The sequence below is a fragment of the Cebidichthys violaceus genome, unplaced genomic scaffold (assembly GCF_023349555.1).
Source record: "Cebidichthys violaceus isolate CVI_PGR_0920_01 unplaced genomic scaffold, fCebVio1.0.p SCAF_3, whole genome shotgun sequence".
In the NCBI taxonomy this organism is placed as follows: domain Eukaryota; kingdom Metazoa; phylum Chordata; class Actinopteri; order Perciformes; family Stichaeidae; genus Cebidichthys; species Cebidichthys violaceus.
The window spans coordinates 7,375,422-7,447,510 of NW_027176483.1; the positions used below are offsets into that span (position 1 = coordinate 7,375,422).

General features: G+C 40.5%; 4 protein-coding genes across 7 annotated transcripts in view; all 4 read left to right on the top strand.

The window, feature by feature from the left end:
• Positions 1-1,663, top strand: part of LOC137881711 (LHFPL tetraspan subfamily member 3 protein-like) — a 23,828-nt gene extending 22,165 nt beyond the window's left edge. For both annotated transcript variants that reach the window (XM_068723778.1, XM_068723777.1), the window contains exon 4: positions 632-1,663. The gene's annotated coding sequence lies outside the window, so the exon portion shown is untranslated. The remainder of the gene's footprint in view (positions 1-631) is intronic.
• A 2,986-nt stretch (positions 1,664-4,649) lies between these two features.
• Positions 4,650-10,331, top strand: si:dkey-29p10.4 (E3 ubiquitin-protein ligase TRIM21). The gene is made up of 7 exons (XM_068723887.1): positions 4,650-4,897; positions 5,690-6,654; positions 6,778-6,873; positions 7,689-7,937; positions 8,041-8,063; positions 9,029-9,183; positions 9,359-10,331. The coding sequence occupies exons 1-7, from the start codon at positions 4,654-4,656 to the stop codon at positions 9,901-9,903; spliced, it is 2,277 nt and encodes a 758-aa protein (XP_068579988.1). The 5' UTR covers positions 4,650-4,653; the 3' UTR covers positions 9,904-10,331.
• A 20,503-nt stretch (positions 10,332-30,834) lies between these two features.
• LOC137881305 (tumor protein p53-inducible protein 11-like) lies at positions 30,835-60,439 on the top strand. 2 transcript variants are annotated; one of them, XM_068723194.1, is made up of 8 exons: positions 30,835-30,935; positions 33,916-34,012; positions 49,760-49,915; positions 54,176-54,234; positions 54,387-54,435; positions 55,124-55,220; positions 57,118-57,219; positions 57,803-60,439. In XM_068723194.1, the coding sequence occupies exons 3-8, from the start codon at positions 49,787-49,789 to the stop codon at positions 57,934-57,936; spliced, it is 570 nt and encodes a 189-aa protein (XP_068579295.1). In that variant the 5' UTR covers positions 30,835-30,935; positions 33,916-34,012; positions 49,760-49,786; the 3' UTR covers positions 57,937-60,439. The 2 variants fall into 2 exon arrangements, with proteins under 2 accessions (XP_068579295.1, XP_068579296.1); XM_068723195.1 differs by having other exon boundaries at positions 33,916-33,978.
• A 1,998-nt stretch (positions 60,440-62,437) lies between these two features.
• The window catches only part of cd82b (CD82 molecule b), a 21,846-nt gene continuing 12,194 nt past the window's right edge, over positions 62,438-72,089 (top strand). The window contains exons 1-4 of one of the 2 annotated variants that reach the window (XM_068722756.1): positions 62,438-62,560; positions 63,120-63,235; positions 67,941-68,013; positions 69,137-69,209. In XM_068722756.1, the coding sequence (XP_068578857.1) occupies positions 67,951-68,013; positions 69,137-69,209 (136 nt within the window). In that variant the 5' untranslated portion in view covers positions 62,438-62,560; positions 63,120-63,235; positions 67,941-67,950. The remainder of the gene's footprint in view (positions 62,561-63,119; positions 63,236-67,940; positions 68,014-69,136; positions 69,210-72,089) is intronic. The other variant, XM_068722755.1, reaches the window with a different exon arrangement.

Consider the following 72,089-nt stretch of genomic DNA (forward strand, 5'->3'; position numbering starts at 1 on the left):
TGGTGTATAACTTTGTAGGAGGCATTTTAATGTCTTAGCTGGCTGATGTTGAGCTAATTGTATTAACTTTAGACTGTTGGTTTGCTTAATCTAAAAAACATCTAAATAAACAATGTCATATTACAGTGTATGAGCTTGTCATGAATTTAGTATGTAAAATCATAATCATAATCATGATAATAAAGAGTAGTCGATAACTGTCAAGTAAATGTAATGGAGAAAAAAGTACAATACTTTTCTCTTTAATGTAGCATAAAATAGAAATACTTACGTATGGTGCAACTACCACAATCTTAGTGGAGGAAGAAGTACTTGTATCCTTTACTCAAGTAAAAGTACTAACACAAGAACGTAAAAGTGCTTCATTACGAGTAAACATTCTGCATTTCAAAGTAAATATTAGGAAAATGTACATAAATGTACTATATCTGCAAAAAAATAGCCTTTGTGGCATTATATTACAATATCTATTACATTATTAGATTGTTTATAGTAGAAGTTTGAAGTAGCATCACGTAAAGTACAAGGACCTCAAAATTGTACTGAATTGCTTTATACTGCATAAAGTTTCTCTCTCTCTCTCTCTCTCTCTCTCTCTCTCTCTCTCTCTCTGTCTCTCTCTCTCTTTAAGGTTCCTAAATTTCTGTTTTCATGAAGTACCAGTCAACCCTCAACATCAGCTTGGAGGAGGGAGGCCATCCAGGTCTGTGAAGGAGAGGAATACTATGGAAACAGCCAGCCTGCCTTTCACATTTTCCTGCCAAAACCCCCAGTGTAGCCTACCATCAAAGCCCATCCATTTTGCTTGCAGTCCCAAAATCCTCCCCAGCATTAAGATGGAGACCAATGTACTTTCATCCCAATGTGTCTACAGACCTAACCCTTCAACAACATTGAGTAGACCATGGCAGGGGCAGTGACTGTTATTGTGTTGAAGAGGTATGGACTACCCACTACCTACCCGAGAAGGCACAGGGTTGACATTGTACACCTGCAGTATATGAGCACAGACACAAACACACACACACACACACACACACACGCTCGCCAACTCACTCATATGCACAAACACGACTCAACACACAGACAGTACATTCAAACAAAACATTTACAAACTCTGTAATTACAAGTATTAAACTATGTTAACACTTAGCCGTGTGTACCACCGTCAGAATGTGTGTCATGTTTTATTTGTGAAAAGAAGAAACTGCTCACTTTTAGATAATATCGGGTTGACGTAAATCTGTTGTGTTTCATTTGTAAAAGTTTGACAATGAAATGAAAACTTTTAGTTTCTTTCTTTGCTCACACACCTCTTTGTTCCTCTTCATTTACTAGAAGAAAAAACAATATTTAAGATATTTTATAAGAATATTATCATCCAAAAGAGAAAAATACTTGTATTAAAAAGTATGTACAGTGAATATTAAAGATGTTCTAGGACTTTTAACTAAATTCATTCAATGCCCTGCTAGCTAACTTTGCACAGCGCTTCAGTTTGAGAAGAAATCTAATATTTTATAGTCTGTGGTATCTACACTGTGATGGAGCTGTTAGGACTGTGTGCTGCAGGACTCGTAGCTGCTGTGTGTGTGTGTGTGTGTGTGTGTGCGTGTGTGTGCGTGTGTGTGTGTGTGTGTGTGTGAGTGTGTGTGAGTGTGAGTGCATGCACATCTGTGAGTGTTGGTGTGATTGTGTTGTGTGCAACAGTTGGCCTAAAGAACCAATATGCCAGCTTGACACACAACGGTCCTGCTGTTTAGCTAAATCTGTCCATCTCTGTCTTTGTCTCCAGCTCTCTCTTTCTGTTTTTCTCTCTTTGACTCCCTTTCCTTGCTTTGTTTTGTTGGGACATACAGGGTAACATGATGGAGATGGAGTATTATGTATAGTGACTGGTGTGCCTGAGGAGAGAACTCTAGTGGTACTGGATTAGTAAAGCCTGTCCCAGCGTCACCTGTGGATATGTTCCTGTGTAAATAGATATTCTATAGATACCAAACAATTAGCAAATATTGAGGAGGTTAACTTAGACCAATTATGAGATTCCTTTAAGAATATATCAACACTTAATAAAGGTTTTCACTGTAAAACGTTGTTGTGTTTTTTTGTTCGTTTTGACAAAAGTACATTTTTGTTAAAGGGGCACTCTACTGATTGTTCACATGAACATTAGATAACTGGTTATGGAAAACAGCAGTATGTCTTATCTACTCTCTACTTCTATCGAGTTGCATTGTGGGATATGTGAGTTTTTGGAGTTTGACCTGTAGTGACTAAACGTCAGAATATCTCAGCCTCTGCTGCATCAATTTTGTCCATCTTTCAAAAAAATCTGTCTCTTGCAAGTCCCATGCATTACAAGATTGGTGGTGAACCCCTTTAAAAGGGCCGAATATGGCCATTGAGTGGGAAAGTTATACAATTATGACTTTGATCTGTTGTAATATTGTAGAGAAGGTAGCTGCAAAGGAACATAATTGATAACTCCTTATGTTTTAGAAGGTTTATAGCAGGAAATAGAATAAGTTACAAATGGTCACAACACACAAAATACCTGCATATTATACCATAATTATGAATATTGATTTCAAAGGGACCTTACATGACAAGAGTTTAGTTTTATTTAAAGAAAGCATACATTCTGTTGTGGACTTTGGTAGTCCTCCAATATTATTACCAAAAGTTATGCAACCATATCACACAGACTTTATCAATGGGGGGAGTTTGCAGATTTGGAGATGGATCTGTTGCAAGCCCGTTCATCTGCTGATGAAGACTGTGTTACACGTTTGAAAGTTCCAGAAAAGGCTGCTATGTGGACCTTGAGTTGGTTTTGTCAGGAATAAATAAACTTTCATACTACTCAATCAACGTTTTGGTGAATAGATGTATTTGTTGGTTAAAGCATTGTTAGTATGATTGTGTAAAATATATGTAGACAAAGTGCATTACAACACCAACATTTACTCAAAACGTTTGAGGGGGAAAAGAAGAAGGAAGTAAAAGAGAGCCACAAACTATTACTTGTGCTCCTCCTCTGTTACGCAAGACAGGCTCCTTAATGTTCAACACAGTCTGAAAACTGAGAGTCTGCTGGGTTTAAAAGTATTCAAACGTTTATCAATTCATTTCAATGTTAGATGTTTTTTTTTAATGTAATCCTTATTTTAATGCTAGCCTTCAATTTCCTTAATCACGTTCATAAGTCAAGTTCATACGTAGCTGTCAGGTGATAGGCCAAAACTCTCACCTTGTATTTCCAGGCAACACTAAAAAGGAAACACAGTCTCTTTGAGAGATAAAACTTATTTGAGATTATGAAAGCTTAACCTCTCACTCACAAGACACAATAGCCTTTTTTTATCCGAGTCACACGTCTAGACCACCATAAAGACAAGAATGTTGTGGGGGGGGGGGGGCATGAGAGAAATAAGAAAATACCACATTTGGCCATTATTGATTGCAGCTGATGCTTTAAGGCGTTACAGCAACAACCCACTTCTTGCAGCTCACAAAGCTATTTTTCATCGTGAATAGAAAAGAATTGTTAGAAGCTTAATACTCTGATTCATAGCACTAAATAGGCTGCTGTCGAGACGGCTTCATGGCTGATTGGTTGTGTGTGGTTCATGGTCCTCATGGGAGTTGTTTGGAGTATCGTGAGATGAAGAATAACTTACATTTAATTTAATTGCATTTCTTGGCAAAACAATGAGTGACTGCATAAAATGTTTGCAGCACTTTGACTTAAGGTTCCATTGGCTAAATGTTTGTTATCAGCCCTTTTATGGTAAAACGGTTATGCAATTCTGTTTTAAACCACAATTACTAAATGTAAAATAGGGTTTCTCAGGGCAAACCCAAAGCTCCGGTACAGAAAAAAGATGATGAAAATTCCAGAGAGAGCTCTTGAATTTTTGTGAAAAACAACTTTATTGTGACGACATCAATGAAGTTCATCACAGTGTCCTCATGCAACACTAAAAGTAAAAGTCAACCAATCACATAGCGAAACCTTTGATGGATGAAAGTGAATGACTGGAGTGTACCATTGATGTGATATAAAATACATGTACTCTGTACTGAATGGGCAATTTGAAATACTTTACTTGAGTTACTTCCACTTTGTGTGACTTTGTACTACTCAACTGCTTTTTAAAAGGTACATATTGTACTTGTTATTCATGCATGCAATAAAATTGACAATGAAGTAAGTCTTTAATTATTGATAAATTGATTTGTGGATTGACTATAAGTGTGTACGAGTGTTTTTAAATTGTGGTTTTGCTACTTTTACTTTATTATGGGTTAATATTATCAACAGAGTAACCAAGTAGGCTACGTATTATTTAAGTATTGTACTTTTGATATACTTGTACTTTATATGTGTATTTCCAATATAATACTACTTCAACTTGGCTACATTTCAGAGCCAAATAATGTGCTCCTAACTTACATACAGCCTATGTCATCATGTCTCCTACATTATGCTCTATTGCAGTCAAATGCATGTAGAATACTACTGACTTGGCGTGACTGTACCTTTAACACACGCACTTCTGGAGAGGCGGGGCTTGATTCAAACATGTAGCCCCGCCCCCTCTGCTTGACATCAAGGAAGCAGGAAAGTAAACGTAAGCCAAAAACAAAATGGGAGCCACGTTGGACACCCCGGCGAGGTGTCCCCTCTGCAACGAGCTGACCCGGGACCCCGTCACTCTGAAATGTAACCACCGGTTCTGCCAACGGTGCATCGGGGACCTGTGGAGTATTTCCCCGACCGGCCCGTACCATTGTCCGGAGTGGAGGTGTAAAACAGTGTACCAGACTCTGCCGTTTGACAGCAGACTGTCGCCCGCCAGCAGTAGATGGACTCCGCCTCGCAGCGCTGCAGGTAACCTGAAAGTTACAGCAACGTGAATGCTTAATTTTTGTGCAGCTTTAATTAAGTTAGTAGCGTTAGCTAATGTTGACGTTTACTAATGTTACCCCACTGCTAGCATTAGCTAACTACTTTAATATTTGTAATTCTGGCACCCTAAAAATATAATAGTCTTGACTTCCCCACCGGAAAATGCCATTCAAGCCACATCCTTAACGTTTTACGTAGTTAAAATCACATCTTTAAAATGCATACGCTCTTGTGTGATTTAGTTAATAGTTATTAAGTTAGCAAATAGTCCGCGAGGGTAAAGGTCTGATTCACTTCCGACGTTTTTGCTCGTGAGCTTTTCTTGTTCTTAGCATAAATCGTCATGGTTCTTTCAGACTTTTACCATTTCTACATTTATATTTATTATGTTCCATGCTTAACTTATGAATGATTATAAATCACAAATGCGCTAACAGTCATTTTAAGTTGAATACCAATTGTAAGGAAACACTAATCCAATATCCAGGATCCGCTTCTGTGTTGACACTGAATCAGGTATCAGCCATGACATGAATACAGATTGTTTGACACATATCACAAACATGTCAGGCAGCTTTCCTAAGTGAGCTTACAAGGCAACAAAATAACTCACAGAAGTGCTAACTAACTAGATCACTGCTTGAGTTGACTAAAGTGGAATTGCTCAGTTGTGCTGAAGGCAACTTGCAGGTGTTCTTGTGAGGTATTGCTCTAAAAGTGCTCGATCAACCCTCCCACTAACCAGTTTTGCTTTGTTTGTACTCTATTTTAAAGGCACATCGGGTGATAATGAACAAAATACTTTGAATCCCGTATTGGGGAGACCCTCACTCAGCGGCCGACTTCTCGGGAAGAGAAAAGCCAGCACGCCTGTATCGGAGCAACCTGACACAAAACGATCAACTGGGGAGTCTCCCCGAGAGCGCTCCAGTGAGACCGAGACTCCTACCACTTCCTTCACGTTTAAACCCTTGCAGCCTACGAGTGTGGAGACATCCAAGAAAGCAGCGCACCCAGAATCCACAAAGTCTGAGCGCGGCGATGGCACGTCCTCCAGTGACACCTCTGACAGCAAGGCAGTGCCTGCAAGTGATGTGCCTCCAGACATCTCAATCCAGCAGGCCCAGCCTAAATCAGTAGAAATGATCTCATTGGATGACTCTGACACCTCCAATGAGGTTGATCTATGTGATGCACCTGCTCTTGCAACTCCAAAGAAGGACACACAAGTGACAGGAGTTCCTGCATCGCCAATGAAACCTGCCACATCTGCCAACTCTGATTCCCTTCCTGGAGTTTCAACTCCAGGTAAAAGTACGTCTCCTCTACACCATGGCAGCAAGTCTCCACTGATATCCAGCAAACATCCTGCCGATGCCCCAAGATTTCCAAGTCGTGTCGGCATCTTCCCGGGGTCAGAGAACAAAAATGCCAGCCCTGTGCCCTGCCATTATTGCCCTAAAACTAGGTGTCAGTCCGCCGTCAAGACCTGTCTGGTGTGCGGCGCTTCCATGTGTACAGAACACCTGCGTCCCCATCTGGACTCCCCCATCTTCCAGAATCATACCTTGGTTCCTCCCATGGAGGATTTTTCTCCCTGGAGGTGTCAGGAGCACCAAGAGATAAACCGCATCTACTGTCGGCAGTGTGGAGTGTGCGTGTGCACGGTGTGCACCGTCATCGGCTCGCACCGCGACCACATCTGCATCAGCATCAGGGAGGCAGAGAGAGAGCTCAGGGTAAGTGGTGACCTTACAGCACCACACACACCGTAAATACACAGTGATTGTGGTCAAAGTTGAGATGGATGTAAATACGGCCATACCAAATAATAAGTGATCCTTCCTCCCCTTCCCCCTCAGGTGAACCTAAAAGAAGAAATCAAGCAACTGCAGGAGGCTGAACAGGAAGTGAAGAACAGGGTGACTGAACTCGCACTGAAGAAAGAGACCGCCAGTGTAAGAGATCTCGCTCTATAGTTACTCTGACCCAACATGATGTATACGTTTTTTTACAGATGCTGAGACTCATCCACATGTTTTTAATGGGTTGAATTTTATTTTTATATATATATATATATATATATATATATATATATATATATATATATATATATATATATATATATATATATATATGGGTAAACGAGTATGATTAACTTACTCAAATGAAGCAATTTTAAATCGGTAGACTTCTTTCTAATCTTTATATCTTTAAGTTTATACATTTATTAAATTAAGATTCATAAAATTCATTAGCGATGTTTTTATGTTTTATACTATTTAAAGTTTGTTTGATGCTCATATTGATTGAGAAAACATCTTCAATCTAAATCTTGAGTTCAGATTTTTTATTTATTTTCCGTTGGTCGAGTGAGGGTTCTCTGACTGCAATGAGCGCAGGCTGAAAACCCACCTCTTCAGGAAGTGCTACCCTGAGCCTTCCACTTAGCGCTTATTGTTTTCATACTAGCTTGTTGCACTTATTGTATTCGTATTACTTATAGCACTAACTGTTTTTCTTGTTTCTGTACTTTGGCTCTGAGTTATGCTCTGCTTCATGCTCTTAGATGCTTGTTTGGAAAAGGAAATGTACTTATGACTTCTGGTGACTAGTAGTTCTTTTGATTACCAATGTTGAATACACTTATTGTAAGTCGCTTTGGATAAAAGCGTCTGCTAAATGACTGTAATGTAATGTAATGTAATGAGAAGAGCCTTAATGGACTTGAGTGTTGCATTGCATGACGTTGATCCACATTGTGTCTGTCCAGGTGGTTTTAGGCGAGGCTCGAGCAGGAGTGCAGCAGCAGTACAGAGCCATCAGAGAGGCCCTGGAGCAGGAGGAGCAATCGGCTCTGCAGTGTGTGACGAAGGAGGAAAGCAGAGTTCTGGGGGGACTAGAGGAGGAACTCGGCCACCTCCGGACCTCCCTGCAGTCCATGCAACAGGGACTCCACACCCTGGAGGGGTTGGCTGATGCCAAAGGAGACAAACGCATTCAGGACCAGCTCTTCATTATGGTGTGTTGGAGAAATATAAGTAAAACATAAGATCTACTTACTTTTGGCTGACTTATGAACACTAACGCAAGGAATCTTCTTTTTCTTCTTTCTGACATGGCAGGAATACAACAAGGTAGCCCCACTGTAAGTGATTTCCTCTCAACTTGTACCTGGTTGCATGTAAAGAGTTTATTTGTTGAACATGTCAATAGCTAAGTGTTCTACCAACAAAGCTTAGCTTCAGTAAACAGCCTGCGTTAAAAACAGGTCATTAATGTGCTAAAGAGTCGGTTCAACCATATTCTCTGGCTTCCCTTTAGCTATGCAGAAGCAAGTGTCAAGGTTTTGAGATGGCTCTCTGCTTCCAATCTCAATATTTGTTTGTTATTGTTGGTGCTGACCAACAATTACATTTAAAAAAAAAAATCAACAGCAATGTACCTACAAAGAACCAGTGCACCTGTAAAGGTGGATATGCTCAGACCTCGCTGGGAACCCTGAAACAGTTTTTCAGGGTTCCCATGTGTCCTAGAAAACCTGGAATACATTTGACTCATTTTCAAGTCATTGAAAACACATAAGAAATCTAAGAAAAAAAGCTGAATGTCCTGGGAAATCTTGTGTTGTTCTGGAAGAATATTTCACATACAGTCTCCTATTTTCCTTCAGCTGAGAATGAACTACTAGTCTATGTAGTTATGTTCAAAATAAAACAAAACTATCTGCATGGCTGGATACCACAAGAGGACAGTGAGGAACAATGTTCTGTTTTTATATTTGTGAACCAACCTTTAATGATTTCAACTGTGTATGAAACTACTCAAATACAAGTATGAGAATAAGTTAATACAATTTTTATTAACAAGCTATATTTTCTGCTACATTTATATTATAAACAAATGGAAATTGTTTGTTGACAGGCATATTGTCTTATTGGGTCTTCTTTGACAGAAGCTTTAGCCAATTCTGTTTGCTAAAATGCTAATGGTAACTTTAAAAAAAGAAAAGAAAATGTTTCTGTGTAACTGTTCATATGCCTCCTTTAAAGGGCATTAAGGAATAAATGCTAAAGTTTAATAGTCTTAAATCTTTATGCTTTTCTTCACCAGGACTAGTAACACGGGCAGCTGTGTGGACCAGTTCAAGGCTCCAGAGGAAGTGGATCAGGCCCGGCTCAAATGTCTGCAGAGTTGGACAGAGAAACGTCTGGACTCAGTCGTCATCACTGTGCCAGGCAAATCCAGAGACCTCTACAGACTGCTCCGTAAGACAAGTGTTGTTGTTGTTGTTGGGTTTTTTTTGTACCAACACCTGTTTACTTGCCACTCACTGATGAATCACAGCTAATTTAACCAGTGGACTAAATGCATCCAGTAGGCCCAATTGTGGTATATTCAATTAGTCTAAATTCTTCTTTAATTTCCCTTTTCTGTGTACAGATGGTACCGCCCTCTTCTTGGATGCAGATACTGCCCATCCCAAGCTGCAGCTGTCTGATAACAGCAGGAGGGTGACCTACAGCGAGACCCAGCAGGCGTACACAGATCACGAGGCTCGATTCAGCTCCTTTCCACAGGTCCTGGCCTCCCGTTCCATGGAGAAGGGGTACTGGTACTGGGAGGTGAACGTGTCTGTGGATGAGGGCCGCTGGAAGGTGGGGCTGTGTGAGGGTCAGATAGAGAGGAAAGGCCAAAAGGACAACTCTCGTCTGGGCTTCAACTCATATTCCTGGTGCCTGGCCTGTGACCGAAAGAAGGTGGAAGCTCTGCATAACAAGGTGGCGGTTCCTGTGGATGGAGACGGGCTGCAGAGGGTGGGAGTGTTCCTCGAATTTGAGGAGGGCATTTTATCATTCTTTAATGTGACACCAGGGGGCAGTCTAGCTTTAATGCATTCCTACAAGCACAGGTTTACTGACCCTCTGTACCCAGCGTTCTCTGTGTCGAAAACACACCTGGCCATCTCTGATCTGTTTGAGTCATAAACCACGCAATGCTCGCACGTCAGTTGTGATGGAAATGTACAGGGTACATGAAAGTGTTGTACCTTTTTATATGTGAAAACCATTTAATCATAAACAAAAATATGCAAATCAGTAAATTGTTCGGGTATGATAGTTATGCACTGCATATAATGTTCTACTTTTACAAAAATCCTCAAATGTGATTTTATATACATTTATGTCATGATAGTACTGGACCTTACAAGAAAGTCCATCGTTGTACACAATACATGCAGCATTCCTAAAAGTGGCAGCATAGTTTTTGTCACTGGATTTTAGATTTCATTTAAGATTGTCAATAAACAAATGTAAAAGTTTTTACATGAGATGCAAGTTATCAGTGCGGACTTATACAAACATTTTTTTTTTCATTTTTAAAATGTTTTTAATATTCTCCAAATGTTCTTTGTCTTGTCTGTTGTCTTTTTAAAGTAATAAAAGTCAAAGATTTGAAAACAAAGTAAACCCTGCATTATGTCTTGCCTTTATAACACCTATTTGCATTTAAATGGCAACATAGAAACAGCTGTGTGTCAGGTGACAGTTGTTGTGCTAACTTTGAACTCTCACTGCCCTCGCAGCCTGTGAGCTTTACTGACAACAAACACTGCCCTTGCCACAAACTACTTACAGCCTCACAGATTGCTACAGTGTGCAAAATAAGGCTCATTTATTCTGACTGGGGGTCTGTGCGGTTGACGTCATTGAGAGGGATCAAAGTGGTGTTTACATAAACTCCTTCTGGATGATTGGTAGAGCACCAACATGCCAGTGGTTCAGGGACAGCTGGCCAATGATCAAAGTGGATCCAAACTTGTTGGCTAATTCAGTAGCTTAAAGTCCTCGGGATTGACAGTGGCAAATGTAATATAACTGAAAAGGACTGAGTAAAGGAAAGCTCAGGGGGTAGAGCTTTGTAAATAGCAAGTTCTAATCAACGCACAATTTAAAAGCTACTTTCACCAAAATGTCTGCTGAGGCTTGATTTGAAGCTACGCAGGTGCACCAGTTAACCATGGCAACAATTTCACACCATCAGCCACACGATCCAAAGGTAGTCAGACATTTTTTTGCTTCTTTTTCTTTTCCCCAGCTGGCACATGAAGGCAGATTGTGAGACATGTCAGAGAGGGTGAAGGGGGAGAGGGAGGGGGCTTTTACGTCAGGATAATTAAATTCTCCTCTCCCTGTCCATCCAGTGGTCTCTCAAACTCAGCCTGTCTCTTACAAGCTTTTCCAGACTATTACATTTAATGAGCTCAGGGCTTATTGTATGTTGGCAGGGACCAACGTGTCGGATAGTTATTATGAAATCAAATGTATGTGACGGAAGTATTGAAGGCTCTGGACGGCTACATTGGCTAATAATGGAGCATCACTAAATCAAACGACAGGGTCTTCTCTTTATTAGGGATCCCATGAGTCCCATGTCCTCAAGTTAACAGCCCAAGTATCTCCTTGTCAAAGTGTCCTCACATAACACGATACCTCTACCTTCCAGCTGATGTGGTGAAATGCACTTAGGTATTTGCGGAGGGATATGCAAAGAATTAAATCCCAAATGACAACGTGGCGGTGTACAGTGATAGATTACTCAGAGGATGTGGCCTTGTCTTGCAGCTGAAAAGCCTTTGAATTACAACGACAGTAAGCCTCTTATAATCCGTTGATTTACGATAATATATTGTTGATTTTCTGCTGGCGTTCTCGAAGGCATATAAACAGACATCCAAGTACAAAGGAGTATAAAAGTGAGGTTATAGAGGGTGCTATTTGTTTTTTAAATCAATACTTAATTAAAAGGAATCTAGACTTATCCAACTGTTGAGACTAGTCTTACATGAATCACATTTGTTCATGCAGGAAATGTCTTCCTGTCAATTCATACGGAACAGCACAGTGAATTGGGTCAATGTGGGTGTCATTTGCAGCACTCTCCTTAAGAGTGCACGCTTTTACCTCTCCTTGTTGTCTGGATGGAAAGTGGAATGGCATGAAATTACCAAGGTCAGAGATTTAAAAACAGCAAGCCTTCCACTTAAACTGCCTTCTTAATGCCACAAAATGTCACTCTTCTTAAGTGCTAGCTTTTGGATTGGTCGTTGACCTCGTGTGAGGTTGCTCAGACGTTGTCGCCTTTTGATGTGGGCCACTGAACATCAAAGCCTCTCTTTCTTCTTCTTTTCTTGTGGAAGTAATAGTGGCTGTGCAGCACAGATTGCTGTTGCGCTTGTGCTGGGAACGGTAGCCAATTCAATTTGCATTCTTCCATTGGAAAACCCTGGAACAACCATTACCTTCTGGGTCAAGGTCAGTTGGAGCCACTGATTTGAGTCACTCAGCATGTAAAATGTTACATTTATATTCAACCAGCAAGACAATCAGTTGTCTTTATAGCCTCAATGTGTCCCTCTCACGTATTATTGCCTTTGCATTTGCGTCACAGTGTCCGATATTCTGGAAAATCTTCACCCTGCAATCTTTCATGCAACACTTGTAGCTGTTCTGAAGACACTGCTTTTTCCAGAGTCCAACATATTCTGTCTTTTGCATGAAACCAATTTTTCATTCATTTTCAAAAATCAAAACAAAAAAACCTGTTCAGCAAATTGCAACTGCATTTCTCAATCCAGGTAGCTGCAAATTGTCTTTGCTCTTTTTGGTTAAACAAGTAAAATATTAACACATTTTGTATAAATAATAATGGAAATATATGCCAATATAATAACATTTTTAATTTTGGTTCATGTCATTTTTGTCTAGTCTTTATTTGGATTCAAAAAAAGTTGGAAAATAGGGTAAAAATCATTTTAATCCTGCAGTGGGCACGATTCATTTTGTAAATGCCGTCAGAACAGCGTTTAGTTTTGTTAAATGACATTCTGGGTTTTTCAAAGATTGCAGAGTGCATATATTTTTGAGAATTGTCTTTGTATAGTTCAACGCCGTCGGTCGAGATGACGTTATCAACTGAAACCTTTGTATCAGCGCAGCACAGAGTGGCGGTTGTGAGCTAGTCAGTGGGGCACGCTCACATGCACGAACATGCAATAAAAGGCATGCGAGGCTGGCCGCCTATGTCAGCTTAGCACAGAGACGTTCGGATAGAGTGGTGCAGGGGCGATGTATTTTTGTAGGCCAACCCGGAAGTTAGCATTGCGCTGGTTCCTTCTACAAAAAGCAATGGGATTTTTCCATTGACGGGTTTCTTGTCTGCAAACATTACTGGGTGTGAACACATTGAGGGGGCATAAACGCTTTGGCAGCCTTCTGTGGGTTTTCCCGTTAAATTTAGCCCAGTCCTAGTTGACAGTGAGTCGATGGGTTGACTGATTGCCACCGTGGTACTCTCAACAGCTTCTCAACGGGTTGCTTGCCACTGTCCTCAAGCCTGCCTGACGCTTGGCCCAGGCTTGCCAGTGCGATGCGACTCGCTTGCCACTGTCAGTCATTGCACTGGCTGGGCCAAACTCCGAGATGACACAGAGTTGTTGGGCAGTAAACTGCGCCAACGACAAAAAAAGATACACGGAAAATGGTTAATATTCAAGGAGATCAAGGGCCTTTGCTAAAAACAAGATTATGTATCCAGACCATTAAAAGGGCAGATTGGGGTTCCAGTGGTTCTATAGGCAGTGAGAGTCTTTTTGTATCCATCCAAAAGTAATACTCTGTTATAAATGAGGCTGTCATTACTTATACTTTTGTATTATGAACAATTTCGAATAGAAAAACTAATTTAACCAACAATTACTGTCTGTGTAGATGTTAGATCTTCATTGTTGTCCCAAAATGAGTAATCACTCCTAAAAGAGTCATTATCTTGTATTTGCTCCAGACGAAGAGTCATTTATTGATAAAAAGATTTTCTTTTTGTAAATGATCACTTTAATTTCATTAAAGAGTCATTCATAACCCCCCAAACCTCTGAAACACTTTTATGTCCATTTGAATGATACAAAAGCCAATTTGAATTGGGACAAAGCCAAAATAAACCACATAATGGAGATACTGTGGGTAGATTGTATTCTGTTCAGCCTACAGTTGTCTTTCTTTAAGATGCAGCACAGTATGTACTATGTGAAACTCTATAAGCGTGACACTACACTGCATATCCAAGTATTGCCAGGGGTCGGCACAAATCCATACACACACCCGTTACGCCTTGAGGCCACATCTTCTGTTGGCATGGCAACAGTTGGTGAGCTCAGGTGAGCGGGGAGTCTCACATGTCTCACCCAATCACCTGCCAGGCTTGGCAAGGTCCATGGAAATCTGAGACAGAAGTAGTGATGGGCCTATTGTTGAGTGACATGCCTATATTTCTTCCCTCACCTTTCCCCAGGCAAATCAATTTTCTCTCTACTGTTCCACATTAAAAAAAAGGCCTCATGACTTTCATGAGCGACTCTATCTCTGTATCTGTCCAGTCAGCGCTGATAAAATCCAATGTGATGAAAACCAAATCTCACATCTGTGTGTGTGTGTGTGTGTGTGTGTGTGTGTGTGTGTGTGTGTGTGTGTGTGTGTGTGTGTGTGTGTGTGTGTGTGTGTGAGGCTGCTCAGTCTGATTGGATTAAAGGAGATCATGGAAATGTTTTATTTCTAAATGCATACTTAAAGCACCCTGAATGCATCATGCACAGTGTAGTTTAAAGCATTTGAATGGCACACAGTTATATCTTACATCTATTTGTGTCTAACTGTCTGTTATTTAGTAGTGTTGCCCTTCAACTATTACCAAGTCAGCACATTAAGATCAGGAGGAAATAGCAGCAGCATTTGTTTCACACGATTGTCAGCTGTATGGTGCCTGCCTGACTGTCTCCTCCCACATACTGTACCCCTGCCACCAACCTCCCTCCGTCTCTTAGAATATCTACAGTATCTTTAACATTATTTATTTATTTGTCTGTCCTGCTCTTTTCATTTGGCCCCTCTGCAGTTACGGTCAGAGTACAGGGTCAGGGTCAGACATGTCTAGTTCACAGACTTTGAGAGTCCACACAGCGAGATGCAAAGCAATGTGAATGCGATACGAAAATAAAACACATTTTACAACTCTTTTCTACATCCTTAAAACAAAAACATACAATATTACAAGCAACTCTTCAGAATAGTCGCAAAGATCATTTTTCATCTCAACCCCGGTTAGCAGATAAACGGTTGACGTGCAGTTTTTTGTAACAATGAAGCAAATTATGAACACATTCAACCTAATTAGACCATTGTCTCAAATCGCTTCCGTCTCTTAACATTTCATAGTAATTTCAAAAGCAATATCTATTGTTCTCAAAAGATTCCTGCTCTTTTAGAACAATACTGTGGATTCAAGGAAAATGTCTTCATAGCCTCATTTCTCCATCTCAAGCACAAAGAAATCCCAAATGCAACATCCCTTAATCTCCCCATCTTGTTGTGAAAAAACATCTTCTCAATTCCTATATATTTATTTAAGGGAAGGGACAAGATCTGTAAGTCACATGACTGATCATTGAACTGTGTATAAGGAACCCCTAAACAACCTCAGACACTTCCCTGATGAAGTAGCTGAAAGTTTGGTGAGTATAGCCTCTGACAGAATGCAGTGGGGAAAAATACCTGCTTCCAAATTTAACACTTTTCTTTTGAAATTGGGTAAAACTATTCAGTGACAAGCCTCTACATTACTTGGAAGTTCAAATTTACAAAGTTTCCCCTTCCACTGCTGGAGTTATAGATCTACATAGCAATGCAGCAACACAAGTTGTTTTTTTTGTCACGTCTTGTGATTGGATCTTTTCTTTCTGTGGCTTTATTCCCTCACACAATCCCTAAATGATGCTTCGATGATCTACAGTGACTATCGCTTGCAAATTATTCCTGTCTTTGTTGGAGTGCCAAATGTGTTGGAGTTATTCCATGAGGCATATTCAGATACACTTCATTAAATTGTCAAGTCTCAATAAAGAGACTTTTCATTTGTGAGCATTTATTTCTTAACTTTTAGCTCCTTTGAGCTGTCATTTGTGACTCCCTTACGGCCACAGTAGGAGTAAATGAACTGAACCCGTTTTTGGCTCTATTCATCCTTCAACTTCACTTTCCAGACAGACACAGTTGGGGCTTCTGATCTCTGACGTTGTGTCTTGTTCTGGTGTTTCAGGTTGCTCACTGCTCACCAGAGAAACAGAGCTCTCTTGAGTTTTTAATCTTGTAACTCCCTCATCATTGTGTTTAAATGCAGAGCACGCTATCGTAGCTCGATACTTGTGGCTGGGCAAACAAACATATCTCAGCTGGAGAACTATTGATAAGCCATTAACGTGATGGCCAAGGAAACAGTGTTTCTGCATGTGCGTGTATCATATAAGCTTATTCATGTCTGTAAGGGTTAGTTGTGTTTCACTAGTTTTGTCCATGACTCCTGTGACCCTCATCATAGCTTCTCCTAAACATGTACGGCAGGGGTATTCAATTCAAATTCCAAAAGGTCCAGATTGAGAAAATCTCCTTGTGCAAAGGTCCGGAACATTACAATAATATCTAACTTGCGCTATTTAGTGCCATAAATATATATAAATATATATATATATATTCAAGAAGTCTAGTAGTAGTAACGTCTCTGTGTAGTCAACAACTGTTAAATCAAATAAAGAAAGTACACATCAATTATATTTTAACAATTTTCAAACTGGATGGATTATAAATTATACATAAATAAATGTTCTTCTCATTTCAAGTAAAATAAGGGCTGGATAACTGGAATAACTGACATAACTGAAAACTTTCAAAAAAATTGCAGAGAACCAGAATATTCTGATGTAGCATTTCCAAATTAAAGCCCTTCAAAATCGCATGCATGCATGCAGGCTTTAATTTTTAAATGCTACATCAGATTGTCCTGGTTCTCTCTGAGTGACACCTTGAGGTGGTCTGCTATTAACCTGAGGTGAAATAATTTCGTAACTATGCACCATTTCCTCTTAATAATTGTCACGGTCTCTGAACATATGAGACACACTGGTTTTAAACTGCCCATGGGAAGAATTAACCTATAAGAGTCTGTTCATTGTTGGTTAAAGACTCATTGAAGTGATACAACTTCTCTGACTCACGTAATTATTCACCTGCCCTTCGTTCTCTTTCCTCGTCTCAGCCCTGTGTGTCTACATCTCACTCGAGTCAGGAAACGTGTCAGAATACCCATATTTGATTGACTGAGCTGCATCATATGATGTGATATATAACGCATGTAATTGGTCGCTTTGTTTCCTGGACCACTGATCGAGTGCCGTAAAGTCTAGAAAAGCTGCAGCGGTTAAAATATAGGTGCTCCGTCAAAATGTAATAATTCTCAATTATCTATCGGTTTTAGGTCCAGGGTCCGGATACAATGGCGTCTGGGTCCGGATCCGGACCGCGGTCCGCCTCTTAGTGACCCCTGATGTACGGTATTCAGAATCAGACCATGGAGGGATAGTTATTGGGATAACAGGCACAGACAGTTTCTCCTGGAAGGAATTCATATACTCAGAAGAATTGCCTCAAATAGTTGTGTAACGAATGAAAAAAAGAGAGCTCAAACCCAGTTAACTTTCTTGCCTCTGCACAGCTGGCTGCTTGCTGCGTGAAGTGGGTGAGATTGTCAGTATCAGAAAGTCACAGTTTATTATTGGACACAGCCCCCCAAATCAGACACACAGAAAACTAAACCCACTGGCTGTAACTTCATGTTTAGACAGATGACAGCGGTATCAATCTCTTCACCTATCTCTCAGAGAGAAAGCAAATAACCCCACAATTTGATATTGTTCTTTAAAAAGTGGGTTAAATTAAACCCTGAAAATGTGTTGCAGCATGACAAAATGCAAGTTAAAAATACAAAAAAAAGTTAAAAATACATAAATGATAATCGGTAAAAATGAAACTCCTGAGAGTCAACAAGCCAACATCTCTTGAGGAGAGTGATGACTGGAAGTCAAACTGTAGACATTGTAGGCACTGATTTCCACAGTGTGGCATGAACAGTCAGTCACGGGTTATTTTGCTTTTGGTTTAACAGAGTGGCAAAGGGAAAACCATGCAGTCATTATAATCCATTTGCAAGGATCAGAGCAACAACCTGCCTCACCGTGTAGATTTCATTGTTGCTGGTGACAAATGAAATAGTGCAAATGAAATAATCAAGGCAATTAACATTCCTTTTTAATATGACTACATAAATGTTAATGGTGAAACCGGGAGATGTGTCATCAAATTTATCATCCACCTACACCACCAAAATGTCAACCAGGAGAGTTCTTGACCCCGAGTGGATACACAGGCGCTGAACTATTGTGAACGAGGAATCGTTTGGCATTTCCACTCGCAGCTGTTTTGACCTGGAGGACCTGGAGATGACGCCACCAGGCCAGAGACCGTGAATTCTGTCTAGCAATCAGGCCCTTCTGGAAGTGTGTTGAAATGCATCCTCAGTGTATTCCTCCAACATTTTCATTTCCCCTGCCATCCTCCTGGGCCTACTTTCAGCTGTCTGGTATGTTTTTCTATCACTGAGGGAGACCATGGCGTTACGGTTTTCGAGGTAATTGGTATGTGGCTGTTTGAGTCCGTGGATGGAAATATTCGGAATGAATCATAATGTTATTGCTGTTTTTATGAACACTTATCTCAATGCGCATCTCGCAGTCAGGGCATCTTCAGTCCATGTGTCTCAAACGCAACAAATCATTATTGCATTGGGTGTTTTCATCGTCTTTGTAATGATCAGGTCGTTATTTATGGCAGATGTTATTTCTATATGAAATATGATCTGTGCTATTTTCTGATGAGTCCCCAAATCCCACAAATTAAGCATGCTCATTAAAAAGAAATCTTCACCGCTCTCGATATTTCTCATCTTTTTATTTGAACTTCCTTTTGGCTCATTATGATTTCCCGCAGTTCACTCTCTTTATCTTCCTCCGAGCTTTTGTTGACTTGAGTGATTTATTTGCAGCTCAGATTCAGTCTTATGTTGAAATGTGAATAACGTCTGTGTCCCTGAGGCAGCAGACTGGTCATACCTGCATACACTTCGCTCCATCTTTGCCTAGCATTTATATCCTCATTTCCGTTGAGTATGGCTAAATATTACCATTGGATGATCTACAAACAATACAGAGGGGCCTGACTAATGTTAAAATAAAATGTTCCAGGATTTCACTTGTTTCAGTTTTGCAGGAATATCAAAAAGTTTTTGATTCAGCCTACTGTGTTTGATGCAATGGTCCATTAAAATACCTTGAGTGGCAGAAAATGCATTAGGCAGGATATTTCAAGTAAAAAAGAACATACTTCATAGCACTTATCAAACACAACACTGTAATAGAGGGCTGTACAAGCTGTAATAGAGATGAGTGTTCTTTCTTTCAGTGTAGGTGCTGTAAATGTGCTACATACTGTGTACTTAAATTAAATAGTGGTGTCAGATATGGATTCTGCTCTGCACAAATAATAAGATAAAAGAAAGCAGCTATTTTGTAAAAATAAATAAATTGTGACTCACCATTTTGTCTTTTTGGTACATTTCCATATAAAACAAGACCATGGCCATGCTAGGCTGTACTTAGCTAAATGCTAACATCAGCATGCTAACAGTCGCACAACGACACCATCATGCTGCTATTTAGTCTTTCTCTCTGTCTGTGTGTCATATCTCTAGGACCATTCATCCGATCTACTTCACACTATTGCTTGAGATCCAAGGACATTCAGTGTGAAAGTTGAGGAAATTTGGACAAGCGACCACACACGAAATGTTCAATATTAATAAACTTTGAATAACCAAGCCAACAACACTTCTCAATCTTCTCTTCTGAGAAGTTAACTTGTCAGAGAAATTAGTAAAGTAAAGTAAAAAGTACAATATTTACCTCTGAGATGTAGTGGAGTAGTGTTTAGTGGCGGATTGCAAACACCACCACCTAGCTACTGTGTCTGTAGTAACATTCGGCCAATCTAAAGACGAGGATTGTAACCAATTAGATTTAGTGATACGATGGTGACTAGGTCCGCCCACTTACTGTCAAAAAGAAAAAACGAGCGAGCGAGCAGGTGAAAGCTTTGCGAGAAGAAGAGCAGTGATAGTAGTCGTGTACCATGGGACGTTAATCGTGCTCAAAGCATGGTTTACTCCTTGCAGGCTACAATTTTGCTTGCGCGAGCAGAGATATTCTGTGCAGAGTGAATGCACTCGTAGATCTCATTTGTGCTCACGGATTATGACATTGATTTGTCTCATACATGTCGCTGATGATATCTTGACATATAACGTTATGCCAAACTCCTCCTAATATCCCTGGAGTCAACGAGTGATGAGCGGATCTCGGCAACGCTGCACTTCCCGGGGCCAATCGATTAGCACACTTCTAACGGCAGCATGTTCCAGACGGACACTGCACTAGAGTCATTCATTTGCAGGAATTTGGTCATAAAGCAAAGTGTTGGACACATTAAAATGATGGCCTGATTGTGTATATGAAATGTTGAGGGATCACCAACGTTATTACAATTCCTCCTGAGGGGAACATAAATGCCTGTACCAAATTTCTTGGCAATCCATCCAATAATCGCGGAGATATTTTATGGTGCTGCTATAGAGGACTCATCCTCTTGGGAACATGAAGGTCTGTACAATATCTCAGCAGTAGTTGAGATATTTCACTCTGGATGAAAGCAGAGGCCCACCAACCGACCGACCGTCAACATTGCCATCCCTAGAGCTGAAATACTGGTAAACATGAGTATGTTGTGTGCTTTTAACTGCATGCCACATTCCAGCAGTTACTTTATGTCTCACTGCCAGTTTCCTAGAGTGTTGAATCTAGACAGTCAGAAAAAAGGACTTAAAAATGTGTTTAGCAGCCTGGGAAATATTCCTCTGAAGGTTTATTCAAAGACATGGCTGGTATGAAATAACTGCAGTACTATTTTGAAGAAGCAGATCACATTGATTTTGCCTTTCATTTTTAATGACCTCCAAAGGAAAAGCACTGGAGGGAAGTGTAAGAGAAGTCGGCTGTCCTTCTTTATCCCTGCTGACCAAGGGAAAAATCTTCTGTAAGAGACCAGAATCTGCAGGTCGGCTTGACTCCTTATAAGGGCAGACTGACGCAGTCTTGAAGTAGCTGATTGTCTCACCAGTCAGTCTGGCTCCTGCTTGTATCAAAATAGGCACACACCTGGAAAAAAAAAATCTGCATACTTGTTTTATAAAAACAATCAAAAGCTATGTATTTCTGTTTAACCAGCAGCTAAATATTGGATGTTAAGTATAACACAGAACAAAGAATATTAGGACCCAGCATCAGAGTACAGCCACACAGAAAAATAAGCTATAGACTGAGTGAAACTCATTCTCCAGTCATTTACGCTGACAAACACCAGTCTAGATGTGTTGATCAAGAGTACTAGCAAATTGCTTTCTTTCAGGCTCTGGCAATGTGTTTGCTCCTTACAAATATGTAATGGAACAAATTTTCTTATTTTTTCCTATATTTCCTTTTAACACTTGCTGGAGAGCGCTCAAATTTTCACCAGGCGAGGCAGACACTTCAAGAGCGTCAGCCGGGTCTCATTTTGTCTCTTTTAGGAGAGGAAGATACAATACTCTCTGTCCTCTCTCTTCTCATCAATGCAACAACGGGCATGTCGGCAGGGTACAGGACAAATCAATATGTGCCTTTACATGAGAACATCTCTGATGAGCTGAGGTTGTCTATACCTCTCAGCTGGATATTGAGGCAAGAAACGAGCCTGATGCAGACTTAAAATGACTTCAATTTCACCTCCTCTTAAAATAGCCCACTTTTGAGTTTTTTATAGATATAAAAAGGCACAGCACCGCCTTCATGGAGCAAAGCAACAGAAGTTGGCAGGAGGAAACTGGTTGTAGATGAGATTTAGAGGCAAACTGGAGGGAAGTGTGGAGCCTGCAACCAACCGGGATTAGATTCATACTCGAAGCAATTTATGATGTCAATCTCCCCAAAATCTTATTAAATGGACTGATGAGAATCCAACATGTCCTTGGCTTTATATTCAGATACAACTTAACTTCGGCACATGCTGTCAGAATGTAAAATAAAGCCAGTCTCAAGGGCGATGCACCTGGAGACATAAACAAGTGTCTAGTGGCATCCATTGAGAGCCAGCACTTACACTGAATGCAAAAAGGAAACAAGATGGGATTTAGTTTGTTGGTGTCAGACAGAAGTCAGACAGCAGAAGACAGCAGAAATCAGACAGCAAGCAATTTTGAACAGGCAAGGTTACAAGGTTCAATTATTGTCACTGTACAACAGGGTTGCGCAACGAAATGCAGTTTGTAATCCCATTTTGCTACATAAGAAAATACACACAAAAATACACAAAAAAAACAAATAATTTATAACTGGAGGGTGGAGTATGAATTGAGGAGTCTCACAGCCTGAGGAAAGAAGCTGCTCAGAAGTCTTGTGGTACGGCAGGTGATACTTCTGTACCTCGTGTTAGACAGAAGCAGGGTGAACAGGCTGTGGCTCGGGTGGGCATTGTCTTTTAATATCCTTTTGGCTCTTCGCAGGCACCTCTTGTCACCAAAATCGCTGACGCTAGATAGATATATACCAAAGAGCCCTCCTGTCCTGGGCCGTGCACTTCCATCGCCAGTGTGTCATGTTTCTAGTCAGGATACTTTATATTGCTGCAATATGAAAGTTAACAAGAACATGGGTCTGAAATGTTGCCTCTCTTACGTTGCCTTAACAAATATAGCAGTTTATGAGCTTTTTTCACCAGGATGGAGAGGTGTGATGACCATATCAGTTTGTTTGTGATGGTGATTCCCAGGAACCTAAATCTGTTCACCTCAGCTCAATTGACGAAGACAGGGCCGTTTGTCTTTACCTCCTTTTTTCTCAAATTTAACAATCAGTTTGTTGGTTTTTACTAACATTGAGCACAAGGTTGTTCTCTGAGCACCACTCTGCAAGATTGTTGATTTAATGAACACTGTGATGCAGAGCAGCTAAAGGCAGGAAGGGACTGGGAAAAAAAACAGAAAACAGCTTACAGTCCCTCAGGAGATAGTTAGCTCTAGGACCAGATCTTGGGCTGTGTGTCATTTTATTGTAAAAGGTAAGAATGGAAGGAGTGGATCTGGTTCGGCTGCCTTTGTCAAGTTTGACAGGAATAATAAAGTTTGCTGTCTTGGCTCCGACTACAGAGCCTCTGTGTTAAATACATACAGGCGCAACTCAACGCGTTCCTGAGTGAATCGTTCGAAACGAACAACTCTTTTTACTGACTCTGGAGTCACAAGTCCTCATGTCCAATAACTCGTTCACTGACGACTCGCCCCTCCTACCTGCTACTGCTAGCCCTGCTGTGAGAAAAGCAATCGCTTTGGCGCCTGTTTCAATTCAATACTCGCTTTCCTTGACCTGAGTTGAAGGTCTGACTAACTGACTAACTACCCATCTATGAATTTTAATTTGTCCCTTTATAGTAGTTTATCCCTGATCCATCATGATATGAGACAGTCTTGTTTAATAAGAGTTATTTTCTTTACATCACAATTGTTTTAAGTTGTTAAGTACTGCAGTGTGTGTTGGTCAGCCGGTATCTATTGTTACTGCTTGAGTTCGCTTCCAAAGCTCACCCAACTTTTGTTGCAAATTACTGTATATTACTAACAAAATGATACTTGTGGTGCGATACTAATAGCATTGTAATACTTTCTGTTGCATTATTGAGACAGATATACAGCATTCCCTTCCTTTCCTGCTCACATTTTCTTTTTAACCTTGCTTGCGTGTTGACAGGTCAACCTTTTGATTAGTTTGCTATTGAGATGATGTATTGATGGATTTAGACTAACAGTCTGCAGCTATAAAGGCTGGTTCAAGCCGCAGAATATCTGCTCTTTGCTGAGTGAGTGTAGACGGGCAGCTTAAAGGTAAGTTAGGTCAGTGCTATAAAACGGTGTAAAACTGTACTGCACAGTGGTGCTTTGAACTAAATGCTAACATCAGATTGCTAACATATGACAACAATATGCTGCCAGAGTGGTTAAAAAGATTATCGGCACTTTGGTACACATCGTTTTGTTTCAGCCTTTCTTCATGCTGTGAATACATACATATAGGTTAATATACTTACTAATATTTTTTTAATTTAGGCCTTTTTTACTGTGAGGTATTACATATAGAATTGCCACTGTAGTGATACTACTGTCAACTCAAGCCAATTGCTGTGGTGATATCATGATCTACCCTGTGATTCTCTTGAATATAACATTCTTGGCCACAGACACACTTGGAAGTCATATTGTGAGTACATGCTGTTCTATAAAAAGTTGCCTGCTACTTAACATGATAAATATCTCATTAGATGCTCCAAGTCTGTGTTCCACCAGCAAAACAAAAGAGTCCTAATAAGATATTTAAATAGCGTTCTGTTGCGGTGCCATGAAATGATTCACCTCGTACACTGAGCAGTTTCATTCCTTAAAGATGAACTATCATGTACATTGTGCAACCGTGTGCAAGAAGGTGACGAATGTTTTGATCCAGAGGGAAATATAGAACAACTCTGGATTTATGCTATCTGTGGTATGCAACACAAACATGTTGGTGTAATATGAAAGCCTTTGATCAATTATACTTGCATTTATTGGTTTAAAAAGGTTGAAAACACTGTTGGTGTTTTCCAAGCGCGCAGTCTTGTTTGTGCGCCAAGTCAGCTGAAGCTACATTTCACACCTCCTTTAATTTCAAACCTGAATTCATTATAATGAATCTTTTTTCATAAAACTATTAGCAATTCTTCTAGCTGAGACCTGTTGGCACCTTATATTAAACTACCATTTTCTATATGTTTTTGTTTCTTCCATGATACCCCTGGGACACTGTTCAGCTTGTGAAACATTCAAGTTTTGTACATCATACTAAATCTGATTTGGCTCCTTTTGAGTCAACTACTCAGCCTCTGTTGTCAAAACTGGGAGGTAAATTGCACTCAAATCTGATTTAAGGCTATGTTTGGGTTCATGCTTTTCTCCTGCATGGAACAAATAAGGGCCAGCTTCCCAAAATAGCTCTTGGCTGAGGCAAAGAGGAAATTTAATTATACTAGAAAGAGGGGGCACACCATTGTTTTCTATAAGAGGAACAGCTTAGGTGCTAAATATTTAGTTGGATCCAACATAAAAGCGCAATGTGCCAAAGCCTTGAAGAGCTCCTTCATATCAAAAGACTATTTCAATTTACTTAATTATTTTAAATTTACTCATTTATGCAATCTGTGTGCAGTGCTTAGGATGCAGATCTCCAGTGATTTTTCTAACAGACAACACCTCCTGTTTTCTTGTCTCTCGTCATTCACTTTTTGTACAAGTTCTTCAGTGGAAAGGTAATTTGGTTTGTGTCATGATTATTATTGGATTAATGGGTTCGGTAATTCATTTTAGGATCGGACAGAGAAAATAAAGATTAATCTCAAAGTAAAGGATGAGCCAAGGAAATGATTAACTGGCTTGGCATTTGTCCTGTCTGGTGGAAGCCAGGTCAATAAAACCTGCATGCATACAGAGTTGAGGGCAGACAGAGACCGCATTTAGCTAATACCTGACCTTTGCCTCATTTTGAGCAACTGTTGGGCTCTAGCTGAACTTCATGGGAGATTCCTCTGATAAATAAACAACCAAACCACAGCTGGCTACTGCTCATGGTGCACCCTCCGCCCCGCTCCACCTCGCCAACCCCTATCTTTGTGTTTTCATGTGACAGAAGGGGCGGCCACCGGGACAGTGGTACTCTAAACTAACTGCCATTTTGGACAATGTTTCCTGTAGAGGACGGAAAGCTTTATCTCCTTTTATACACCCAACCCCCACTCTCCATTTGCTCAAAAAAAGAAAATTCACCCCTCTCCAGAAAACACCCCTCTTCTTCCTGTTGTATAGTGTCTGCTTCAACACACCTGGCATTATTGGCTGTGGTCAGTATCGGCTGATTCTTGCTCTCTTCCAGGAAGCCACTGACCTCTTTGATTTCCCACAGCCTTCCTGTTGCGACAACTGGTTCCAGTTTTCTCAGCCCGCTGGCAACAAGCCTAAATAATTCTTTCCTTCATATGAAACAAATATCACAGTCTTACTCATAAACTGCATATCCTGCTTTCTTAAGGCAAGGGAGGATTATAAGGATGTGCTTTCTTAGTACATTTTTAAGGCCATATGATTACCATATGCCAGAGATGTCTCACACTTTAGAAACATCCTGGAATCTGAGGATGTGAAGTGAGATGATGCACAGCAGGAGAATTTAAGACTAAAGCCTGAAGGGCTGTCTGACACGATTAGCTGAAGTGGTGGGATGTCTGTAAGAAAGCTGATAACAAGACCTTGGTGTCGCCACAGTCCAACGAGGTGTTTAGTATGAGGATTGATCTGAGGCTTCTCTTAAGTGATATTAAAGAAAGCTTTGTATTCTTTTGGCAAAGGGCAACCACACTAAATTCATTTGGATCTCAGTCAGCCTGTTGAAATAAATGGCCAAGAAACCTTGATTTTCCTGCATTACAGGGAAATGTTTTTTTAGCTTCACATGGCGTAAACGTATTTGTTGCACTTTCATATTGCTTTGTTGTCTTGACACCTTACATAACAATCCTATGAGAGTACAAAAGGTGTTCTAATACTTCCCTCTCTTCATCCACAACAATCAAACACCCGGTTGGTTGCTGCAGGATGTGTGGGTGTATGAAGAGTATTGTTCGTTTGACAGGTTTGAGTGTGGGTGAAGACAATATGCCTCCCACATACCAGCCCCTTTCTTAGAGCCCATACTTTCTTGTTCATTGCTCAAATCTCATACAGAACATGTGAACGTCTCTGTGTCTGCAGGCTAAAAATGGTACAAACTGAAAAATGTCATAATAAACAAAATAAAAATGAGAATATTACTTCTTCAATCCCTCATGTCTTTCAACCCAGTTCCGTGTACAATCCTGTCAGTACTGGATGTTGGCGATAAGATTTACATGCACGCTCCACCATCTACACTTCACTCTTTAGATGCTTTGCATCACAGCGCTCTGAGATTCAGATCAGGAGAAGAGCTCATCACTGTGGCTTGTACAGGAATGCAGGTTGGCCCCTCTTTGTTATTTAGAAGAGACCTACCAGGAAAACAGGCAATTTACTTTCTACAGCACAGAGAGCGGCTCATTCTGGAGATTCACACATAGGGCACCCATGCAAAACACAGTGGGCTTCTCTCATTCGACCACTCTGTATGACTAAATGTTGAATGAATGAATGTCTTCTCCTTAATAATGTGCCCACACGTCTCTTCTCACACCAGTTGACTAAACCCCCTACCGATGCCAATCTTACCAAATTGCACATGTAACATTCACCCACTGCAATCATGGCTCCCTCTCAAATGTCACTGTTTCTTTTGAATGTCCGACAACCTGATAAACCATTTAAGGGTGGATGTCATAATAATCATGCAGGTGGGCGAAAATTGAACCAAAACATGACCCCAGACCTGATTTCAAATGTCCCTAATATTTATAAGACCCATTTGCTGTGTAAAAATATATGTTGAAATAGGGCTGGGCCATATAATATTATATTGATACTTTGATATGATACTAGATCTCATGTTAGATTTTGGATATCGTTATATGGCATAAGTGATGTCTTTTTCTGGTTTCAAAGGCTGCATTACAGAAAAGTGATTTCATATTCTGAACTCACCAGACTGTTTTACCTGTTCTATCATTTACCTTTACCCACTTAGTCATTTTATGCACATTACTGATGAATATTTATCAAAGATCTCTCACTATTTTCTAAAAGCATCACCCTACAATGTGTCACAGTGGAGCAAAAAGGCAAGAGGAGACGGACCCAACTGCAAATAGACACGGGGAGCAGAAAGGTGCTAAAGTGTGATATTAATAAAGAAATATCCAAAAGAAAACTTGAGTAATGAGGAACTGAAAATCCAACTGGCAAAATGACACAAAACAGGACCAGGCAAACGGACATGTGCACAAGGGCTAATAACAGCAACATAGCAGAGAAACCAACAACAGACAGGACTATAAATACACAAGAAACTAATCAGACAACAAGACACAGGTGGGCAGACACGAGGGCAGCCTGAAAGCTGATTGGTGAAGAAACACAAGGGAACAGAGCAAGGCTGAGGAGACTAATAATACAGCACAGGGCTCACAGAAAAAAGGAGGGAAAAAAATCACAAGGACAGAAAGTGAAACTACCACAGGATCCAGGAGGCAGGGAATTTCAACATAAAACAGGAAATAAACTAAATCTGAAGTCTGAAGTCACATTTTTTACAGACCTATTTAAGAAAAGGAATACTACCAAAGATTGATGCTCAAATGAAATGAAATGTTGAGCATGGACCATGTTGACATGTTCCTCAATGTAGCTGGATTTTGGTGCAAAATATTGTCTAAGTCAATATATAATTCACATTTCATCTAGCCACTTTGTTTTTTCAAGTGTTGAGCTATTTTACTGTTGCAGCAGCCACATTCACCAGCCATCTGTTTTTGCAGGCTGACAATCATGCACTTGCTAGTTTTTTTCCTAATAATAATACGTCTCACTGTCCCACTGAACACCTTCATCACAGTTCACCTCAGTCTGAGCAAAGAGTCACATCAAAATTCTGACATGCAAATTAGAAATGTGACACCGTTGCTGTCTGACTGTCTCAATATTTAGGCCTATATGAAAGAAGCCTAAACCAGAACACAAAATTACGATTTGGTCATGGTGTCAAAATAGATCAGAGTCACATAGTAATTGGTTTGAACCTTCAGTGTCGTATGATGTTTTTCAGAAAACTGTGTGTACCTTTACCCTCCCACAACTTTAATTTTGCTTCTGCCAGCAAACCCACAGAGGTCCTTTTCTTCAACACTAACTCAGCACCTCTGTTCAGAGCTGGGGAGCTTGTTTTATTAGCACCTACATGAACATCCTTAATGCTGTTACAAAAGCAATTAAAGACAAATAACCCTGCCTTATCCACTCACACTCTGAAGACAAAGTGTGGAAATAGAAGGCGGGTAAAACTGTTCTGCAGTATTAAGAAAGGCTTGATGTTGAAACACCGTGCACATAATAAGGAAGCAGGAGCCACTTATTCCAACTGTTCATTTGTTTTCTGAAAAGATAGACGGATGGAAAAAAATGAACTCGGACCATACTCTTACTCTATATGCATACAACAAAAGTACAGCAGCATGTATGCATTATCACCAGGCAAAGGTGCTTCATTGGAATAGCTTAACTGAGGAACATTAATAAGAATATATGCAGTGAATCCAAATATACACATGTATGCAAATACACTCTGGTATGTACACCTCAGGGCTGTCGTATGTTTGTGAAAAGGAGTGAGTAACACATTCAAGCAATTACCTTTGAGTAAAAGCAAATTGCTTAGTGATTGATGACTGCAGTGAATCCTACAGTTTTTCTCAGTTGCTTTGCAACAATCGAACAAAGATCATGATTCTCAAACCACTGTGTTGAATTCTTAAATACACAGCTCATTTTGTCACAAGATTATACTTTTTCATCATGTCTGCAATCTGGTGTCGGTTTTAGTTTGCAGGTGCCACTCATCAAGTGTGAGTTCTCTGTAGAAATATGGACCCTTTGACTGAGATATTATTATGAAAGTAGATTGTAATTGCATCAGTGAGTGAGCATTTTTTTTGCAGCCTTGTTATTTAGTTGTTATTTCAGTGGTTCCCAACCCAGGGAGGGGTCAAGTCCCTGCCACAGGGTCACAAGATACATCTTGGGCATTTGTGAGATAATTATAGTACAAAGGAGGAAAACAAAAAATAAATTATGTTACACACATTTACATTTGTTTTACAACTTTTCTATTATCTTGGTCTTATGTGAAATATTGTATTTTTTTTCCCTCTGTGAGCCTCCAACAGTTATGTAAAATGGGACCATCTGGAAGGTTCAGAGGGAATATCACTCATTAAACTTCTCAGAACTCATTCACCTGTGAGTCATGGGTGTGTTTGATTTAGGTCAATTAGCATGCTGGACAGGTCGTGCTTTCAAACAGGGATTCATTAAGGTAGATGTAACCTTTTTTACCTTCACTATTACCCATAATGATCCTTAATTGTATTAACATAGGAGTGTATTTAGTTAGTCATCTATTTTACGCTGAATACAGTTATATGACAGTGACAGTGAGAAACCTTGTCAGTAGCGGAATGTCTCAGTACAATTATTTACATAGTTCACTGTACTAAAGGACAAATTTGAGGTACGTGTGTTTCCATTGTATGCTACTTTATACATCTAGTATACTATCCTACAATCCAGAGGCAAATATTGAACTTTTTACTCAACTACATTTATTTGACATCATTAGTAGTAACTTTGCAGATTCAGATTATTAATATAACATATGAATCCACTAATAATTTATGATGCATTGTTATGGGTTATAAAGATACCCGGCTGAAGCAGTAGAAATCAGCCCACTTTTAGCAACATTAGATTGATGTAGCCTAAATTAATGCTTCAATAATCATAATCCAGAAATATATACATTAGTTTACAATTGGGCCATCCTGCATAATGAGTAGGTTTACTTTGAATATGTTGATGCTAATAACTATCATAGCTGCTTTTACTTAAGTAAGATTTTGAATGAAGGACTTTTACTTGTAACAGGGTATTTCTGCAGTGTGGAAAATAATGCCAGTTCATGTATTACGGTATAAATAATCCAATGTGCGCTTTGGTGAGAGCGCCGGTTATTACGGTAAAGCCCAGCTCCCTTAAAATGTTTGCTGCTCCGGGGTTTGTGAAAAGCACGGAGCGCTGCGATGAGACACCACACTATCCACGCTGCTCAACCACTGTAATATCGGCTAACGTTACACTCTGAAGCAAAACTCTGGAGACCGCTCCACGTCCATCTGTAAGTTACACGCGTATTGTGTGCTTTTAAAATATCTACCATTGTCTGTAACAACAACTACAATGTTACTTTAACACGCTTCAAGCTGTGTTTTGTATCTGTTTTGTATGTCTTGGGAGGGTGAACATAAGTCATGTCAAAGCTACGTCCTTGAAGATATATTTTTGTATTATTAAATCCGGCTGTTAAGTTTATTTTGTTCTCGTACTAGTTTATGTGAATTGTCGGTCACATGTACAAAAAGCTGCAGAAGCGAAGTTGAGCGCGTGGTGGACAGCTCTGTCAAATATTTAAATTTCCCTTTCTGTCAACGGTATGCAACGTTAAAAACGTGTCTTCAATAGAACCCCTTCATTTTTAAGAAATGGTTTAGCTCTTTAACCGTATTAACGCTGAGCTGCTCCACCCTGTAACTGAAGTTATTTAGCAGTGAAAGGTTAACATGTAACTGCCAACATTACCCTGGTTAAGTATACAGAGCTGAGCAGATATGTCTTCATTTCGTTAATGCATTTGTTTCTGTGTTTGAATAGAAAACAAATAGGGTAACACGTTGAATGAATGTTACGTTTTCAAAAGGTGGCAGAGTTGACTGGTTTATAGGTGAAAGTGGAATAATTGGGATTAAGGGATCAAATGAGATTTACTGCAGATGCAGTGACCTGCTGGTCTTTTCTGGGAGAAATGGTTCTCAGGGTGTGAAAGTTGTCTTCACGCCTCACAGTTCAGGTGAGTGTTTGGTGTGTTAAGACTTGTCCCAAGTGGCGTTGAGCAATGTTGCAGCACTGCCATGTTGTCAGTGTTGTGAACGACCTACATCTCACTGTTGAGCAGTCTGCAGGGAAAGTCTCAATCCTATTTCCTATGATTCATTGGATTACCGAAATGTCGAAACTTAACTTTTTAACCTACCACTGAATTTTATAGAAGGAAGGACAGACAGACATGAAGAGTTTTATTTTTCCTTTTTTAAAATGACACCGCTGCTTAACGCATGCTTGTGGCCCACGTTTTGTGAAGCTTAAAACACTTTAACAAAAAATAAAAGCCAATCCAAGATGCTGGCTTGGGTCAGACAGAAGCCCACAACATGAGGGATGAGACACTGGCTGTTACACTCCTCATATCTCACAATGAAAGAAAACAACTTGAGTTGCATGAGACAGATGAGAGCTATTCATAACCCCCCAGCATGAAGCCTTTTAAATGGCTTATTTGTTCTTTTTCATGAATCGAGCCATATTCCCATGCCGGCAGTCACAATTTTTTTTTTTTTTTTTTTTTTTTTTTTTTTTTCTCTCATTGCCTTGCGATCAGGAATCAACATGTCATCCAGGCTCTGTGGGCGGGCGGGGGATTCTAATTGGCCGAGGAAACGGGACAGATGAAACAAGGCTTCTTTCGCTGTTCTTTGTGCCCATGGTGACAAGGATATTTTCATTGTTAACATGGTTGAGCTGAACTTTGTGAATGCAGCAGTGTCTCTGGTAAATGGGTCAGATCTGGCCTGATGATGACCTTTTCAGACTGCTTGAGACTGCAGGATATCGTCACCTCAGCCGACTCTCAAGCTGCAGGTTCTCTCTCTATGCAGAACAAAAGCGTCGGTCTCGGTGTTGCCTAGGGGTGGTACACATTGTCTTACGACTGAACAATGGAAATATTACCTTCTGTTCAAGGGCACAGATTCACTGTTGGTGGAAACAATATACTATATTTACCACAAAAAAATGTTTGAAATGAACAATTGTCTAGAACGCGTCCCTGTGCACACCACCAGACTGGATAGAGAGCCTGGTCTCAATGGAGCTGGGCTGTGGAGATGAAATGATCCCCCGAGAGTTTAGCAGCAGCATATGTATATGGTTGTGTCTCAATGGAGTTTACATGAAGGGGCAGTGAGGTGGGCAGCATCAGAGTACAGTCCCACGGGTCCCTCACCCACTCTGGGCATGCTGTGTAGCCAAAGCAGATGGTGACCCCTTTTTCTTTTTAACCCCCTCAGTGGTTTATTAAAGCTTACATTGACATTACAGTCCACCAATTATACAGCAAACTGTACATATTGTAATTTTAATGGTTATTTTTGGCATGTGAAACTGTGCATTTGTATGCCAGTGAAAGTGCGAGGGTGGAATGTATACCGCCTGCGGCACGGATCAGATGCTGTAGCACAAAGTGATTTCTCTCAACCGTGGCTGTAAAGGATATTTACCTCAAGACTTAATCTTTTATTTTTTTACAATCACAGCTCAGAAATGCGTATCTTCTTCTAGTGTTGTCTTGGTAGTTGTCACTTTTTAGATGTATTCTTAAAATAGCCACAACTGTGAATATGATTCACCTCAGCAAAATGGTGGGAGCTATATTTAGTTTCATATTTCTTCGCTGACTACTGATCTGTCTCCAGGGACTGCAGTGAACCAGCAATATTCCTCTGACAATGAGGATGGCTTTCTTTCCTGGCATCATTTGCTTTTAATTTCCTTCTACCTGGTGTGACAGTGGGTTTTGCCAAAGGCTTCAGTAATGAGACCACAGCAGATGTGCCTCTGTTTATTTCCAGTGGACACGATTAGAGAAGCTGAGAAGACCATATGTGGCTTTTCAGACTTCATTGATAGGCTGCTCAAGTCATTGATTACATCTGGGGAGACAGAAAAGCAATTCAGTTGTTGAGTGGTGTCAAAACTCTGTGGACCATTTCTGTGTATATTTGGCAAGTCATTTCCCTCTGGCGCTTCCAGCTGTCTGCATAAACTGAGCAAAATCTTATTTTGGATTCATTAGCTTTAATCTCTTTACTTCATATTTTAATGTACAACGTGTGGTGCTATATTTTGTTTGGCTTGCTTGCGTCCTCTCTTTGTTTGCTCAAACATATTCCCGTGGCATTTATGGGACTACTTTGGTCTTTATATTGCTCAAGTCATTTTGAAAGAATTTTCTTTTTAAAACGTATGCTATTTTCAATCGACAGGTTCATTTTAGGGGACCCCGCAGGACATTTGGAAAAGCCAGCAGCAGCAGCAGCATCATCCAGGTGTGAGCTCCCCATCTAATAGTATCTGTTTTCAGTAAGTAATCATTTTGTTTCACTGATTTTTAATTGGTATGTCTGTGGCAAAAGGCCTGCAGTCACCCGAAATGAGGACTATGCCAGTCTGTGCTGGTCAGCTGTCCAGAGCGTTGTGCTGTGTAGACTGGTTGTTTGGAGTCTGCATGTATTCACGCTCACAGTGGAGCATTGTAGCGCACGAGCGCACTTTGAGTTCTTTTTGTTTTTATATAGTTTCACATTTCCCCCCCCTGACATTTGGACAAAGTCACCTTTCAGTTCTCGTCAGCAGCGCTCATGCATCACATCTAACGTTTCCAACCCTTGCATAGTGTGTCTGCTGAGCTGACCTCCCGGCACCCTTCTACTGTAAGGACTCGACTCTCACAGTGTGATGGATGAAATGGAAATATTCCAGCTACTGAATGTTAAGAGTTGAGGCGGCAGCGTTATCTTTCCATAGGTTCACGTAATCGCCTCAGAGCCCTATGCAGGTTGCTTAATCCTTATCCAGTAGAAGAACAAAGCACAACCATATTTTCTCAAATACGTCTAGATTTTGAAATGGATAGTATATTTAAAAAATATTATTTCCCAAAATGCGTGTGATAAGGCAGATACTGTTGCTTTTGGAGAAGCCTATATTTTGACTGTTATGGGGAGGATCCAAACATCAACCAAATAAACAAATTTTGCAGTGAAATATTTTTATACAACCATGCATTTAACAAACTAAAGATAATAAAGTTATGAAAAAACACATTTGCTTTGACCCTGGGATATCTCAAAACGGAAGCCTTCTTTGGGGGGTATGTTCCTCTACTGATCCTACATGCGTTCTGTCTGTTTTTTTCTGGTTTTTTTTCTCTCAAACTCACTGATTCCATTAAACAGTTAATCACTGAAATTGTGGTTCCCACTTCACTGACAACTGTTAGTGTAGTGCTAGTGTACTGCTATATTAATCATTTAACGTGCCAGGTTCATCTAGAGGTTGCTTCACTAAAGTATTTTCTCTCTGACTAATAAACTACTGATTTTGGAATATCTTATCATATCTTAAAAAGTGTGATTATTTGAGTAATATTTAGATGATTTGCCTGGTTAATCGTCTACAAATAGTGAGAAATGTCTTGCGCTGTAGCCTGAGTAGACATATTTGTTTATTTCAGATGGCCTAAGACTTGTATGTAAAGAAGCAGACAAAAACAAACTAGAAATTAGTGTAAACTGTCAAATGTTGAATAATACATTCGGTAGCAGCTGTTTGGTCAGCTGCTACTAGTCCACCTTTTGTTCAACATTTTACAGCAATACTTTACATGGTTTCCCAAAACAACTTGTAATAGAGGAGCCACAAAGGCCACAAGTTTAATGAGTGCGAGTTGTTTAAGCCGTTATTTAGTAACGGCATTGATAATCAGATGAGAGAAGTCTGTCTAATTTGTCTGCTTTATCTCAGCGTGTTATTGATCAATCAACTCGCATGGAAGCCCAATTGGTCACAATCGGGTGCTTATGTGAGGAAAAAGCTCTCCTGCAGTGCAGATAAGACGCCAGGCTGAAGTTAGCTCACCCCCTCTGCAAATCAGTTTCCTGTGGGAAACCCCGCTGTAAGAAGTCTGGTGGATCACATGGTCCATCACATAGTATTTGTTTGTGTTATTCTTACCTGTAGAGGGTGCTTGCTGCTCTGTTGATTGTTATTCTGCATGACTAGTTTTTGGCAATTTAATGGCAGGCCAAGGTGTACAGTTTGTACATTTTACTACTCTAGGCCTCGGCAATAAGTCAATATTCTAGTATATCTTGATCATATTATGGTCTTTTACAAAATTCTATTGTCCAAAATACTTATTCTTAGCTAATTGCAATTAGAAGCTGATTTATCTCTCAGCTTTAGATTATTAAATTATATACGTTTGCTTTATTTAATGCACTGGGGAGAATTAACGATTGAATTTATATTTGTCATTTTGCTAACATTTGCCATATATGAGTAAATATTTTATTAATCCAATTCTTTTCACAACTATATTGCCAAGCCTCAATAGTGGTTTGTATCTGTGGATGGTTTATTTGGATGGTTTGTGGTTATGACAGAATTTCTGACATTAGGGAGGGAGAGATTAAAAAATAAAATTTTCTTGTAAATGTTTAAAAAGTGATGCGGTCACAACTAGGCTCTTGCTGAGGGAATAAACTGAAGCTGATGGGGCCGTAGAGACAAATGCAATCTTTTACCCCGATTCGATATTTACCTCATCATGCTTGATCACCAGCCATCCTCTGCAGGCATGGATTTGCCGCCAGCTACGGTTGATTCCCTCATTTGTTTTTGTGTAAACTCAGCTGAGCCCTCATGGCATTTGTTGTGCTTGGTTTAAAAACCTGATTAGCAAGCTGCGTGGGTGTTTTCACATTTAGCAAGAGGCAGCTTTGGCATATGTTAAGAATATTAAGGTTGACTGAAATGTGCAGTAATGGCCCTGCTGTAGAAAACCCTTTTTCTGGACCTAAGTTTGAAATGTCAGGGTTTTTATCTGTGAAAATATCAGTGCAAACATCAAGTACATGAACACAAACGCATTCATGAGCAACACTTTTGTTTACTTGCCCTGGCCTTTTTTTATCTTTATTAATTTTTTCCTCTGTGAAAATGAAATGTGATCCAATTAGCTTCAGGACTTGTCAGATTGCTGCTGTTGGGCTAATTTGGCCCACAATTTGAGTGACGAGCTGTCTGACCTTTTTGTTCTGGTTTTCTAATATGGCTCGAATGCTCTTGGGGCAAAAATGTGATATCCGTCCATAAAACGCCCTGACCAACAAAGACTTTACTTAGGCCGGCCTGGCTGCTTGATAAGTGGGCTGTGTTTACTACTCCTGGTGCGCTGCATGCCACATTCCACATCCTGAACGAGGACAGAACATTTCTAGAAGAGATATGACTTCTCAAAGGAAACGACTGGAATTTTGTTGTTACCTGATTATTTTTGTACAATACGTTGCTGTCCACCAACCGACTATAGACTACTTCTGCTGTGTAACCAGCACAAGCTGAAGTTGAATGACATGTTGTTTAGATGGACTTTTTAAAGAATGAACGCTTTGTATTTTCTGCAGACGAGAAGGTTAAACTTTTAGTGAGACTCTACCATGCGATGTCCCAAGTATTGATTTTCTGTCACAGAGAACCTTTTTATTATTTGCGCTCTGTCTGCGGTGTGGGAGAATCGTAGACAAACCAATCCTGGAGTCTGAATAGTAATACGAATGGTACGTGTTGGGATGGGTGCAGCTGTGTGTATTGCACTGTTTGAGGAAGATGCCCTGCTTACTGATGGGAGGAATTGATTCAAGTGTTTCTGTCATTGCGTCAGAGCTCAGCTATCACAGAAACAATGACAGTCTGAGGAAATGCTGAAATTAGATTCACTGTTTCAGACAGAGAGTTTGTTATAATCTTGAAGACGAGGGTTTTCTCTTATAGAAAAGGACTCGTGAGAGAAGGGGGAGAAATCGGCAAGAGTATGCTTGATTTTTAAAATGATCCAAACGAAAAGCCCGGCCCAGCGCTGCCAACTCTTTTCCAATGAAAGTAGCTAGCAGCACTCTCTCCAGAAGTCACTAAATCGAACGAATAAGTCCTCAAATCTGCAACACTGACAGCCCGTCCCTTCAGGCCTCCCTCCAAAGCTACTGCTCGAGAAATTATCATTATGAACATAAACATAATGACCGTAAACAACAAATGGCTGTTATTAGTACTCACAGCTGTCAACCTAGCGGACTGTGGTGACATGCAATATGTGTGTCAATGGACGGGCAAAAAAAAAAGTACATAACCTACTCTAGCATTAATTTGAATATATATTTTTGTACAATGTGAAGTATTCAATTGAGTAGCTACCTGTTTAGCAATCATCTGTTTGAACAAGATCTAAGGCTGGTTTGTGTATCAAATATTTCCTGATTTAATTTGATTAGGCAAGGTTCTATATTTAACAATGATGTATTGAGCAGTTTGGCATATTTTGATAAACGAAGAAATGGAATGAATACATGTTTATATTTCCCAAACTAAGGCATGGAAAAGTATTTGTTTTGTGTCGGCACCAAAAGTCAGGTATAGTATAGGTGCTGATATCAACACTTTTCAACCGACGCCTAGCTGCAGGCCATGAGGTGTCTGTGGAGTCTGCTTGTCCTGAGTCGGTAGAGGGGGAAAAAAGCAGAAATGTCTCTATAGAAGTGATTCAGTGAAGCAGATTTCAAGCATTGAGCAAACTGCTGTGATGTTGTAAAGTAGAAGATCACAAGAAAGTAGCGGCACAACACACCTGCTGCAGCAGCTGAGACATGAAACGTCAGAAGGGAAGCAGGGTGTGGCGATGCTGCACAACTTGGTATCGTCACAAAATGATGGCCAAAAAGCTGCTTTTTTTTTTTTTTTTTTTTTTTTTTTTTTTTCTTCCCTCTTCCGGCTATTGCTCTGTATTCTACACCCCTTTGTCTCAAGCTATTAAGGTGTATAATATCAGATAATGTAGTTGACCCAGCCAAAGTCTAACTAACTTTGCTGCTTAAAGTCTTGACAGAGCCTTATCCATACCTTATCCATGATGATTATTGTCCCAGTTTTTTTTTTTTTTTCTCCTTCGTTGTAGTGTGAGCTGTAGAACAAGGTGATTTGTCACACCGGCCAACCAGCAAATGAAATGTCAACATCATCAATCTTTGTTGCTCTTGTAACAAATGACTCTAAATGAATTCATTAAGTAAGAAAGTTTAAATTGCTTAACCATTAGACTACACGGTGGAAAACAGTGTTTGGATCAATAACGCTGGTCTAGCCTGTGAAAACATCTTTCTGCGATTGTATAAGTCATCGCTACAAGATTAGAACATAAACTACAGATCCTTTTTGTACACACATTCGCTTATGTAGAGAGAGAGAGCCCCCGTTGTTGGCCAATCTTAAAGTGTGACAACAAGATGGAAGTTGTTGTTGTTGTTCTTAATGTGGTGTGCCTCTGGCCTAATGCGTTAAAGCTGACCAGCACTGACGCACACACTAATGTTGATGTTTCTGGCCGTTGCTGTAGAACCCTCTTGTTTGCTCATTTGCACTTTTATAGCTAGTAGAAGTGTGCTCATTGCTGTCAACCTGCGTACGTGTGTGTGCAACCATTACTGCTCTCGTGTCTGGAATAATGAGCACATGATTAGCGGTATATGATGAGCTCTCGCATGGTTAGGGGAAGGCATGAGATTACATATGATTCAAAATACTTCATGAAATTAACTACGTCTTACTAGATGGCATTATTAATGACATGAGGTAGGCTTTTAAGGCTCTTTTTCATCTAGCCACTACTTCCACCTGAAGAAATCTTAAAGTGGCGCACATTGAGTCCTCAAGTGAGTGCTCTTTGTCATCCAGCAGGGCTGCTTAGCAACCAGGTAGCGCTTCAACAAGGAAGACAAGCTGTGCGATCAGGGAACAAGTGGAAGGCTTGAGAGAGTCTTATTGTGACGCCTCTAGAATCAATAATCTGTGCAATTTAACATTGATTTGTTTATTGTGAAAGAGATGGGGGGGGAAATGTTTTTCCTTGGTAGCGCATAAGGAAGTATTTCACATTAAGTATTGCATTGCTTTGAAAATTTTAATTAAGAGAAGGTATTTGTCCTCTGCTGCTGTTCAGTGGGGGGTCTCCAGGAGGTGGGCAGCCAGAAAGCCGTTTCGTTTGATTTAACACTCACTCATTGACCGGGAGAGAAGGTAATTGTCCTCAGCCCTGTGGGTTTCCCTTAAGAACACAAAAAAACATGTCTGCTCCACTTTTACAAATTGCTGATTATCACATTTCTTGTTTAGTTCTTCAGAGCAGTGATCGACAAGATCAGAGAGGCAGAAGAACACAAACAGGAAGGTTGGAAAGATGGTGTACTGTTAAAAAAAGATAATGAGCTTGACCGAGAACCAACATGGTTTTGCTTTCATTTACTGCTCTAAGAACATGTGTAGTGGTTTGAGTCGTGTAGTACTGGATCAACGCGCTTCAATCCCTGAGGCCCAGATTTTAAGATCAGAAACCCGGACCAAGTGTGCACTCTCCTTAATCTTTCAAATTAAACATACTGCACACATCCACAGCCCCAAGTTGTATGTGCAGGGCTTCTTTTTTTTTTTTTTTTTCTTTCAATCATTCCTGAAAAAAGGAGGAAAATGTCCTTTTATCTACAGGCTGCAGTGGGTTGGAAGTTAGAGTACGATCTCCAAATGATTGTTTGAAAATTAACATGAATAATCATTTTTTATTTAGTATGAAACTGAAAAGTGCCTATTTTTGATTCCACCATTTATAGACTCCAATCTACCACCTGCTTTGCAGCGTTTCCTTTAGGATTTTTTTTCCAGCACCATTTCTTTTTGGGCGCTGCTGTGAGATATTTAGCACGTTCGGTGAAATGAGAGCTTTAGTCACATTTGTACAGTTGTGGATGTGAATTCATGTTTAATTAAATGAGACTTCTTGCCTCTCATCTCTCTCCTGGTCCTCTACTCTGCATCTCTTTCCTATCACACATTCATCAGGACCATCACCTGCCTTTGCTTTTCTCACTAACGCGTTCACCAAACTCATCGACAATTCCAAAATATACAATTTCACTGACAAGTGTACAGAGATTTACAGTGATTGCATTGTGGGAAAAAATGTGTGCTATGTACAGTAGGTCTGTCAACGTTGGCCAAAAATGACATTCAAATAAACACAAGTTGAAATATACTGGCATTTCTGTAAGATGCATAATGAACATGGCGAAAATAAAACATGTTTATTATAATATTGATGAAGATTAATTGATGTCCCTAATGTTAATTGTTGAATTAGCAATCATTAATTAGGGATGCACCCACACTGGTATCGGGTTAATAAACCATGAATTTGATCCGCTCCGCCAACTGCGATTTTTGAACGACCAATAACCAATAACACACTGCTAAAGGGTGTTTTATCGCCATCCTCATCCACGACTCTGGCGGCTTAAAGTGGAGATGGCGAGTTAATGTTTGGGGATATTTTCATTTAGCAGCTGTTTTAATGCATGTAGGGGAAACACTGCGGTGATTCCAAAATGTCCTCATTACTGATCATTACCCGTTGCAATCTACTTATTAAGCAGCTACTCGGCTTGTAGATCCAAAACAACCCCATAACGGTAATACAAGTTCTGTTTTCCCCAGCACTTAAAAAGACTCCACTGTGTCTTTACTGGGTGCATTTTAAGCAAGTAATAATGCTAATTGTTCCCCACAAGCAAAAAAGTACAGCATTCTTGCAGTATACAATGATTTGGTAGTGAAATATAATTTGCTTTTGCTTTATTCTGCAAGTTGCAGTAGAACAACCTGTTTTACTGTGATGGTGTTTTGTGTGGTAAAGGGTCCCTGCTTACCATTGAATAGTTTTTAAAATCTCCTGTAATGACAGCAGCCTTGATGGGAAAATAATTGGGTGCAGTCATTTTTTATTTATTTTTTTTCCCACTAACAACCATTAATTCTGCGTCATTAAAGCCTGCCTCAATGATCACTTAATTAGTCTTGGCTAACAATGACTTGGGACAACAAGTGTTCTGGTACTTCCAGCCGCCTGTGAATCGACTTTCTAACTATCTTCTCTACGTCATTTAGGAGGCTGCAGTTTGTGATGCTGTTGGAATTGTAGTGCGTTATACTGACGGGTGTTTCTATTATTTTGTCCCCTTGATTTATATCAATTGTATATCATCTCTCTGTATAAAGCAACACTACAGCCTCTAGAGTGATCATACAGTTGTATAATACTGACATTTCATAGCTTTCTCCAGCTTTGGCACAACTTTAAATCATCATTTAATGTTTCATAACAATGTCTCTGCTTTCTAACCTAAGAAATAATTACTGCATACCCTAAAATCATATTAATTGTGCAATAATATGCCGCTGCAGAGGTATCCACAATAACCCAAATATTTAGTCACTGCATAACCGTAATTCTAATGATTATATACAAGTAGTCATGATTGCTGTTTATCGGTGTCCCACAGTGCACAGACTGAGCTTTGAACCTGTTGGTGTGTACGGGTCTGGTCTTGGTGATGGTCATGGTGGATCCCTGCTGAGCTCTAATGGTTTTGCTTCTTGGAGGAGATGGTTCGCCTCACCGAGTGTCAGCTCTGTTTTACCTCACCACCTCTTTGCTCTTCCTGCGTTTGCTTTGCAGTGAGCCTGCAAGTGTTGAGATGGCTCCATAGATGGACAAACCAAACAATCACTGGCATCCCTCAGTGATTTCATACTGCTGGAGCCCCCCCCCCTGCACCCTCAATAGCATGCCTCGCATGAGCCCAATGTAACAGATGGTAACAATAAGCCACCCTCAAGCCATTAGGTTATACGCTGCCTGAATCTCCACTCCAGTAGCATATACATGGACCAAACGTTCCAGTTTCATTCCCATCTATATTCTGAAGGGTTCTATGGAGAGGTTTGTTCATATATAATTCATAGTCTTGGACTGTTTTCATTCCTCAAAACATGGCCAAAATGGATTTATGGCTGTTAACAGTATTTTGTGATTTATGGAGTGATACAAAAGTCCCTGTGTTAAAACCTTTGACTCTGTTAACAAAATGAAACAAGAATTCTGAACCTGGCGTTGTCCATTGTTCCGTTTTCTGGTCAGGAAATGTATATGCGACATGATGATGCATCATTTGCATATTTCAACATTTTCAGAAAACTTGTAGTACATTTTAACAGTGCTCAAACCAGGTGATGTATTGGAGTCCTTTTTATTTTCTTGTAATTGATTCATGAAGGAGTAGTTGTAGTGCACTGAGGGGGAGGGATGGAGGGCCGACTCAGCTGGACTGTAACTTGACCCCAGTCATTATCCACAATCCCTAGAGCCGAGTTCATAGGACAATGCTTGAAATAGTTTTTCAGAAATTCACATTCTTGAGCAGTATCTCCCTTTTATAAGAATTGTAGCTCTAATTCTGATTCATATATTTTGAAACTGTTTTTTTTCCTTAACCTAGTAGTAGTAGTAGTAGTAGTAGTAGTAGTAGTAGTAGTAGTAGTAGTAGTAGTAGTAGTATTAGCCTTATCCCAGTAGGCATTGTACTTAGTACAATGCCTACTGGGATACTCGGCTTTGTATGTAATTGTGACTCCCGACAGATCTTCAGTAAACACTCTAGGCTAACTCTTACATAAACCCGCTGGGAAACTCCAAATCCCAGGAATCATTGGGATGACTTCATCCCACAGTGACTGTCCCCGGATGATTAAAGAGGATTAATCTGTTGGATTTAGCCCAATAATCCATCGATGGTAGCTGACTGAGCAGCAGTTCTCCCCCTCAGAGTACAGTTTCCAGGGTATGCATTGGTGGCCTGGTCTGACTCAAGATAGGAATTCACTGCCTTCGCCATTGTCCTTTGTTTACCACCAGCTGTCATGAGCACCGCATTCTGTGTTCATCTGTTTTCTCTGCCCTTTCGCCACAACTCAACCTCATTTGTAATTTCCACCACATCAGAGTGGACATCTGTTAGGCAGGGAAACCATTACTTTAGGTGATTTGAATAACATGGTCTGGATTTCGACACCACTGGATGGCTGGATACTTGCACAGGATCAATCTCTCCAGTTACACGATATAATATGCAGAACTCGGAGCCTACCGTCGCCTGAGCTCTACCGATGTCGGTCGACTAAATGTGTCACATGTGTGATCGCACAGGCCACATGAAGAGAAAAGGCACAGTCTAAGACTCGTGTGTCAGTCGTTTTGTTGCGCCTGCATAACAGCATCTCCTTGTTTTTTCTATTTCTGATCTTGCACTTCATGACAGGAGGCTGCCACAATATTTTGAACACCTGCACAATCTAATGTTCATTTCAGTATAGTCGGTTACAGTATATAGTAATGTAGTGTTTATTTTTGTTCAGTTTGTCGGTGGGCTGTGGATTGATGATCAAATTTAAGGTTACATTGTCAGACGTATTGTAAATACTGTTATCTCATCCACTCTTGCAGCGAGACGAGTTAATAAGAACATTTTTATTAAATGCCAACTAATAAAATATTCCTGTATGCACGAGGGTTGTCAGGATATAACGGCCCAGATGTCAACACCTTGTATGTGCCTTACAGTGTTTTTAATCTACTCCCCTTAGCAGTGTTTGGTTGGAGCTGTAATGACTTTGTGAAAGCTATAATGAGGTCACAGTCTAGGTTTACTATTTATTCACACCAGCACACAATAAAAGCCTTTTATTAGTGCCTCCTACTGCCTTTTGTTGAGAGAACATGTGTAGAAATATTGTGGAAGGGATATATACAATAATGACAGAACCATACAAGGGTTTTATCTGAGTGAATGAACTGCTTAAAACATTTCTTTGATGTCATTTTAATTTGTCACCAAATTTAGGCACAGCTGACCGGCACCGCCTGCAGGTTCCGGTCAGCTACAAAAGCAATGGAGAGACAGTTGTGTGTAGGATGAGGTCGGTGTTTTAGTGTAGCTCCTCCGCTGTAGGAAATGTGAATGGAAACTCATCCAACATGCCGATGCTCATTTGACGACATTACCCAGATGTGCAGATTGGACGATTAAATGTTTGGATGCTTTTGAATGTTTAAATATGGGTATTTTGTGTAATTCTATGTATTTAGTCTTTAGTTTCATATCATAAGCATGCAACCTGGGTTTGAACCTAACTGACTTGTGTGTACTGTTGCACTCCTAATCTCTAAGCAGTTTGCTGTGTTCAGTGATGTTTTTATGAGAAAAAACATTGAAAATGAAGTAAAGCTTTTATACAAGTGTAAGCTCACAGATTGGGACAACGCTTGAATGCCCAACACAATATCAAAATAAACACTGCCAATGTCTCACGCTGTTCTCGCTCTATCGAAACAGCGTTGACACTTTTGGTTCTGATCACACTTGCTCATGGCGCTGCACAACACAAATATCTATCCAAAAACAGATCTTGTAAACATTTCCTGGAGGTAATGGGAGTGAATCAATTTGTCACGGAGTACTGCAGGTATCTGAGGTTGTTGTTGAAATGCTGAGCACTCTCAGACTTCAAAGTGAAGTCCTGCAGTATCTAACTCACTTGCTCTGAACACTAGACAGTCATGTTGGCCTGCGTCAAGGGAAACATGTGCCTCAGTCTTCCCCAGTGATTGGATGTGGTCCTCTGGGTGCCATAGACATTTGTACCAAATGAAATGGCAAAATGCTGCTAAAAAGTACTTCTCCAGATTCCTCTTCCTGTTTTACAACTCAAGCCTCAGCGGCAGTGGTGGAGGCTTGGTCTGTTTCACCAGTAAGACGACACAAACGAGTGACTGTTTCGGCACCATTTTGAAACCTCTGGAATCCATAAAGGTCAATGATGATGCTGATGATCTTATTCCATCAGATCACAGAAGACTGGATCGTCCTGTCCTCAGCTTAAAGTTATACTGTGCAGAATCTCCAGTATTGCTCAGGGCAGAAATCCAAACCATTACCACTAACTGTGAGGTAATGTATTAACTAGGGTCAGTTTTGATGAGTGGGCTCAAGGGACAGGCTTTTCATTGAGCATGAACTGCTCACACTTATTTCTAGAGTCTGAGGTGTTATCCACTTCTGGCATTTTAGGATGCTGCTAGAGATTCCAAACATGGTGAGTGGGGAAGGAATTTGGAGACTACTGGGAAACTGTCTCGTGTTAATTATAGAAAAGAGGATTTGAGCAAACTGTAGAGTCTGCTTTCTTATTTTGAGTAACACATTTGTTCACAGTTGCTCCTCATCACCCCCGCACTGCTTTGTTGATGTGATGCAATCATTTATTTTACTAAATGTCTTGTCATTTATCAGAGATCTCTCAGAGTTTGCACCTTTCCCACAATATCATCCTATGTTTAGCAGCTTCTCATTTCCACCGCACATATTTTGTCACAAAACCTTGACAAAGAATCAAAGGGAATATTGTTTGTTATTGTATTGCTTGTGCTCTGAGGTTATAAATCATTCTACAATCGGGTGGACTAACCTGTTCTCTTCCCCACACACACTAATTAATTGATAATTTCCTTTGTGATAAGACTATTTTCCCTCATCAATGCATGTACCTTCCAGTCGGAGACACACGGTCTCCAACTGGAAGGTAAATGCATTGATATTCTGCAAAGACAATCACGAATCTCTTCAGACTGCGTCACTAGCAGGCTTTCCAGCCTAATTCTGATGCACCTTCCTCTTGAGGCTTCCTTGAGGGCATTCCATGCATGTTCATTATCACACATGCATGGCTTTTGAGGAATCTGCAGATATAGCTTTTTAATATTATTCATTGTCTTATTAACCATCCTCATACTTTGTTGTTGCATTGTGGGTTCATTTTTAGTCAGGTGTTTTTAGTTTATATCTTTTTAAATTGTTTCAACTAATATAGCCTTAAAATAGGAAATAGATTTTCCTGTGTAGAAATAGCATATTGCTTCAGACCTATGTTTACTAGAAAATTATCTTTATTACAACATGGCACTGATGCTGCGATATTTTTCATATTGCGTAAATTATGATTTCACCTGCCGTTCGCCTTTTGTCATCAGTCGTGACAAAATTTGTTGTATTCTTTACACTAATTGAATGTATCTTAATTAAATGGTTCCACAGAGGCACTGGAACACATGCATTTGTATTTCAAATGTTTTAGACTGTTTAAAAAAAGACACCCACGTCACCCGGATGAACAGAAACCTGCACTCTATAATGTATAGCAACAACCTTACTGTGCTCTCACTGGGAGAAAAAACCTTTTCGGATTTCAGTGTAGAGATGTACAGCATCTCCATATATGTGAATGTTGACATTGTACACTGAGGTGCCTAAAAATGGACTGCTGTCTCAGTTGATCTGCTGTTAAATTCAGCTCCTTTAAATATTGTTTAAACAGAACTCGTAGCTTATTGTCATTTTTACATTTGACCCCGCTATTGTCGTCCAGGCGAGATGTGGTTTGGTTCACTAATCTGTACGTTGCCATTCTTAAGGTGAGAGAGTACATACAGTATAAGCTAGTCACTCTCTGAGTATGTTCTGCTGATAAGAAGCCACTCATTAGAAAAGCATGTCTTCTCTCCAGTTCACCGAACACAGATCAAAGACTGTTCATTTATCCTAAAATATCACTTAACTGTAAGGAGAATGACAGCGGAATCACTGGTGGCTCTCAGCAGAGACTTCATCATCGAAGGTGGTTTCAATAATTAAGAAGTGATTAGTCCATCAGTTGCTAGGCAACTGCATCAGCATTACTCTGGCAAGTCGAGGAGCTCTGGTAAGGAGATTCATGGAGAGACATGCTATAGGATTTAATGTGTGGTGTATGATGCAGTGTGCTGTCTAATTTACTGCTTTATCATAGATGTTGATGGTGAACGCAGATCAACATTCAGGGGGCCAAAATGCCTTAGCTGTTGGTTTTAAATAATTTACAGCAATATCATTATTTTAGCATCAACTAAGCCCTATTACATGGCTACGAAAGCAGGGAGGATGATTAACCGGTTTACTTCTCTGGGAGTGGAGAGGTTGTACAAGTGGTTGTTTTTTTTTTTTTTTTTCTATTCATGAAATGAGGAAGGATATGAAGGTAGACGGTAGGGCTGGAGAAAATCTCAGTATTGATATAGATGCAAAGGCAATGAATGAACACATCAAAAATGTTGGTGTCTCTTCTAATAGAGCGTCTTACTTCGTTTTAGTGAAGAGACTTTTTTTTTTCCTCTAAATTTTAAAACGGAGTGCTGTACATCTGGTTAAATTGGGCGACTTCTTTATAAAATTGGAGAAGAGGATGCAAACTGTTTTTACTGTAAAGACAAGCCTATCAAATGATGCCCTGTCCCAGAGTGAGAAGTAAGTCGGCCTGCATGAGCACCGAAGTTTCCCTTCTACTTCCTTAATTCTATTTTCTTAAGTTTAGTGCCTCATGCATTGTGTGGAAGGTTTGAAAGTGCATGCTGTGTCACTTCCACTGACCGCTCAAATCCTATGTGCACATGTCAATACTGGGGATGTTGTTAAGCCTTTGCTATATGTATAGCAGACAGAAATGCGCTCCGATTAGCACACTTTCTAGTTCCCACCTGTCTGTTCCAGCCAAACGCATAATAAAGAAGGGAGTGGGAGTTTAGAGCAAAGTTTTAGCAATGTAATGCTGTTCAACTCTCACTGTAGCATGTGTTTATTTACATTCTAAATTATCCCAATTTTCACTTTATGATTGAGCCAAGGTGTTGCTTCATATTGCACAAAGACGAGCGGGAAATGATCACATTTGAGACACCTGAACCAGCAAGTGCTTCATATTTTTATTTAAATGGTAATTTACTGAATTGATTACTCGGTTGGAAAAGTTATGATGAATAAAACTATGACAATCAACTAATTGGTTTAGCAGAAGTTCCAATAGAGCATCCACTAGAACTGTACAGCCTCAGCAATTATCTTGTATTTTGAATCAATAGCTCTCTGACTGAGCATCACTAAAATGGAATATAGCTCCCATAATTTGTATTTGAAAGCTTCAATATGTTAGGTGTTCGTGATTTTTACTTTTCTGCTCTAGCTGTGCAGTTTGGCAAACCAACACTTTTAGTTTATATTTACTTGATGCCTATTATGTATCTCTAACTGTGATGACACACTATTTAATTGGTGGAAAATGGAGCGCTTTGTGTTTTCCTGTTAGTCTTTCAAGATCATTGTCCCCAGGAAAGGGAAAAAAAAACACATCAGTACTAATTCAATAATTCCCCTTATTGTTTTTTTTTAACTTCTTTAGAGAATTCCCCCATGGACTGGCCATGAATTTTTAGAAAAGCCGTCCCATTGTGTGCCTTTTTGCCTCCAGTTGAAGGTTGCACTACTACACACTTGCACTACTGAGTCGATGATTATCTCTCTTGATTTGACTATTGCTTGTCCCCACTGAATCCACAGGCACTATTCATTAATGCAGATCAATAGGACCACAGCAGTGGATCCTGCTGACACAGTTGGCAGCCAACAAAGGCAGGAAAATAAATGGCATGTGAATGTTTGTCTTTTACTGTGATGTGCATTGAAGAAGGGGTTGTCTAAATGTATGGATCAGAAATTTCAAATGATAATAATGGGCTGTATTAACAAAACGAAAATCCCAAATGTCTACTGTTGATACCATTTCTACTAAAACGGATGCAGGAGTCACAGCTTTATTATTTTGTGAAATACGGTTTATATTACTTGAAAAACTAACAAAGCTGGCTGTGCAGTAGTGTAGCTTTAGTCTGTTTTTAATCAAAGCAGCATGTGGGGGTAAAAATAAGTCATGCTGAGAGCTTAAGGCAGGAAACTGCCAAATTATAGAAAATGAAATAAATTAGATTATTGCAGATCTGGGATGTCTAACTTAAGAGGAAGGTTTTATGGGTTGCCTGTATTTGCTTGACTCGTGTTATGTAATTGTGTTGTATAAATCAAGTCCTCACGGGGATTATTTGTAGATTGGTACCTCTTCCTGCCTGTGCCCTAGCGAGATGTCTTCTTCAGAGCGAGGGGTAATACCAGAGGGAAAAGCTCCACCGATGCTTCTATATATTCATATTCTCTCCATCTATCGTTATTTAATTTTCCACTTCTTTGTCAGGTGTGTGTGTGTGTGTGTGTGTGCACCATGGCGTCCAAGCCTCACCCTCCTCTGATGAAGAAGCACAGTCAGACAGACCTGATAAGCCGCCTGAAGAGCCGGAAGATCCTCGGAGTCGGTGGCGAGGATGATGATGGCGAAGTGCACCGCTCAAAGGTCAGATTAAACCGCATGTATTTCTAACCATGTCATTTTTATTCAATATAGGCAGTGACTGTAGACAAGAATTGCAAACAGCCAGTGCATTAGCGTGACAATCAACCCGGTTATAAATGCAGCACATGTGTTAAACCATCGATCAAATTGAGCATTGTTGCAATATCTGACAAAATTGACACACATACAAGTTGCCCTGAGCAGAGCTATGGATTCCTTTTAAAAGCCACAATCTGCTGCTAATTGTCTCATCACTCCCTTGTGCGTTTGCTTCCTATGCGTCAATGAATCTAGATCACGTAATCCCATGAGCTCCCCCAGCTCCACTGAGATGTGACTGGCTCCCCGTGAGAGACTCCCTCCCTCTTGCATATCGTGTATTATATTCCTGCCTCGCATTTATTTGCACACTCGCATAGACGGTGCACAACGATGTGTATCCCAAAACAAAACACAACGGCACATATGCAGGTTCATGGCAGGAAACACAAAAACACTTCTATGTCTATATTTGTACATGTTGAGCTGCACAGTTGCAGACTAACAGTGATGTCTTGTTCCGTTTCAGAGGACTCTAATATCAAGATTCCAATGACAATTTTTTTTTTTTTTAATTGCGTTGGAATGAGCATAGGCAGAGCTGACTGTTCCTCACTGAAATATTAATCAGGCAAGTGGGAGAAGGGAACAGAACAGTAGGGAGCGGGCATACGGTGGTGGCTGATAGCTTGTGATGAGATGTCGCCCTTCTGAGTGTTTGTTTTCGCTCTCAATGTTTTAGCAAGGAGCCTAACCCGGACATCTGCCACTCAGAGCCCTTTCACAGAGCGTACTGATGGAGAACATCATCCACGCAAATAAAACATATTTTATTTGAGAAGGATCATCTAGGTTAGCTACAGGTTGTAATGATTGCTATTTAGCTGTGGCATTGACCCTGATTTAGAAATGTAATTGTTGCTTTTACAATGTGCTGCATTGAGTTGTTGTATGTATCCTCGCCACAAGTGTTTGTGGTAAGAGACCCATGGGATCCAACATTTAGCTGCATAGCAAGAGTTGGTTTGGAAGGGAAGCTTTATCCCTGTGGTCCCTCTGAACAAAGGAGGGAAGTATCTCTTCCTGTCTCTTTTACTGCTCGGAGATAAGAATACTGTTCCTATTACTTATACTTCAGTGAGAGAGGAGAGTGCAATTGTGCCGTTTTAACCCACTGGTACACTACTTGAGCGCTAAAGCCATGAATCAACAGCCGATCTTGAGCCCAGGCCTTCATAGATAAGACATACCATAAGATGTTTTATGTACATTTGTTTTGTATCCCAGAGGATTACCACTGAGACGTATTAATTTGGTGATCACTATCTAATGTGACTGCACAAGCTGACATGTTTAGTTTGGTGAGGAGGATATTCTTCTAGCTCTACTGCTCCTGAATATTTGTCTCACTCTGTAGCTGATAAGTTTCCCTTTCTTTACTGAATGTAGCTGCCTGATTGACTGATGACGAGGTCAGACCATAGCAGCTGTGATTAAGCGTCTCTCTCCACAAATGGCATTGTGCATTTCTTCCCTTTCCTGTTTCTCCCTCTCTCCCCAACTCCCTTCCGCTCTATTCCACCCCAAGCCAAGTCTTTGCCATCAGTTGATGCTCATTTCCCTTTGAGTGTTTCTCATGCCAGTCATGAATATTTATGTGTTCCCGTCAAAAACAGCCCCTGAAACCATGGCACAGGAAGGCTGATTCACCTGGTCACGTGATCACCGCTGGCAGAGACCAATTCATGTAAAGGCACTTCAATCGCAGTGCAAGGCGAGATGTAATGGGTGTCGTCTGTAACTCTTAAGCTACATTTTTTTTTAAGTTTAACTTCAAGGGCGTCTTTTCTTAAGGCCTCTGCTCTGATATCAAAGCTAGCAGAAGCCACGAGAGAACGCGTTAAAACACATTCCTTTTTCCCCCTTTTCAATTTCAACACGATAAACCTTCTCATATTTCCTCACTTCTATTTTTGACATCGTAAAATGCTAGTTCTACAAAGCTACCTAAGAGGTCATTGGTATCACTCAATTTGTGATTGGAATATGTAAAGTGACAGAACAGTAACATGGAAGTTTTAGGTCTCATTGATATCCATCATATTTTAAACCTTAAATGCTTTGAACTCATGAGGATATTTCTCATATGATTTTGATGGAACACGGTTGTTCCTGATGCAGTGCTCAGTAATAAAAAGATTTTTATTCCAGGTTGTAATGCAACAAAATACGAAAAACGCCAAGGGGGGGAGAAGACTTGCAAGGCACTGTACAGTATTCAGAACTCATAGATATTATGGGAGTGATGAGACCTGAAGGCTTTTGATGAAGGAATAAAACTTTAGCCAACCATTAATTGTAATTTCTCTGTGGCTTACTGTCTGTTCAGGCAAAACAAAAATGGGTTTGTTGTTTCTCTTGCCCTCTGTGTGGCTTATCTGGGATAGTTTGTTTACCTCCATGTCCTTGGGTATTTTAAGAAAAAAACAACTACACCAAAATCTGAATTTTTCAGCAACATTTCTGACGTCCTCCTCGCATGCAGAAAGAATCCGTGCTCCTGCTCTCCAAACCACATCCTTTGTTTTTCTATACATTTACAGACGTATACACCTAGACTGTCCTTTCATTGGAGATCATTTGCAGAGAAATGCAGTGTACACATTGCATACTATATGCAGCTATAACCGACTGATTTTCACTGTCTAGAGAGCCTGCTCATTTGCATACAGAGCATAATTTAATTTATTGTATTTTTTTTAGTCGAAGCAATATCAGAAAATTGTGAAAATGGCCATAATTTCCCAGAGCCTAAGGCGATGTTTACAAATTGCTTGTTTTGTCTGACTGATATTTAAGTTGACAAAAGAAAACAAATCTACAATTCTAGAGGCTGGAACCAGCAAATGTTTGTCATCTTGTGACAAAATGACTTTAATTATTATCAAGTGTGTCAGTGATACATTTTTTTTGTGTGCACCGACTAATTATGAAATGAACTAATTTAATCACTACATCATACACGCCCTCGGATAGTTGTAGATGGATGCTAGTAATATCCGACTAAACAGATTATGACTGCATGCTTCATATTGGGTAGTTTTTTGTTTTTTTTGAGAGGTTCACATGAATATATTGGTGCCTGATGGAGCAGAGTTAAAAAAACAAGTTGCCAGTTACTAGCATCTGTGATGAGAGATCTAGAATAGAGTATTGCGTGGTACTTGTGTTGCTCGGATTGTGTTAGTTTTAGCAAATACGTTTTTTCCTCTGGCATAGACTTGGTAGTTGGTTATTCATCCAGCATTCACAGCAATATGTTGTGATGATTTAAGCTAGGTTTATACTTGCCGTAGTGAAGCTAGCACGAGGTTTGCGCGCCACAAAATGACAGCTTGCGTGTTGAGGGCAAAGGCCGTGCACCTCCTGAATCTTCTGTAACTAGGCGCTCCTTGCACGGACGCTCAAGTGTTTCAGAGATGGCTGACAGGAATCGTTCACTGTTAAGAGCACTTTTAACATGTCAGAGGATTTTACAATGACGGCCAATTCATTTTCAAATGCTTTAGAAACGGGGCTCCTTAAAATCTTGTTTGAGTAAAGATTTTGCCATTTAATAGTTTCCAGGATATTCATCCTTTATTTCATTATAAATGATTTAATACTCAGATTTCTTTCTTTACAGGGCTTGTATAAGGGCGATAATGTATTTCCATGAATATGAGATATGCTTCCACACTTAACTACAATTCCTCCTCGGCATCCTGTTAATGGTGTTTTGTCAGTAACACTTGTTGACTTCTTGCTTCCTCGCTGTATATTTTTTGTACTCCCTCTGGTGTTTCAGAGAATACTACATTAACCACGCATTGAGCATAAGCGCCATCTGTGGAGGTCGCCCAACTATAAACAGTTATACCCTCTTAATCTTCATGGGGTAATTAAGGAAGTGAAGAAATGTACAATCTAATTAGTATCTTGATAGGTTCTTATTGACACTCAGCCTCTTCTTTTTCACTCCATTTTGTTTAATGTGCTTCTTTCCAATAGCCGTCTCCAGATGTGTTGGCAACATGAACTACACCTGAATGGAGAGCACTTTATTCTTGGCTTTGTGGTGCTGTCATAATATGTATCTGTTGAGAAGACATGATTGCTTTTATGTTTCCCTTCTCACAACTCATTTCCTCTTTCTTTTTGTTTGCCTTGTTCGCTTCACAGATCAGTCAGATGCTCGGAAATGAGATAAAGTTTGCAGTGCGGGAGCCCATCGGGCTGAGGTGAGATTTCAGCTGCTCAGACCAGCTCACAGTTAACACAGCAGACTGTGAGGTCATCCGTGTGTCACTTCCACTAAAGTTCAAGAACAAATGCTCAATCAGAATTGCCTACATAAAGGATACAGTATGTCATGTAATGTCTCTCTTCTTAGGATGTGGATACTCATCTCTGCAGTGGGTTTCACAGTTATGGCCGTGATGGTAAGTGTTGCTTAAAGCTTTTGATTTGGCTGATATGACGGTGTGTATATATCATGATTTGAGCAGATATGGAGGACAGTGAGGTTGTAAATGCAGAGCAGGAGGAGGCAACCCAAGAATGGGAAGAACTCTGGTTACATGATTACCAGACATCTGCTTACTGTTTACTTTGTGATATGAAATGCAATTTTGAAATGAAGGATGAGCAAATCCTGCAGGGAAATTCAAGTCCGTTTTGCAAATGTGATGAAGTACGGTATGGTTATTTTAAAACATTTCTTAATTGACTTTACAGAACAATTGCTGTATTGTTATATATTCTGTTAATGTGGTGGACAGTTACATATACCATGATAGAAGATTTTGGCCATCTCGCCCACCCCTATATCTATCAATTAAGAGACTTCTGTACAATTATTGAAGGAGAAAAAGCCCTCCTGTCAAAGTAGGAGATATGCGTTGCAGAGGTTCTTTCCCAACTTATCAGTGAGGGACATCTGGAGATACAGCTCCGTCTTTGTCAGCTATAGTTCCTAAATGCTCAATGTCCTCAGTGTTGAGGTCCTACACAGTGATTCTGACTCGCAGACAGGGAGATACTTTGTCAATGCTGCTGTATTTTGGGGGCTTGAGGGGAGGACCGAATGCTGTGCATATGACAGAGTTGTATTGTGCTTTTCCTACACAGGCCCTAGTGTTTCCCAACCAGCTATATGAGGTTGTTTTTGAGGAGGAGCTCTCCACGACTAGCATCTCTGTTCGCCTTTATGGAGGAGCACTGCTGAGTAAGTCTTCTTCATTCCTATTCATGCTTCTTCATGCATAACTGCAGCACAGTGAATATACTGCAACATTGCATGTGGGAGTTCATTCACTGTGCTGCAATGATGCTGACACGCAGCCTTTTTTAAGATGTATTCATACCCGCTCACAAAAATGTACACTGCCCAACTTTATAAAACATACATTATAGATCACACGTACATTCAGATGATGTACAAAAAGCTCTCTTCATGCTGCAAAATCATCCCTGTAGGCTACAAACGGAGGCTGTGCATTTTGATTCAGTTAGTTAATGGAGTACAGAGAGAATTTCTCCAGAATGCTCACAGCAATGCTTCCAGTTGCCTCTGTGGCCTCATATATCAGATGTAAATACAGTGGGAACAAAGTGGTGTGTGTGTGTGTGTGTGTGTGTGTGTGTGTGTGTGTGTGTGTGTGTGTGTGTGTGTGTGTGTGTGTGTGTGTGTGTGTGTGTGTGTGTGTGTGTGTGTGTGTGTGTGTGTGTGTGTGTGTGTGTGTGTGTGTGTGTGTGAGACGCGTGACGCAAAGGAGTTGGTGAATTGCTCTATTAAAATTTTGCCACTCAATCAAATGTTGAAAAGTTCAGTGTGGCTGTGCTACAGCGCAATAACTATAATCCTGCAGGCATAATCATCTTATTCTCCATCTTCTGTACAAAAGTTTGGTGCGCTTCTCCTCCCACGGCGTTGTAAAAAAAATACATCACAACGTGCGACCTGATCGGGACTTTTGCCAGAGATTCGTCCAGACGTTTTCACAAAAATCACGAACGGCGAGAAATTTCCACATCGGCACACATGGGATTTCGCCGTGAAGCGTTTAAAAAAAACACTCAACTTTGGCCCATACTGACTCAACATACTTTAACGCATGTAGTGCTTACTTACCACTGGTAATATTGGCGGATATATTGCAACGTATTCTGGCAGTAACAACCACACTGTCAAAATGTCTTTGTTTTTATCCACCAAAGGGAATCGATGCTAGATATACCACTTAATTATGGCAGTTTCATAATTTGAATGGCCTTCTGAAACAAGGATTTCAGCTAAGTCTGTGAGTCAGTCACTGTTAGTGAAAGCTCTGTGAAGAGGCACAATGTGACTGTGGTAGAGAGACAAGTAACTTGATGGGAAAGTAAGCAGGGAAATGAAGAAGGATGCGAGCAAATGCTTAATTGACTAGGTTTTGCCAGGTTGTCACTTTAAGGTCAGGCTATAGCATAGGTCACAACGTCAGCACCGCCACCTTTTTTATATACACACATAGGACCAGAACATATATCATCAAATGTGTTCCCTCCTCCTCCTTCACAAGGTAATGTGAATACTAAAGAGAAACCTCATACTGCAGTCTTAACGCTTCTCGATAAATCTGAACGATTCAGAAATAACCCTCTGGAGGATTACTACATTGCCTAAGGAGAGATAAAACCTTAAACAAATGCCACTGTGGAGGAAGATATGAATGAACCCGCTCTCAATCTCATAAAGCCAATAAAAGGAGGACTTATCTATTTTAAATATCAGCAGGGCTGTGGGGGATTAGCAAAGAAAGAGGGTGATGTCTTCCAAGACAAGGAGCGGTGAAGAGGGCAAAGGATGGGGTCTCGTCTGCCACACTGATAGAACCTGGCAGGGAGAGGACACAGTCCATCGGCCCTCCCACCTTCCTGCCCACCCGTATCTTCCATTGCCTAACTTTTGTGTGTGAAATGATTAAACACAGAATCAATAATGACATTCAACGGATAATCAATAGGCCAATTATCACAGTGTGCATGTTGCATCACATATTACACTTGCAATACAGCTACAAGTAAACTCTTTTTCTGTTTTCGTTCCCATCCACCTCAACCTATAAATTCCCCTTTTCCAGGCCTGGCCCTCATCTTGTGGAATGGTCTCTACACTGCAGAGAAGATCGTCATCCAGTGGACTCTGCTCAGTGAAGCCTGCTACTTTGCTGTCCAGTTTCTCGGTGATTTGATTTCTCCAATCCATTAGCTTAGACTCTGAGACTTACCATAAATGTGTTGATGCCGCCCTCTTGTGGTTGGAGTGTGGAGTCGCAGCCTTGCATTATATTGACGGAGAGGTGACACATTTTCATGTCTTAGTAGACTTGCATGTGCATTGTACATTTTGGTCTCTATAACCATTGCTCCTGTCTATACTGGACCCAAAGAGACCTTTACTTAAACAATTTCACTGCAAGTGATGGGGGACAAATTCCTTTTTGTGTCGTTGAAAATGCTTCTAAAGGTCAGCCGACGCTAGTGCGAGGCTTCAGCAGTCAGTTGCACAAATCAAGTTGGTTTCTTTCAAAGTTAAGCTCAAAGGCCCCTTTTTGTGTTACTATCCCGCCAACCCAGCTCTTCCCAGGGAATCGCTTAAAGGCACATTTTACGATAAAGATTCATTTTAAATGATATCCACTTAATTTGTGTAACACAGACTGACAATTGCAGTGACAGATAACCCTTTCAATGTACTTATGGGCATGTGATTATTATTTTCAAAAAAAAAAGTTTTGATTACTAAATGTGGCTCTGTGGTTTCAGTGACATCCATCACCTTAATGGAGATTGGCATCCTGCCCAACGCTGCCATCCTCCTGCTCGTCAGTCGGGTGCTCTTCCTGGTGGTCACCATGGCGTACTACTACCACCTGGGCCGTAAGCTGAAGAAGATCTGAGCCGACTGATTGATTGATACTTCCAGGGAGGGGGGACAGCTGAGCACAAACAAGGGGTCAGAAGGTTTGGAATAATATTTGATGGGGGCTCGGCGCATTACTTTGCCAGTGGGTGCCCCCTGCCCCCTTCCATGGGACCTAGTCTATTATAACCCCCCCAGTGTTCAACAGATGAGCACAGTCTCACATTCCAGACTCTACAGCAAGAAGGAGAAATCTCTTGGTGAAAGTGAATTACTCTTTCTCTGGGCTGTGAGGTCAAGCCCCTCTTGACACACATCCCTCCTTTGTGCAGTTCTGAGAGCTGTTTATGAAGGACCTAGCAGTTTGTAGTGCATTGCTTTCTTCTGTCACCTAGTAGTTCTATGATTTAATTTGTACAGTGCATCCAAGTTGTTCGTGTACTGCGACGTGATTTCTTGATTCAGTATTTTGTGTTATCTAAAGTAGCATCTTTACACCACTTCTTAATCACTCGAGGACCAAAATGTGTGCTTTAATCTGTTTCCTGGTTGTTGATGATAACTCATACTGTATGTTTGCTTAAGTGAAGCTTGAATATCTGTGCTCTTGCATGCTTCTCTAACAACTCTTCATTGAACACATTAAATGGGAAAAGCATCAACTTAGTGTAAATTCAGGGGCAGTCAGATAAGCTAAATGCTGGATGAGTGACAATGAACCTGTTCTTGTACTGCTGAAAGCTTTATTGGTCAGCACACAGAGTAAAAATTGACCTTTTTTTTTTAGGAGTTTCCTCAATCAACCATATTCAGATTTAGACTACCCAAAACAAAATGCTGAATCTAAACATAGTTCAGGGACAAAGTGATTTTCTTTTCCTTTGATTCCTTGAAGGATCAGTCGAGAGGTTCTACCAAAGTGAATAGGAATTATTGGATAGAATATTTACACTTCTGAGATTAACAGTAAATGGTATGTAATGTTGAGAAATGATCCTGTGATCTGACTGGTAGAAGAGAAGTGATGTAGTTCTCGGTGGGTTGGTAGGCAGGACTTTAGCCTGAGTGATCTTACAGAAAGTATTTTAACATTCTGTAATGTCACAAGCCAAGCATGTCCGTGTGCAGAGCAAACAAACCTGAGCTGGTTCCTCTTCGGTGATGTAGCAGTGCTTTTTTTTTTTTTTGTTTACATACACCTTATCCTTAGCCTTAAAACGACTTAAAGAATGGTCATCAACACTGCATCCTTCTTGTATATATGTAAATTAAAGTATTGGCTATTATGTGGTGTTCTTGTGAACCAAACGGGGAATTTAAGTATTAGTTAAATGATTTTCAAAGATTGCTCTTTCTCTTGGTGGGTCTTATTTTCAGCTTATTTAAGTGACATTTCCATTGTTTTTTTGCCTTGTGCATGGAATATGATCCACCAAAAGAAATGACTCAAACTGTGTAGCAAGCTGCCACCAACTACAGCCCAAAGCTGATAAATGAAGCTGTTAATGGCGGTGAATGGAGGGATGCATTATCTTAATATGGCCAAAAAGCCTAAGGAGAAACATTTGTGCATTAAAACTGATACAACCCACTTGACAGTTTCCATCCAATCGATATGTTCAATACATTTCTACCTCCCACTAGTTGGTGCGCCCTCAGGTACGCAACATCCCAGCTTTGGAGCCGTGCCAGCAATGCTAATTTGTCAACTCAAACGGGCCAGTCAAAAAGAAACTCTCACGCGAAAATGGTGGACTCACTTAGTAAATGTATTTTGAGTCGAACAAGAAACCTTCTGTCGGTCTCCTCCAAAGGTGGTCCATATTGTTGCAAATGACCACGTTCAGTCCTGCCCTAGAAGGGAGTGGTCCTGAGGTCGGGGTGATTGTGGGTTTGCAATTGCGAGTCCAGCGCTGAAGGCAGATGTGCTTGTTACTTGGGTGAGCTTTCAGTTCAGATAGGGGAAACATGAAACATGGGTGAGGTCTCCCGTACTCCTGAAAAGTTGTAATTATACTTTATTTTTTTTTTCTCCAGTGTTTAATTAGATGCAGCTCTCCCGAGTGACATTGTGTGCCCCAACCTACTGCTCTGTCCTGACTAGCATGGTAATTATGGAGTTCGAGAGAAATGTCATTCCATTTCCGTCGATACTGCAGGCCTCAAATCATCAGCCCTGTGAAATGTTCAAAGGTCTGTGAAGCAGGTTATTTTAGGAGAGATGGGCAGTTTCGGGGGGGCCGGGCAGAAAAAGGGAGGCAAAGAAATGTCTTTCATCCTCCTGGTTCTGACGTAAATTAGACAAAAATATTACATTGATTAGTTGTCCTTGACGTTTTAGAGGAATGGTAAGTTAAACTATTCATTCCCTTTGATGTAAATCCAACATACACTGTACTGTTGTGAATAGCATACCAGGTCAAACTGTTTCAAGTTGTAGCATTGTGGTTTTTTTTGTATATATGTGCGATATTGTACCTCAAAAATGAATTGTTATGGATTTCCACGATTTAGTTTCAAATAAAGGACACTGCTGTATATTTTGAAGACTTCAAAAGTGATGAATTCCTTTCTTCTTTGTCCTTTCTGGTAGAAATATGGCTGCGGCAAACTATTTTATTATTGAATGATGTGCAGATTATTTTATCAATTATTCATTGGTTTGGTTTCCAGAATGTCAGAAATCACAATTTCTTACAACCACACAATGTCTAAAATGTGCTCTTTTTTTTCTTACCAACAGTCTAAAACCGTTTTTGTTAGATTACTCCAACTATTTTGATAATTGATATTAAGAACATTTTCAGTGAATTAATGGATTCATAATTTTAGCTTTCCTGCTACTCAATAGTCCACAACTTCAAATCATCAAAATGTAATGACGTCAGCACGTGGGGATTTCTGATGTAAATTGTATCACTTATTTAGCAGCTACATGGAACCTCTATTGTCTGCTGGAGTGATGATATATATTCTTATTTAAAAGGTTTACACTTTAAGAAATACCTAACTTGCACATTGAATCTTGAGGTTCAGGAAAGCCTTCCACTTAATGTCACTCATGTTGTCTTGAGAGATAAGCCTGAGTATTCCTTCAACTTGCATCACTTCCTGATGCCCAGCAGCGAGGATGAGACATTAATTCAAAGGGACACAGATATACATACTGTACAATCAGTATCTTCATAGAGCTGTCTCAAACAGGATACCGTCCAATTACCTGCAGTAACCCTGAAAGTGGAGCGCCTTCAACAAAAAGCATCAAAACGCAGCCAACAACTTTTTCTTTTTTTTTTTTTTTTTCCCGAACCTGTCTCAACAAAGCAAACTAGAGAGCTGTTGAGTAATTTCACTCTTTGTTTACTGTTTCACTTGGAAGGTCAAACATGTCACAACATGATCAACATCAGGTTTGCATAAAGATCTTCTCTGTGAATGTTATTTATCTGACTGTAGCCTTCCACATATTCCTGCTTAACCTCCTCCCCGTGCTCTCTCCTCTTGGTGTGTGTGTGTGTGTGTGTGTGTGTGTGTGTGTGTGTGTGTGTGTGTGTGTGTGTGTGTGTGTGTGTGTGTGTGTGTGTGTGTGTGTGTGTGTGTGTGTGTGTGTGTGTGTGTGTGTGTGTGTGTGTGTGTGTGTGTGTGTGTGTGTGTGTGTGGCGCGCGGCGCGCGCGCGGCGGGTTATAAGCAAAAAGGTCTGTGTATGCATTCTCCCCATACTTTCCACTTAAAATATTGAGTCTTGGGGCATGGTGGTAAACAGTAATTGAGTGTTTTGCAATGGATCATTTAAAAGGCCGTTCACAACATTTGTGTTTCCCAGCAACTGCTTGTTAGTGGCACATATGTAAAAGTGGTTTATCATGTTCTGGTATGATTTGCATTTTGACACAGTGGAGCCATTGGATGCTTTTACAAAACACTTTGGATAACATCAACATAACCCCAACTGTTTTTTTTTTTTTTAATCAAATTTAAAAGGGCACAAAAGTACTAGCATATAAATGTATTTAAAGGACTAATAGTAAAAATACTTGTGCAGAATGGCCCATTTCTTAATGTATATTATACATTATTGGATTATAAATATTGATGCATTAATCTGTATCACATTAACGCTGGTTAAGGTGGGGCTAATTTCAATTACTTTATCTGCCAGGTAGCTTGTGAATTTACCCCCGAGGTCTATAAATAAAGTTATCTTAATCTATAATGCATAGTTTGCATTATAAAGCTGATCATTAAATACAATATTAGTATAAAGAAGCAGAAAATGTAAATACTGTCAAGTGGGCCACTTCAGAATTAAACTTGTTTTCCATCCACGCATGAGCCGATACTTATTTATTATAATTTATAATAGTTTTGTAAAAGCTGCAAATTACTCTATTAGAAAATGCACCTGTGTGGCCTTTAAAGACCGTCTGTTCATGTGTTCAGCTTTGCAGGGCAGGAGAGGGTTAATGGAGCCGAGCCGCACTGTAGGGGTGTGAACACTTTCCCAGGCGCGCGCGCGCGCACACGCACACGCACACGCGCGGATAGACGAACACAAGTCTCGTTTCTCACCAGAGACAGTTTAGTCACCCAGCAAGCAAGCAAGACAGAAGACTGTCGACCACTCAGCCAACTGTTGTCCACGTTTGGAGAAGAAGTCAAAGTAAGTTTTAGCCTTCATCGTGTTTTACGACGCGTGTAACTTGTGTCGTCAGAATATAAGAGTAACTTGCACGAGACTCCGTGTCGGGTAGCTGCCATCTACTTTGCCTTAAGAAAACTTTGTCTAGCTCCTAAAACAGCCGTTCATGACGAACCGTCTACTAAACTAAGACGTGTTATCTGTGTCGACTGAAGACACGTTTAAGTTTAATATAACAGCAGCCTGACGTTATGCTGACGTTCGTTAAAGTCCATCTTAACCGGACTGATTAAGTTCAACGTTAGATAATCGTGGACAAAGTGTCGCCTGACTTAAATGGACTAAATGAGTTTCAATGTAACGTGTAAAAGTGTTTTATTGTGTCAATCTTAGTGTTACGGCGTCCTCGTGGGTCAGTGAAAGAAGGACTAAGCTGTTACAGTGTAGCAACCTGTCTGCCACGGTCACGTCCATCACGTCTCAACTCTTTGTCAATGTGTACGCAGTTATTTGCCATCTGTATGTTTCGGCATTAATAAGAGTTATATTGAGATCTGTATCAGCTGTTGGTCTTTTAAAGAGTCTCCTAGGTAAACTGCTGACGTTGAAGCAGTTGTCGAGTGGTCCCGACAGCGAAGGACCTCGTGGTGAAGCTACTGTAGTGAAGCAAGCAACTCTGTTATCGACTGCTCTTAGGTAATTTTCTCTATCCAACTTTTAGTTTCATTTCGTTTTTTCTGCAGAAATTATAAGTAGATTCATCCATTCTTCAGTGACACAATTTGAAATGGTCATTTGGCAGCTGTGTCACGTTTCTAAACTGCAGTACACCACTGGATTCCGTTTTTAACAGCTCATATACCCGCATGATGTATCTTTAAAACCCGCAGTAGAGCAGAGGTGCGTAGTTTGGTGCGGTGTAGGACACCACAGCCTGAGGCTGTTGGTCAATGAAGCCTCATCTTGCTGGTTCCATTTGATTGAGCTTTAAGAGGTTGATAAAGTAGTATTTCCATCACATTTGAAGCTGGCTGTGATGGAAACACTGTTTATTTGAGTGACTTAAACCAGCCAGAAGATTTACCCTGTTGATAGCTGATGCTTTCATTAAGCCACATCCTTATTCCTTTTTTTTGCTCATGCACTAAGTGATTAAAAAGATGATCAGTAAGTAGTAGTAGGTAGTTAAGAAGCAGTTCTTTTTTTGTCTTGTTGCCACTGATGCTTCATAGTTTCCACTGGGTAGTGGGACTTTACCTGGTACTGAACCCCTGTGAGGGATTTCACCCCTTTTAATGTCATGACAGTGAGCCGATATTGATTCTGAATGGGAAAATCCCCTTCATCCAACATAATTAGTTGAGCCTTGTCAACTGTTGAAGCGACCCAAGTGATGAAACATAATCTAGATTACAGATGTTGAATGACCCAGAGGAATAAAAGCCTTCACAAAAACAATGTTTACTAGCAGTCCTCCCTCTCGCCAGCTGCAGTATTATGCACTAAACAGAACGTACACCACTAGCTGCGTCTAGAAATGTATACCTGCTGAAGCTGTTTCCTCCTACTCAAAACAAAAATGTAAATGTTTCAGTTTAGTCACCAAAATGCCGCAGAGATAATGAGCGACATCCTGTCTGTTCACAGGGACAAACAACTTTGTTACAGATGTTAAAGCAGGATTCTGGCCTGGTATTAAGGGCTTAAGACCAGGCATGTTGGTGCCAGCGGGATGGCCTCAGAGATGCGTTAATGGGTCATATATGAATACAGGAAGAGGAGGTTGGCACATTGGCTTGTTTTTGGGCTGTAGTTGATCCACGCTGGGTCCATTACTGACACAGTCAATACCATCTGCCACTAATGCTGCCTTCATAATCTTCTCTGGATCCCATGCTTGTGTATTTTTTTTTTTTTTAATAACCTCTAATTTCAAGTGCACACCACTGTTTGATGATGATCACACATTATGCCAAAGCAGTTGGAGGGAAATGGGGGCTACGATAGGGAAAGACATGGCTGCATGAGGTCACGGAGTTTGGAAAGCTCAGGTGACTCATTTGCAGCTTTCTTTGAAAGAGTCATTTCTTTTTCTGCACATGGTTTTTGCACCATGAGCCTGAGCTCTAGAGGTTTCACAGAGTAGTCGGCTATCAAAACCGCTAGTCGACACTTTGCCTTCATCTGTGGTTTCATTTAGCATGGCACAGTAATAAGGCAGTGGCAGCACATCTACAGTACAGCAGGTACATGCAGCGGTGTTGTCATGCTCAGGGACTCTTTAACACCGTGCAGTGTGTGACGCTAAAGCAGCAGACATGAAGAGGACGAAAGAAGCGGAGCTGTCCGTCCCGATGCTCGACTACGATCAACAGTGTGGAACTGAGCAACGGTGGACAAAACTGTGGTTGTCATTTTCTACATTGTCATTTTAAAACCATAATTTAAGGTGTTTAAAGAAGGAATGAAAAGTATCTCCTGCTCAGACAAGCCTGCTGGGGGTTTAGTCCAATCAGATCACAGCTTATTAACAGGCTCTCAGAGCCAATCTGACACTCTGCTATTTCACCCACCCATAGGTGTCTCCCGCCTACATTAGTTGACTAATTGACCTCTTTTGGGGAGTAGTTGATGACTACTAAAATTCACCAGCCCTCCTGAGCTATCGTCTTTTTCTTCCGTCCTATTTCAGACAAACGACATTGTCTTATGATTTCTGCAGCATATTGAATACCAGACGTTATATAACGTTACTGTTTCTTGGAATTGCCGTTTGGCTCCGCTCTGTATTTCCATTGCACTTTCCAGTCCTTATTTTTGCCTCGGAACAGATTTGTCATTCACTTTCAGGGAGTCCAGTGTGATCAGGTTGGTCTAGGTAGGCTCAGCAAAAATAAACCTTTTTTAAATTTGCCTCAAAGTTTACAGTATCGACTGCTAATGTGTGAGCTTGCATGGAAGTTCTGCAAAAGAGTGTATTTATGGTTTGGTTTGGCTCGGCTGCTAACCTCATTATGCTCAGTCAGCTGCTTCAGCATGAATAGGGCTGGTCCTGTTAGCCTATTTAATTTGTTGTTTGAAAAACATATAATAAGTAGCATTTAGGTATTGTTGGGAATTGTTTTCAGATGGACGGGGCTCAGTCAACAAACAACGGTTGTCATAACTAAGCCGTTTTTTAATCTGCTCTGCTGCTCACCATCTAGACATAAAGACCAGCAATCTCCTTTAAGGATTATCTGCATTGCAGGGGTATCTGCTGTGGGCTTTGTGCTGTGTACAGTATTGTAAACATGAATTGTGCTGGTATTTAGGTTATCAAGTACACTAATAGCCTAGTTTCTGTGGTTAGTAATATCAACCCCAGCCATCTTCCGACAGGCCAAGCATGTTGGATCAGATAGATTTACAGTCATTATTTAATAGCCAGAGCTTTTTGTGGTGGTTAACAGCAGCTCAAATTGTATTGCTGAGTGAGACTCAACCCTCAGTGTTTTATTTATCCTACTGACCCCTGAATCTTGAAGATTAGATCAGTCAAAGAATTCTGTGAGAGGAAAATTGCAACAATGTATTCTAATTAATAATTACTAATAGTTCGTTGCCACTTAAATCCGCCGGCAGAGATAAAAAGAAGACACTAGTTCCAGACATAAATAAGGAAGTCACCAGTATGGTATTATTTTTAGATGGGTTTTGAATAGTGTTTCATGTTTAAATGAGGCTCTAACTAATTTCCTGTTGTTGTGACGCATGTATTACACTCACTTGCATATACAAAGACACACCAATAACCACCTGAAGGGGAAGATAAAGGTGATGTAGTCGTATGTGACTGATAGATGCCAGCACAGTTAATATGTTTCAATGTAACTCTAAAGTCATTTAAGAGGTAATTCAGCTTATTAGTCTTTGTAGAAGGTGATTCTTTGCCATGGTTTTCAGTAGAGATGCGCCGATACGATCTGCTATAGGAAACCATTATTTTAATAACAATTCAGTATATTTATATCTATGTATTTCTTTGTTACATATTGTTGTGTTGCTGATGTTGCCTTACACATAAAAGATTGGTCCTAGTATATCCACACAAACCCCAGGTAGCTCATTGGGACTGAAAAAGTCGAATTGGTCCCTCCCTAATTTTCAGTTCCTATACTTGACTTTAGTCGAATCTCTAAACAAGAAATCCACCATTACAAACGCATCAAGACCATTTAAAAACACAGGATCTTTTTCACAAATAAGACACAATATACATCAGGTCATGGGTTTCTGCCTCCAAAAGTAAGACACTGTTTTAAAATCAAACTAAATACAGACCATTATAGTCCCAGGCGTTGGGAAGAACCTACAGTTTTGATGTAAAAGAGAACAGCTTGTCATCTGATACACGGGGAGTTGTCTCCGTGGGATATTTTCAGACTCCTCAAATAACCACAATGGCTGGTTATATTTTCAGTGCTCCCAGTGAAGGAGAAGGTCTGGTTGTGGTAAATATGTTTTCTTTTGACTCGTGGAGCCCAGGCTGAATGGTGTTGCTAGAGAGTTCCATAAAGCTTCCCTACACTGAGCCGTATGTGTTGTGCTTGCCTGGCCCTCAGGTGTTTCCTCGTAGGAAAGTGTTACTCGGTGAAAAGTGAGTAACGCTGAAAATATGTGTAGGCTGTGTACATGGGAAACACACACATATAGTTGAGTGAGAGGTAAACTGATTGTAAAACAATGCAGACATCAGTGTAACGTATCGCATCTTAAAATGACATCAGCCAGACCTACTGAATATGGCTGGACGGGGTTTTACAGTGAATGAAGTTTACTGTAAAACACTGTTTTCTAATCAAGCCGGTTACTGCTGGTAAACACCGTCGTAGATTAGTTTGGTTCCTCTTTGCTCAAAATGACAATAGCATGTCTAACCACATGCTGTCATGGTCTCCACACAGTCATCGTGATTTCACCGCTCTCCACTTTGTGGTGGTCTTTCCTCCCATCTGTCTCACCAGGGTGGTTCCTCTTGTTTGTCAAGAATTAAACTATGTCCTTCAACACACTGTGCTTTCAAAAGTGTACTATACTGTCGTAAAAACCCAATGTTGTAAGAAAATGGACCAATTGTTGTCTTATAAAAATAGCTGAGCTTTTTAAGACTGGAGAGACATGGTCGTTGAAAATGAATTAGACCCAATGTTGTTGCTTTGAACATTAGAACTGTGTTTAAGCAGTTAGTGTGTTGTGGCATGCTAAACTATCTCAAGGCTATCTGTCTTTGTTTTCTAATTGTATCTTTTCTCCATCTCTGTGTATCTCCTCTTTTTATCTCACACGCCCACAGTAGAACGCAACGTTTCCTTCTGATGTTTAACTCGACTAATTAACTCTGTTTATTTCTGTCTTCTAGAAGCGCAGCCATGGGGAAAGGATGCATCACAGTCACCAAGTACTTTCTATTTCTCTTCAACCTCCTATTCTTCGTAAGTAATCACACTACTTTAATCACTGCTTCGTGGCAGTGCTGCATGAACTGTCAGACATGTCACATGACTTCTACTTCATCAGCAGCTTTTATTTACCTAAAGATGGAAAGATATGATATGGTAAGGTATGCTATGCTCCTTTCAGCTCAACCAGATGCTCGTGACGCATTTGGAGCTGTCTGATGCCTTTTGAGCAGGACTTTTTATTTGAATAAGCCTCCTTATTCAAATAGCAGCGGAGATTAGTGGAGATAGAGTGGGAAATGTCGCTGAAAACTCTGCCTGGAGCGAGAGACTTTACGGAGTACCTCAGCACAGCAGATGGTTTCTGTTTGTTTCCTCCTCTCTCACACCGGCCTCAACATAAAGTCCAGAGGTGGATAAAACTCCAGACTCCTAAAACCAGCTCTGCGAGGATGTCCAGGCCTTTCCAATGAAACTGTGGCTGTAAACCTGACTTTGATGTGAACACTCAACTGGTGTTTAATAGGAAGCGTGTGTGTGTGTTTGTCCGTGTAGACGGACTACTGCAGGCTAGAGAAAGCCAGGAAGTGGTGGGCTAATGATGGCTGCCGGGAGCTCAACAGTACCTTTAAATGAACAGCAGCTCTTAAGCGGGGGGGGGGGGGTGTTCCCCCACTACAGTGTCTCGCAACTTCTAAACAAGGGCCCTCTTAATTACATAGAAGTTAATTTCCTCCTTACAAGGGTGTACAGGGTGAAACTGATCATTTTCTGAGGCTTTCAGTCGCCAGTGACAAAAATGTTGTTGTCTACAGGCGATGATTCGTCTCATTTCTTCTTGTGTCGACCCCTTTAGCCTTACTTTACATTATTCAGTTTGCAGTTCTGATATGGGTAAGTATGATTTATGGCTGGCTGGCTGTTAAATGTGAGAAAAAATCAGCCGAGTGGGTCTCTTGATCCTCTCCACATCCTCTTTCTCTGCTGTGAGGGAAAGAGACAAGCAGACAGAGTGAAGAGTTAGGTCCTGATGAGTTCCAGATGTGACAGAGGAAGCAGAAGTAAGGCACTCACTTTATGACACACCAGCACAGATTCTGTGTTTTATTCTCAGATAAGATCTGGTGCCTGATTCTTTTCTCTTTCCTCTCCACAGATCTTCGGAGCATTGATCATGGGCTTTGGCCTGTGGGTCCTCTTTGATAACCAGAGCTTCATTGCTGTTCTACGTAAGTGTTGAAACACTCAGACACACACACACACACACACACACACACACACACACACACACACACACACACACACACACACACACACACACACACACACACACACACACAATCCTGCTGCCACGTCCTTAAGTTTAGTGATAACCCTCACATCAGCAAACACTCAGCCTTTTTGACCCTTGTCAGTTCAGCTGGTCTGAACACAGCATATTTGGAAATGGAGGTTGGAGAGTGTGCTTGTCAAATCCTAAAACCTCTGGCCTGCTCTGCAGAGCTTATGGTGAATTTATCCCCAAAGGACTCCTTCCCGAGGAACTACGGAGGAATTCTCGCAAACAAACCAAAAACATTACTCACAGATGAAACTTTATGACTTCCTGAGCGATTCAAAAGCTTCCCTGTAGACTCACACTGATAGACACATCTGTGGAAATCCAGGGGAGTAGGTTAGTCAGGGAAGGTGACAGGCTCACAATAACCGAGGCATATCAAGTTGATTAATCATATGTCGGTAAATAGCAGGTTTATTTTCCCCACAGTTTCCACAGAGTTGTTCTTTGAACTTGCCAGCTCTCTCAGCTCTCTCAGCTCCCCAGATAGCAGAGGTGCACAGATAGAATGTCCCACCTTTACAGATGTTGTCACAGATCTATTTGTAGACACTGCATAGTAACTTACTAACTTAGTTTATCTGCTGCGAAGACTCTAGAGAATGCTTAATGAAAAGAACAAGGAACCATGGATGGAAACTCTTAGTTGCCATGAATCTTGTTCTAAATGCTTTCAGTGTGTTCGTCCCACATGGAGCATTGCCGAGAGCAGCGTTGAGGTTTTCTCCCAACGTCAGTCTATAAAAAAAAAAAGAATTCTTACAATTTATTGTCTGGCACCTGTTGGAAGTTAAAATATAGCGTTTCTTTCAATGACACAGTGATACCCCTTTCCTGTAGGATGTGCACATATGATGCAGTGTGTACTACATATTATGGTACAATTTTCTAACATATTATATAAACGTACAAGACGTTGCAGATTAATCAATGGTGAAAATAATCATAAGTTGCAGCTTTAAATTTTTGTAGCTTCTGTTGGCAGTCTGTAACTATGTGAAGTTTTCTGATGAGAATGCCAGTCCCTGAGGACCGAGCAGAGCTGCAGAATTCTATATTTAGGCAGGAGGTCTGTGCTGCTTTGACTAATGAGTTGCGAAAAAGCTGAAGTTATGACAAAGGCCAGCCAGAACTGACCTTGTGTCCCGAACTAGTCAGACGGACTCTCGTCTTCCTCTGGCTCATTTTTTAGCTCTTGCGGTCACTTCTGGAGGCATCACTCCAAGGTTGTTACTGAGCCGAGTTCGCTTATCTCCAGTGAGGCGGCCAGAATGTAAAGGCGGTACAGTATCCATCATCCCTGCCAACCCCAGTCCTATTGTTATGATAATCCAGCTGTTCCTCCCGAGATAGCAGAGATTTAGCTTCACTGATTCACCCTGAGGATATCCCTCCCTATGTGGGGCTTGATGACCTTCTCTCCTCCATATATTTTTGTTCCATGTACCCTGGAGGGGTCAACTTCAACTCCAAACTAAAGGATTTCTAACCTCACTGGAACTCTCTTAGCACTCTGTAGAGGAGGAAAAAAAACCCAAAGCTGCAGGCAACGCTGTTTATTGACTCTGTGTGTTCTCCTCAGAAGTTGTACCATTGCCTGACCATAAACAGGATCTCTGTGTTTTCAGTTTCCATTCTTTATGAGTTATATTAATACAGGCTTCTGCAGCTGTCCCAATGGCTTCAGGGAGGGGAACTTTTGGGAATGTTTTGGTTTCAGGACCCCTATTCCTCAGTTAAATGGGCATCTTCTCCTCAGTGTACACCCCTCTATATCAATACAGTGCTGGTAATGGTTTACCTCAGGTACACCATGCCTTCAGTTCATCTTGCTGGCCCTTGCCAAAACACAGCTTGTCTTATGTTTAAACAAAAGTCAGCTTTGGAAATGAGGTCTGTGAGCCAGAGACTGCGCCAAAGCACAGTTTGGAAGTATGCTGCAGATTAATTCAGAAACTTTCCAAAGTCATGAACATTAAAAAAAGGAGAACTTGTTTGAAAAATATTTTTTCTTTGGGCCGCTACAACTCTAGAAAATTAAGCACAAAGATGATCTGCTTCTGTTTACATTTTTAATTTGTACATAAAGTCAAACCAAGATTTTCTTCATCTCTGTACAAGCTGAATGTGTGGCCCTGGTCGTGTTTACAGAGGGACATACAATACCAAAACAGTCTCCCATCCTCTCTTAGCAGCTTTCTCGAAGGGCATCACAGCTCTGCCTCTTTAAATGGAAAGTTCCATGGAAACCGCCCGAGTGACTATTTTAGAATATCTAGCAGAGACCTACATGGAAACGTGCCATAGCACACGACAGGGCAGCCAGGCGAACACATGCTGACTGCAGAAAAGTACATGTGAAAATTACCACAGAACACAGATGCTATAGCTTCACAGCAGGAAGGTAAATATAGTACAGTTTCTCTTGCTCTGCCACTTTGATACACCGGACTGGAAACATTGTTTTTATTTTTAAAAGACTTAGAAATAACGAACTGAAATATAATGGTCGGCCGGAATATGTTTCATTGTTAGCTACTGATTCTACATGATGTAGGAGGAGAAAGTCACTCCACAGATTAGATGGAGTGCCGTAACATGCCAACAAATATGACAAAACATCTTGAATTCAAACGTTAGATGTGGTCACGGGGAGAATCGTTTTGAGGTTACATTAGTGTTGCATGACATTTACTCTAACTCCTGGGTGTATGTTTTTACTGGATCATTTAATCACTGGGCTGAAAGGAAACTACACACATCTTTCTTT

What these genes read in the sequence shown, in the direction of transcription:
- LOC137881305 (XM_068723194.1), top strand. Translation starts at nt 49,787, where the DNA reads ATGGCGTCCAAGCCTCACCCTCCTCTGATGAAGAAGCACAGTCAGACA. An exon ending in CGGGAGCCCATCGGGCTGAG is followed by an intron (nt 54,235 to 54,386) that starts GTGAGATTTCAG and finishes CTCTCTTCTTAG; the next exon opens with GATGTGGATACTCATCTCTG. An exon ending in TTATGGAGGAGCACTGCTGA is followed by an intron (nt 55,221 to 57,117) that starts GTAAGTCTTCTT and finishes CCCCTTTTCCAG; the next exon opens with GCCTGGCCCTCATCTTGTGG.
- si:dkey-29p10.4 (XM_068723887.1), top strand. Translation starts at nt 4,654, where the DNA reads ATGGGAGCCACGTTGGACACCCCGGCGAGGTGTCCCCTCTGCAACGAG. An exon ending in TCCGCCTCGCAGCGCTGCAG is followed by an intron (nt 4,898 to 5,689) that starts GTAACCTGAAAG and finishes TCTATTTTAAAG; the next exon opens with GCACATCGGGTGATAATGAA. An exon ending in AGGACCAGCTCTTCATTATG is followed by an intron (nt 7,938 to 8,040) that starts GTGTGTTGGAGA and finishes CTGACATGGCAG; the next exon opens with GAATACAACAAGGTAGCCCC.